The sequence below is a fragment of the Bufo bufo genome, chromosome 2 (assembly GCF_905171765.1).
Source record: "Bufo bufo chromosome 2, aBufBuf1.1, whole genome shotgun sequence".
NCBI classification, from domain to species: domain Eukaryota; kingdom Metazoa; phylum Chordata; class Amphibia; order Anura; family Bufonidae; genus Bufo; species Bufo bufo.
Genome location: NC_053390.1, coordinates 726,595,333 through 726,667,421, shown reverse-complemented (window position 1 = coordinate 726,667,421; position 72,089 = coordinate 726,595,333).

Here is a 72,089-nt window from a genome sequence, read left to right as displayed (position 1 = left end):
AACAAGAGAGAGAAAAGTTAAGAGCTTCAGAATCCAGGAAGAAAGGTTCCCTGGATAAAGATAAAAGACACAGAGAAAGATAGAGATCAAGATAAAGACAGAGTCAGACTATAGAAAGCTAAGTAAAGCAGAAAGGAAAAGTTTATATTTAATCTGTTAGCACAGCAGAGCTAAAGAGGTTCAGATGTAGCAGAATCGAATTTGTTTGCCTGCCAAAACTTATGCCAAAGCTTGCTGGTGACCAAAATAAAGTTTGGAAGATTGTTCCTCTGATGTAAGTTTATTCAAGTAAAGCTGTTTCGAACGTTAATACAAGTCTGGACTCCATTGCTTTCATTATCACTTCATCAACTATTCACCTTAGTCTGCACTGCTGTGGAGGACTACGCCTGGGATTCCAGGATATCCAGGTAGGAGCACCGTGACAAGTGCACAGCCACAACACCTACAGGGACATTATAGGCAACCCTTACACCACTCTGGCATTCCTATACCTGGGTACCACCAGTGCCATCTACTTAGGGGGACTAAGTCCCTTGTTGCTGAAATGCAACTGGCGTCACAACAAACTTTTAAGCACTGATAACATCTTAAAAGGGAACCCCTGGCCGACGTCTCGCCCCTGGTTGCTGCATAAATATTCAGTGCTTCCTTCTCTTAGAGGATAATACTTAGTAAAGTTGCATCCTGGCAGTTTTTGGCTCCCAGGTATGGTGTTCTCCTGGACTGGAATTCTCTTTCAGGGTTCACTTGGTAGAGCACGCCAAAGCACATCTTCACTGTAGCTTGATCAGCAGCCCACTCTCAACTAACTCTAGCCCTGGGGGGCAGGTTCAGCCTGTTTCCCAGCAAGTACAATAAGAATTTTTTTTTCCCTTCAGTTTTGTCTTCAGCAAGTGAAATGCATGCTCAATCGGATTCAGGTCAGGTGATTGACTTGGCCATTGCATAACATTCCACTTCTTTCCCTTAAAAAACTCTTTGATTGCTTTTGCAGTATGCTTTGGGTCATTGTCCATCTGCAGTGTGAAGCGCCGTCCAATGAGTTCTGAAGCATTTGGCTGAATATGAGCAGAGAATATTGCCCAAAACACTTCAGAACTCATCCTGCTGCTTTTGTCAGCAGTCACATCATCAATAAATACAAGAGAACCAGTTCCATTGGCAGCCATACATACCCACGCCATGACACTACCACCACCATGCTTCACTGATGAGGTGGTATGCTTAGGATCATGAGCAGTTCCTTTCCTTCTCCATACTCTTCTCTTCCCATCACTCTAGTACAAGTTGATCTTAGTCTCATCTGTCCATAGGATGTTGTTCCAGAACTGTGAAGACTTTTTTAGATGTCGTTTGGCCAACTGTAATCTGGCCTTCCTGTTTTTGAGGCTCACCAATGGTTTACATTTTGTGGTGAACCCTCTGTATTCACTCTGGTGAAGTCTCCTCTTGATTGTTGACTTTGACACACATACACCTACCTCTTGGAGAGTGTTCTTGATCTGGCCAACTGTTGTGAAGGGTGTTTTCTTCACCAGGGAAAGAATTCTTCGGTCATCCACCACAGTTGTTTTCCGTGGTCTTCCGGGTCTTTTGGTGTTGCTGAGCTTACCGGTGCGTTCCTTCTTTTTAAGAATGTTCCAAACAGTTGTTTTGGCCACGCCTAATGTTTTTTGCTATCTCTCTGATGGGTTTGTTTAGTTTTTTCGGCCTAATGATGGCTTGCTTCACTGATAGTGACAGCTCTTTGGATCTCATCTTGAGCGTAGACAGCAACAGATTCCAAATGCAAATAGCACACTTGAAATAAACTCTGGACCTCTTATCTGCTCACTGTAATTGGGATAATGAGGGAATAACACACACCTGACCATGGAACAGCTGAGAAGCTGAGTGTCCCATTACTTTTGGTCCCTTAACAAGTGGGAGGCACATATGCAAACTGTTGTAATTCCTACACCGTTCACCTGATTTCGATGTAAATACCCTCAAATTAAAGCTGACAGTCTGCAGTTAAAGCACATCTTGGTCATTTCATTTCAAATCCATTGTGGTGGTGTATAGAGCCAAAGATGTAAGAATTGTGTTGATATCCCAATATTTATGGACCTGGCTGTATAACCTTTTGGGATGCATAGTGCACAAATCTGCTTAGTTGACATTTTAACAGCTTTTAAAGTGCGAAAACAGCATTAATTAGCACTGAACCAATGGGTCAATGTACAGTCGTGGCCAAAAGTTTTGAGAATGACACAAATATTAGTTTTCACAAAGTTTGCTGCTAAACTGCTTTTAGAGCTTTGTTTCAGTTGTTTCTGTGATGTAGTGAAATATAATTACACGCACTTCATACGTTTCAAAGGCTTTTATCGACAATTACATGACATTTATGCAAAGAGTCAGTATTTGCAGTGTTGGCCCTTCTTTTTCAATTCGACTGGGCATGCTCTTAATCAACTTCTGGGCCAATTCCTGACGGATAGCAACCCATTCTTTCATAATCACTTCTTGGAGTTTGTGAGAATTAGTGGGTTTTTGTTTGTCCACCCCCCTCTTGAGGATTGACCACAAGTTCTCAATGGGATTAAGATCTGGGGAGTTTCCAGGCCATGGCCCCAAAATGTCAACGTTTTGGTCCCCGAGCCACTTAGTTATCACTTTTGCCTTATGGCACGGTGCTCCATCGTGCTGGAAAATGCATTGTTCTTCACCAAACTGTTGTTGGATTGTTGGAGGAAGTTGCTGTTGGAGGGTGTTTTGGTAACATTCTTTATTCATGGCTGTGTTTTTGGGCAAAATTGTGAGTGAACCCACTCCCTTGGATGAGAAGTGACACAGGACTGATGGTAGCGCTCACCTTTTCTTCTCCGGACAAGCCTTTATCCAGATGCCCCAAACAATCGGAAAGAGGCTTCATCGGAGAATATGACTTTGCCCCAGTCCTCAGCAGTCCATTCACCATACTTTCTGCAGAAGATCAATCTGTCCCTGATTTTTTTTTTGAGAGAAGTGGCTTCTTTGCTGCCCTTCTTGACACCAGGCCATCTTCCAAAAGTCTTCGCCTCACTGTGCGTGCAGATGCGCTCACACCTGCCTGCTGCCATTCCTGAGCAAGCTCTGCACTGGTGGCACTCCGATCCCGCAGCTGAATCCTCTTTAGGAGACGATCCTGGCGCTTGCTGGACTTTCTTGGACGCCCTGAAGCCTTCTTAACAAGAATTGATCCTCTTTCCTTGAAGTTCTTGATGATCCTATAAATTGTTGATTGAGGTGCAATCTTGGTAGCCACAATATCCTTGCCTGTGAAGCCATTTTTATGCAACGCAATGATGGTTGCACGCGTTTCTTTGCAGGTCACCATAGTTAACAATGGAAGAACAATGATTTCAAGCATCACCCTCCTTTTAACATGTCAAGTCTGCCATTTTAACCCAATCAGCCTGACATAATGATCTCCAGCCTTGTGCTCGTCAACATTCTCACCTGAGTTAACAAGACGATTACTGAAATGATCTCAGCAGGTCCTTTAATGACAGCAATGAACTGCAGTGGAAAGGTTTTTTTGGGATTAAGTAAATTTTCATGGCAAAGAAGGACTATGCAATTCATCTGATCACTCTTCATAACATTCTGGAGTATATGCAAATTGCTATTATAAAAACTTAAGCAGCAACCTTTCCAATTTCCAATATTTATGTAATTCTCAAAACTTTTGGCCACGACTGTATATGTTAGTTCAAGACCACGACATAGTTGCCTGTTATATTAGTGATATACATTGGCAATTGTGTCAATGTGGAAGGAGAACTTTTGCCCTGCTGGACACTTTTTGGTGCAAACAGGAACAATTTAGTTTTACTTGTAGAGGCACAATACTGTTAGATAGTATGATGTATGATGGTTACAGTATGATGGTTACAGTTTCTGGAAGAGGTGTGCGCATTGGCAGTTTCTCTCCCACTTGGGCAGAGTCTCTTAAACAGTAGAAGAATTGTTGCAGTTAACATCTACAGCCTTTTCAAAGACACAGAAGTCAGGTTACACCAATGGCTGACAGTTCTTGCACAAAATTTTCACAACTTTCATATTGCTATGGGTGTCAGAGAAACTACCCCTACTACAGAATTCCCCACACATGGATTTCAGAAATAATCTCGACTAAACCAGCATGCACACTGATAACATTTAACTTTTCAGACTATAGTCCCATGTTCTATACAGGGAGTGCAGAATTATTATGCAAGTTGTATTTTTGAGGATTCATTTTATTATTGAACAACAACCATGTTCTCAATGAACCCCAAAAACTCATTAATATCAAAGCTGAATATTTTTGGAAGTAGTTTTTAGTTTGTTTTTAGTTTTAGCTATTTTAGGGGGATATCTGTGTGTGCAGGTGACTATTACTGTGCATAATTATTAGGTAACTTAACAAAAAACAAATATATACCCATTTCAATTATTTATTTTTACCAGTGAAACCAATATAACATCTCAACATTCACAAATATACATTTCTGACATTCAAAAACAAAACAAAAACAAATCAGTGACCAATATAGCCACCTTTCTTTGCAAGGACACTCAAAAGCCTGCCATCCATGGATTCTGTCAGTGTTTTGATCTGTTCACCATCAACATTGCGTGCAGCAGCAACCACAGCCTCCCAGACACTGTTCAGAGAGGTGTACTGTTTTCCCTCCTTGTAAATCTCACATTTGATGATGGACCACAGGTTCTCAATGGGGTTCAGATCAGGTGAACAAGGAGGCCATGTCATTAGATTTTCTTCTTTTATACCCTTTCTTGCCAGCCACGCTGTGGAGTACTTGGACGCGTGTGATGGAGCATTGTCCTGCATGAAAATCATGTTTTTCTTGAAGGATGCAGACTTCTTCCTGTACCACTGCTTGAAGAAGGTGTCTTCCAGAAACTGGCAGTAGGACTGGGAGTTGAGCTTGACTCCATCCTCAACCCGAAAAGGCCCCACAAGCTCATCTTTGATGATACCAGCCCAAACCAGTACTCCACCTCCACCTTGCTGGCGTCTGAGTCGGACTGGAGCTCTCTGCCCTTTACCAATCCAGCCACGGGCCCATCCATCTGGCCCATCAAGACTCACTCTCATTTCATCAGTCCATAAAACCTTAGAAAAATCAGTCTTGAGATATTTCTTGGCCCAGTCTTGACGTTTCAGCTTGTGTGTCTTGTTCAGTGGTGGTCGTCTTTCAGCCTTTCTTATCTTGGCCATGTCTCTGAGTATTGCACACCTTGTGGTTTTGGGCACTCCAGTGATGTTGCAGCTCTGAAATATGGCCAAACTGGTGGCAAGTAGCATCTTGGCAGCTGCACGCTTGACTTTTCTCAGTTTATGGGCAGTTATTTTGCGCCTTGGTTTTTCCACACGCTTCTTGCGACCCTGTTGACTATTTTGAATGAAACGCTTGATTGTTCGATGATCACGCTTCAGAAGCTTTGCAATTTTAAGAGTGCTGCATCCCTCTGCAAGATATCTCACTATTTTTGACTTTTCTGAGCCTCTCAAGTCCTTCTTTTGACCCATTTTGCCAAAGGAAAGGAAGTTGCCTAATAACTATGCACACCTGATATAGGGTGTTGATGTCATTAGACCACACCCCTTCTCATTACAGAGATGCACATCACCTAATATGCTTAATTGGTAGTAGGCTTTCGAGCCTATACAGCTTGGAGTAAGACAACATGCATAAAGAGGATGATGTGGTCAAAATACTCATTTGCCTAATAATTCTGCACGTAGTGTAGTCTCCCTTTGGGCATGTTCACACTGTGTCTATGTATCAGACAGCTAGGGTATAATTACACTGAACAAAAATATAAAAGCAACACTTTCGGTTTTGCTCCCATTTTGCATGAGCTGAACTCAAAGATCTGAAACATTTTCTACATACACAAAAGACCCATTACTCTCAAATATTGTTCACAAAACTGTCTAAATCTGTGTTAGTAAGCAGTTCCCATTTGCCCAGATAATCCATCCCACCTCACAGGTGTGGCATATCAAAGTGCTGATTAGACCGCATGAATATTGCACAGGTGTGCCTTAGACTACCCACAATGAAAGGCCACTCTGAAATGTGCAGTTTGATCACACAGCACAATGCCACAGATGTCGCAACGTTTGAGGGAGCGTGCAATTGGCATGCTGACTGCAGGAATGTCTACCAGAACTGTTGCCCGTGCAATGAATGTTCATTTCTCTACCATAAGCCGTCTCCAAAGGCGTTTTAGGATAATTTGGCAGTACATCTAACCAACCTCACAAGACGCAGACCACATGTAACCACACCAGCCGAGGACCTCCACATCCAGCATGTTCACCCCCATGATTGTCTGAGACCAGCCACCTGGACAGTGCTCATGTGCTCATGTGAGCACTGGAAAGCTGAAGAATGCTCTTAAAGGACCTGTCCAACTTTTTGGACTTTTTTATAACTGTAAAAAGTGAGACGAGAGAGATTGTGATCCCACTGTGTAGATAGCTAGTGAGATCACATCTGGAATACTATATCTAGTTCAAGGGACCTCACCTACAAAAAGATATGGATAACATGGAATGGGCTAAAAAACGGTGGAGGATCTGAAGCATACAACATATCAGGAGAGACTTAAAAAACGTATTCTGTATAGCCTTGAGGAAACAAAGGAAAGGGGGGGCATGATCGAAACCTGCAAATATGCTAACAGTATAAATTAGATTTAGGAGTGAAGTGTCTTTAACAAAAAGCTAATCACAAGAACAACTTGGGGCACAACCTAAAATTAGTTGGGGGGGGGGGAATCAGAACCAACATCAGGAAATTGTATTAAACGGAGAGACTTGTTGAGGCTTGGAACAAGCTCCCATTAGATGAGGCTTGGAAATCTACAGAAGGTGAATTTAAGCACGCTTGAGATAAACAAGGCTACTTTCACACTAATGTTTTTGGTGGATCCGGCAGGGTTCAGAAAAAATGCTTCCATTACTGATAATACAACCATCTGCATCCGTTTTGAACGGATCTGGTTGTATTATCTTGAACATGGCCAAGACAGATCCATCATGAACTCTATTGAAAGTCAATGGGGGACGGATCAGTTTTCTATTGTGTCAGATTGTGTCAGAGAAAACGGATCTGTCCCTATTGACTTGCATTGTTTTGCTCTGCATCCCAGGACGGAAAGCAAACTGCAGCAAACCGGTATGAGAACGGAACGGAATGCATTTTGGAGCATTCCATTCTGTTCAGTTACGTTTTGTCCCCATTGACAATGAATGGGGACAAAACTGAAGCGTTTTTTTTTTCCAGTATTGAGACCCTATGACGGATCTCAATACCGGAAAATATTAAAGCTAGTGTGAAAGTGTGCTTCCCTCCACTTTGTTCCAGAAATGTGGCTCCCTTCAGCAGTCCTGTAAACTTCTAGATGGTCACATGCACCCCTGCAACTACTGAGTGGTCTCTGCGGTGACATATCCCTAAGCGGCTGAGGCCAGTCTTTGGCTGCAGTGGTGCGAGTGAACCTGTCCATTCAGATGTTTAGAGAACAGGGACCAGAAGACCACTGAAGTTGATCCATAGGGCCAGGGAGCTGGAACAGAGTGGTGAAGAGTAGGTGAGTATCCGTTTAAAATAGGCTGAGGGTGAAATGCTATGGCTACTTTCACACTTGCGGCAGAGGAATCCGGCAGGCAGTTCTGTCGCCGGAGCTGCCTGCCGGATCCGGCAAAACGTATGCCAACTGAATGCATTTTAAGACTGATCAGGGTCCTGATCCGTCTTACAAATGCATTGCAAGAACGGATCCGTCTGTCCATTTGTCATACAGACAAACCGATTGTTTTAAAAAAAAAATAAGGATGAATTCGGCATTCCGGTATTTTGAATGCCAGATCCGGCACTAATACATTCCTATGAAAAAAAATGCCTTCAAGCAAGTCTTCAGTTTTGTTGGCCGGAGATAAAACCGTAGCTTGCTGCGGTTTTATCTTTTGCCTGATCAGTCAAAATGACTGAACGGAAGACATCCTGATGCATCCTGAACGGATTACTCTCCATTCAGAATGCATGGGGATAAAACTCGTCAGTTCTATTCCGGTATAGGGCCCCTAGGACGGAACTCTATGCCGGAAAAGAAAAACGCAAGTGTGAAAGTACTCTAATTTAAGATTTGTAGGTCATATATGTTTATTGGAGCTTACACAATCCAGAACTATCACACTCATATGTCAAAGACTAAACCTTGTGCTACTCTAGATGGATAGACAGGGGGGCAATTGCCCCCGGGCCCCCGAGTCCTTAAGGGCCCCCAGCCCACCACCCGACACCGGCGCCGGCCCGCAACTAACTATATTTTCGTGGCGGTGGCACTGTGGCGGGCGGCTAACAGCGCTAAGCGGACGGACTAATGGAAAGAGGCTGAGCCAGGCAAGCCACACTGCAGCGGGGCCCGCGGCCGCTCTGAGCCTCTCTCTGCCGCCTCTTTAAGAGAGCAGTGGTTGCTGGAGCGTGCCGCAGCACAGGCACGTCTTCGCGTCTGTGACGTTGCCTGCTCCACTCCCAGAGAAGAAGGAGCGAGCGCCAGTCAGCCACTGCCAGGGGGGCCCTCCCTTACACCGTGGCTTCTGTGGTTCAACTTCTGCCCACACACAACCAAGGTACAAATAACAAGATCTCACCCGTCCCAGTGGGAGCAGAGATATGCTAGCCTGGAGAAATGTGCTATTGGGGGTGGGGAGTGGGGGTTAGAATGAGAGATGTGCATGTGCTGGAGAAATGTGCTATTGGGGAGGGGGGTTAGAATGAGAGATGTGCATGTGCTGGAGAAATGTGCTATTGGGGAGGGGGGGTTAGAATGAGAGATGTGCATGTGCTGGAGAAATGTGCTATTGGGGAGGGGGTTAGAATTAGAGATGTGCATGTGCTGGAGAAATGTGCTATTGGGGAGGGGGTTAGAATGAGAGATGTGCATGTGCTGGAGAAATGTGCTATTGGGGAGGGGAGGTTAGAATGAGAGATGTGCATGTGCTGGAGAAATGTGCTATTGGGGAGGGGGTTAGAATGAGAGATGTGCATGTGTGCATTTGCTGCAGAAATGTGCCATGGGGGGGATGGGGGGGAAGGAGAGATGTGCTGCTGCCACTGGCCCATGGAGGGGGAGAAATGTGCCATTCGGGGGGGGGGGGGGGTGTGCTGCCATGGGGGGGGGGGGGAATAATGTGACGCGAAGGGGTGATGTAAAAAGGAGGGGGTGATGACGCGACATGGAGGGGGAGAAATGTGACATGGATGGAGCTGGAGGGGGGAAATGACATTGAGGGGGGTAAAATGTGACATGGAAAAATACTTTGGTACTTAGAAATTTTTATATTTGATTCCTTATTTGTTGCATTAATTTATTGTAATAATAAATATTACAGAAATGTTTACTTGTACATGTTGCTTTGCCACTTGCATTTGTTTTCAATACGGGACGTTAAAGTCAGCAAGTGTCATGTGGGGGGGGCCTTACCTCACCTAGAACCGGCCGTGTGGATAGATTGCCAACAGTTTAAAAACTGATACACCGTTCTGTTGTAATAAAACTTTATTTCTATTATGAAAGAAATTTTGTGAAAGTTGTGAGGAACAGTCACATTTACGGAGCTGTACTCTAAAGAAATTATTTCGGATGACTGGCTTATTGTGGTTGAATGCTATGACGTCAAACGCTAAAGTATTTTTAGCATTACTGCTGTGTTAACGATGGGCCACATCAACGTACTATAATTATATTCTTTGAGGACAAAATGGCTTAACATTGAGTTGAACTGACTTGTGAATAAGCCTAGGAGAAAAATGTATATTCGAGTAAAACTCTCTGGGGACTTTTATTTTTTTTTTCATTTGAAATATAACAAAGAGAAAACATGGCATTATGATTCATTATTTGGAAAATGCTTGATTCACATTCCGTTTTTGTATGGATGAATACAGATAAATACATTTATTTGCACTATGATCACATTGCATTCAGTGCTTATAATGGGCAGATGCATGACAAAAAGATACATTGGCATTGGCATACCTTTATTACAAGTGCATGGAAAAGTGTAGTCGACTATGTCTTCCAATGAAAAGGCATTCCGCAAAAATCCCATACACTGCACAGTATACATCGGTTACCATGGGAGTCAATAGCAGACACTTTTTCATGAATCTACAAAATACATGTTTTTTTTTAGCCACAGCAGAGGCAAAAATCTGATTTTTTTATGCTGCATTTAAACTGTGGTATAAAATAACCTATTCACTTACATTGGATTGGCAAAGATTAGGCAATCCACGATCAAATCCTCTTTAACTATAGAACATGTGGACGGACCCATTGACAGACCCATTGAGATACCTAAAAGGGTTCCTAAGTGGTACAATGACACCTGTAAAAACACTTATAGATGACACCTCCTCAACCCTCAGCATATCATTTCCATCTACAATTACTCAGCATTCTGAGAAATGTAATTAAAATATAAACTGTAACTAGACGAATCTCAGCGAGGCCCTGAATGTGACATTCCTTAAACATGACTATGATCCTTGTGGAAAATAGCATTAAAATTCTAACCAGATGGCACACAACTCCTGTAGTGCTCCAAAACCGCGTCCATCTGTGTGCAATTTGTATATAGGAAATGCCATAAAAAGCTGAAAAATATGTAATATAGTGGGAGCGTCACATGAGTCAAAGCCTATTGGCCTTATATACTGTGTATTATTGTATTGTTCTTATTGTATTGTTGAATTATGTGTAAAAGAACATCTTACAATTGTAACCTCTACACATGATGATCATCATTCAAGAACGGCCTGAAAATCTGTCAATGGCCAGTGGTATCTAATCCTAACTGGTAATGGGTTCCTAGAGAACAGCATAAGGTAGAGCTGCCACCTCTACCATATGGATGGGGTAGTTGTATGGTTTACTCAGGAGAGGACATCAATTTCATTGTAAAGAGGTAGAGAATTACTAGACAACATAGGCACTGAGGTTTTAGACACCAATTGGACAGGGGAATAACGTTAGTTTCACACTAGTGCTTGACATCTCCGGCAGGCTTTTTCGGCAGGGAGTAGCCTGCCATAGCTGTCTGGATCTGGCATTGCCAGAAGCTCCCTGAAGGCCTATAACTATAATGGGAACCGGCAGAGATCCGGTCGCAACCCATCAAACATGCCGGACTAAAACCTTACTAGAATAGTGAGGGCCCTAAAGCAAACTTATGAATGCCCCCATCTTGAAAAAAAACAACTTACCTTCTCTTTCTATACCCTTCTGTGGGGTATAGAAAAACCTTAGCAGTGCAGGGGCTGTGTGGGGCAGCAGGTGGAATAGATAGGTCACTAAGACTGTGTGAAGGGGGAGGGGAAAATAAAAACAGGCAGACTATCATAGACTCTGTGAGGGGAGGATTAAAGGTGGCATAAGAAGTTAATTGATAATTTATATATAAGATTGCACTGAAGCTGCTGCCTGCGTAGAGCAGAGAGACCTACAGCAGCTTCAGGGCCTCTCCTTCCCACTGTACTCACTGTGTAAAGTCTGGGGGTAAAACTGATCAGAATTCCCACCATTGCAGTAACAATCCACTTCTTTTTATCCTCCTTGTCTACTCTTTTCATCTCCTATCAGCTGGCCTTTCAGTTGTTGCCATCTCGATGTGGAGCAGACAAGGAAAGTAGCAGAAGGGGGGCAGGCTGGTTTATGTTGCCGGTGCAGAGGATGGGAGTGGCAGTGGCCCTGATGAAGTATTATTTCATGGAGAAATCCCTTGGGCCGTTGCTTACTGAGGATCGGTGCAGTTGAAATGTAGTATTGAAGAATAAGGTAAAAATTAAACGTAACAAAGTCTTTTTACTAAGTTCAATGTACAACTTCAAATACAGTTGCAAGAAAAAGTATGTGAACCCTTTGAAATGATATGGATTTCTGCACAAATTGATCATAAAATGTGATCTGATCTTCATCTAAGTCACAATAGACAATCACAGTCTGCTTAAACTAATAACACACAAAGAATTAAATGTTACTATGTTTTTATTGAACACACTATGTAAACATTCACAGTGTAGGTGGAAAAAGTATGTGAACCCTTGGATTTCATAACTGGTTGAACCTCCTTTGGCAGCAATAACTTCAACCAAACGTTTCCTGTAGTTGCAGATCAGACGTGCACAACGGTCAGGAGTAATTCTTGACAATTCATCTTTACAGAACTGTTTCAGTTCAGCAATATTCTTGGGATGTCTGGTGTGAATCGCTTTCTTGAGGTCATGACACAGCATCTCAATCGGGTTGAGGTCAGGACTGACTGGGCCACTCCAGAAGGCGTATTTTCTTCTGTTTAAGACATTCTGTTGTTGATTTACTTCTATGCTTTGGGTCGTTGTCCTGTTGCAACACCAATATTCTGTTGAGCTTCAGCTGGTGGACAGATGGCCTTAAGTTCTCCTGCAAAATGTCTTGATAAACTTGGGAATTCATTTTTCCTTCGATGATAGCAATCCGTCCAGGTCCTGACGCAGCAAAGCAGCCCCAAACCATGATGCCCCCACCACCATACTTCACAGTTGGGATGAGGTTTTGATGTTGGTGTGCTGTGCCTCTTTTTCTCCACACATAGTGTTGTGTGTTTCTTCAAAACAACTCAACTTTGGTTTCATCTGTCCACAGAATATTTTGCCAGTACTGCTGTGGAACATCCAGGTGCTCTTGTGCAAACTGTAAATGTGCAGCAATGTTTTTTTTGGACAGCAGTGGCTTCCTCTGTGGTATCTTCCCATGAAACCCATTCTTGTTTAGTGTTTTACGTATCGTAGATTCGCTAACTGGGATGTTAGCATATGCCAGAGACTTTTGTAAGTCTTTAGCTGACACTCTAGGATTCTTCTTCACCTCATTGAGCAGTCTGCGCTGTGCTCTTGCGGACATCTTTACAGGACGGCCACTCCTAGGGAGAGTAGCAGCAGTGCTGAACATTCTCCATTTATAGACAATTTGTCTTACCATGGACTGATGAACAGCAAGGCTTTTGGAGATACTTTTATAACCCTTTCCAGCTTTATGCAAGTCAACAATTTTTAATCGTAGGTCTTCTGAGAGCTTTTTTGTGCGAGGCATCATTCACATCAGGCAATGCTTCTTGTGAAAAGCAAACACAGAACTGGTGTGTGTTTTTTATAGGGCAGGGCAGCTGTAACCAACACCTCCAATCTCATCTCATTGATTGGACTCCAGTTGGCTGACACCTCACTCCAATTAGCTCTTGGAGATGTCATTAACCACCTCCGGACCGCCTAACGCAGGATCGCGTTCCGGAGGTGGCAGCGCTGCGCACAATCACGCATCTACGCATCATCTCGCGAGACGCGAGATTTCGTGTGAACGCGCGCACACAGGCGCGCGCGCTCACAGGAACGGAAGGTAAGAGAGTTGATCTCCAGCCTGCCAGCGGCGATCGTTCGCTGGCAGGCTGGAGATGTGTTTTTTTTAACCCCTAACAGGTATATTAGACGCTGTTTTGATAACAGCGTCTAATATACCTGCTACCTGGTCCTCTGGTGGTCCCCTTTGTTTGGATCGACCACCAGAGGACACAGGTAGCTCAGTAAAGTAGCACCAAGCACCACTACACTACACTACACCCCCCCCCCGTCACTTATTAACCCCTTATTAGCCCCTGATCACCCCTGATCACCCCATATAGACTCCCTGATCACCCCCCTGTCATTGATTACCCCCCTGTCATTGATCAACCCCCTGTAAAGCTCCATTCAGATGTCCGCATGATTTTTACGGATCCACTGATAGATGGATCGGATCCGCAAAACGCATACGGACGTCTGAATGAAGCCTTACAGGGGCGTGATCAATGACTGTGGTTATCACCCCATATAGACTCCCTGATCACCCCCCTGTCATTGATTACACCCCTGTCATTGATCAACCCCCTGTAAAGCTCCATTCCGATGTCCGCATGATTTTTACGGATCCACTGATAGATGGATCGGATCCGCAAAACGCATACGGACGTCTGAATGAAGCCTTACAGGGGGCGTGATCAATGACTGTGGTGATCACCCCATATAGACTCCCTGATCACCCCCCTGTCATTGATTACACCCCTGTCATTGATCAACCCCCTGTAAAGCTCCATTCAGATGTCCGCATGATTTTTACGGATCCACTGATAGATGGATCGGATCCGCAAAACGCATACGGACGTCTGAATGAAGCCTTACAGGGGCGTGATCAATGACTGTGGTGATCACCCCATATAGACTCCCTGATCACCCCCCTGTCATTGATTACACCCCTGTCATTGATCAACCCCCTGTAAAGCTCCATTCAGATGTCCGCATGATTTTTACGGATCCACTGATAGATGGATCGGATCCGCAAAACACATACGGACATCTGAATGGAGCCTTACAGTGGGGTGATCAATGACAGGGGGGTGATCACCCCATATAGACTCTCTGATCACCCCCCTGTCATTGATCACCACCCCTGTCATTGATCACCCCCCCTGTCATTGATCACCCCCCTGTCATTGATCACCCCCCTGTCATTGATCACCCCCCCGTCATCGATCACCCCCCCTGTCATTGATCACCCCTCTGTAAGGCTCCATTCAGACATTTTTTTGGCCCAAGTTAGAATAATTATTTTTTTTTTTTCTTACAAAGTCTCATATTCCACTAACTTGTGTCAAAAACTAAAATCTCACATGAACTCACCATACCCCTAACGGAATCCAAATGCGTAAAATTTTTTAGACATTTATATTCCAGACCTCTTCTCACGCTTTAGGGCCCCTAGAATGCCAGGGCAGTATAAATACCCCACATGTGACCCCATTTCGGAAAGAAGACACCCCCAGGTATTCCGTGAGGGGCATATTGAGTCCATGAAAGATTGAAATTTTTGTCCCAAGTTAGCGGAAAGGGAGACTTTGTGAGAAAAAAATATAAAATATCAATTTCCGCTAACTTGTGCCAAAAAAAAAAAAATTCTATGAACTCGCCATGCCCCTCATTGAATACCTTGGGGTGTCTTCTTTCCAAAATGGGGTCACATGTGGGGTATTTATACTGCCCTGGCATTCTAGGGGTCCCAAAGCGTGAGAAGAAGTCTGGTATCCAAATGTCTAAAAATACCCTCCTAAAAGGAATTTGGGCACCTTTGCCCACCTAGGCTGCAAAAAAGTGTCACACATCTGGTATCGCCGTACTCAAGAGAAGTTGGGGAATGTGTTTTGGGGTGTCATTTTACATATACCCATGCTGGGTGAGATAAATATCTTGGTCAAATGCCAACTTTGTATAAAAAAAATGGGAAAAGTTGTCTTTTGCCAAGATATTTCTCTCACCCAGCATGTGTATATGTAAAATGACACCGCAAAACACATTCCCCAACTTCTCCTGAGTACGGAGATACCAGATGTGTGACACTTTTTTGCAGCCTAGGTGGGCAAAGGGGCCCATATTCCAAAGAGCACCTTTCGGATTTCACAGGTCATTTACCTACTTACCACACATTAGGGCCCCTGGAAAATGCCAGGGCAGTATAACTACCCCACAAGTGACCCCATTTTGGAAAGAAGACACCCCAAGGTATTCCGTGAGGGGCATGGCGAGTTCCTAGAATTTTTTATTTTTTGTCACAAGTTAGTGGAAAATGATGATTTTTTTTAATTTATTTTTTTTTCATACAAAGTCTCATATTCCACTAACTTGTGACAAAAAATAAAAACTTCCATGAACTCACTATGCCCATCAGCGAATACCTTGGGGTCTCTTCTTTCTAAAATGGGGTCACTTGTGGGGTAGTTATACTGCCCTGGCATTCTAGGGGCCCAAATGTGTGGTAAGGAGTTTGAAATCAAATTCTGTAAAAAATTACCAGTGAAATCCGAAAGGTGCTCTTTGGAATATGGGCCCCTTTGCCCACCTAGGCTGCAAAAAAGTGTCACACATCTGGTATCTCCGTACTCAGGAGAAGTTGGGGAATGTGTTTTGGGGTGTCATTTTACATATACCCATGCTGGGTGAGAGAAATATCTTGGCAAAAGACAACTTTTCCCATTTTTTTATACAAAGTTGGCATTTGACCAAGATATTTATCTCACCCAGCATGGGTATATGTAAAAAGACACCCCAAAACACATTCCTCAACTTCTCCTGAATACGGAGATACCACATGTGTGACACTTTTTTGCAGCCTAGGTGGGCAAAGGGGCCCATATTCGAAAGAGCACCTTTCGGATTTCACTGGTCATTTTTTACAGAATTTGATTTCAAACTCCTTACCACACATTTGGGCCCCTAGAATGCCAGGGCAGTATAACTACCCCACAAGTGACCCCATTTTGGAAAGAAGAGACCCCAAGGTATTCGCTGATGGGCATAGTGAGTTCATGGAAGTTTTTATTTTTTGTCCCAAGTTAGTGGAATATGAGACTTTGTATGAAAATTTTTTTTTTTAAAAATCATCATTTTCCACTAACTTGTGACAAAAAATAAAAACTTCTAGGAACTCGCCATGCCCCTCACGGAATACCTTGGGGTGTCTTCTTTCCAAAATGGGGTCACTTGTGGGGTAGTTATACTGCCCTGGCATTTTCCAGGGGCCCTAATGTGTGGTAAGTAGGTAAATGACCTGTGAAATCCTAAAGGTGCTCTTTGGAATATGGGCCCCTTTGCACACCTAGGCTGCAAAAAAGTGTCACACATCTGGTATCTCCGTACTCAGGAGAAGTTGGGGAATGTGTTTTGGGGTGTCATTTTACATATACCCATGCTGGGTGAGAGAAATATCTTGGCAAAAGACAACTTCCCATTTTTTTATACAAAGTTGGCATTTGACCAAGATATTTCTCTCACCCAGCATGGGTATATGTAAAAAGACACCCCAAAACACATTCCTCAACTTCTCCTGAATACAGAGATACCAGATGTGTGACACTTTTTTGCAGCCTAGGTGGGCAAAGGGGCCCATATTCCAAAGAGCACCTTTCGGATTTCACTGGTCATTTTTTACAGAATTTGATTTCAAACTCCTTACCACACATTTGGGCCCCTAGAATGCCAGGGCAGTATAACTACCCCACAAGTGACCCCATTTTGGAAAGAAGAGACCCCAAGGTATTTCGTGATGGGCATAGTGAGTTCATAGAACTTTTTATTTTTTGTCACAAGTTAGTGGAATATGAGACTTTGTAAGAAAAATAAAAAAATAAAAATCAGCATTTTCCGCTAACTTGTGACAAAAAATAAAAAGTTCTATGAACTCACTATGCCCATCAGCGAATACCTTAGGGTGTGTACTTTCCGAAATGGGGTCATTTGTGGGGTGTTTGTACTGTCTGGCCATTGTAGAACCTCAGGAAACATGACAGTCAGAGCTGCTTCAAAAAGCGGAAATTCACATTTTTGTACCATAGTTTGTAAACGCTATAACTTTTACCCAAACCATTTTTTTTTACCCAAACATTTTTTTTTTATCAAAGACATGTAGAACAATAAATTTAGAGCAAAATTTATATATGGATCTCGTTTTTTTTGCAAAATTTTACAACTGAAAGTGAAAAATGTCATTTTTTTGCAAAAAAATCGTTAAATTTCGATTAATAACAAAAAAAGTAAAAATGTCAGCAGCAATGAAATACCACCAAATGAAAGCTCTATTAGTGAGAAGAAAAGGAGGTAAAATTCATTTGGGTGGTAAGTTGCATGACCGAGCAATAAACGGTGAAAGTAGTGTAGGTCAGAAGTGTAAAAAGTGGCCTGGTCTTTCAGGGTGTTTAAGCACTGGGGGCTGAGGTGGTTAATCTAGGGGTTCACATACTTTTTCCACCTGCACTATGAATGTTTACATGGTGTGTTCAATAAAAACATGGTAACATTTAATTCTTTGTGTGTTATTAGTTTAAGCAGACTGTTGCAACTGTACATTCTATAGTAGCAGATTTTAAGAGCAATCTTCCCTGGTACCAGCAAGGATTATGGAGGTAGGTTGGATGGTGGCAATTTAGCACTTAGGTCGTACTGGCCTAGTAACATTCTGGGTAAAGAGTGTCTTTGCTGTAGTCCCTCACCTTGCAGCAGTGTCTGAGATGTTGGTTATAGCAGTTCACTCTGCTGTCAAACTTCTTAAGACTTCACTTGAGGACTGGAGTAAGTTGTTGTAACAGGAGCAGGAGCTCAGACTTGTGCTTCCTCTTTACTCTGTTGTTACTAAGGCACTCCCCCTTCTGCCAGGGCGCAAGACCATCTGACTCCTACCAAGGGGAGAAATAGGGTGGTTAGCCCTGTTCCTGATTCACCATTGCCATCCATACCTTATTGGAACAAGCAGCCAGAAACAAATAAAATCCTTATTACAATATAAAATGAAATAAAAACTATTTACAAAATTGTAGTTCCTCCAGGTCTGGGGTACTACAATTAGAAGAAACAGCCGGCACTCACTCAATGCACGCCGCACGGGATAGGAAACAATATCCACTTGAAATCCAAAAAAAATCCCAGCAGTCGTGTCTTGTATAATCAAGATGTTTTATTCCATCAAATCAAAATTGTCCTACAGCCAGGACGCGTTTCGGCAAGCATGCCTTTATCAACAGGTGAAGGTATACTTAAATGAACAGATATATATAGAGAGAAAATACCGCCCATAATGACATCACCCACCCCATGATCGGTGTAAACATAGTATAGCCCAGCTTAGGTTCCAGGTATTGGAACAGGTTAAAAGACCTAGGAGGGGTGGAGACATAAAAAAACTGTTATTACGTAGAGAGGCCTACTGGATTCATATGTTGGATACTCTGCATCCAAGGGGCCTCAACAGGGATTATGAGATTATGCATATCAGATTTATTTATATATTCTATTATTTTTTTCAGACTTCTATTATCCATTGAGGGATCATACACCGGAAAATATGGCCTGTTATGTTCAATTAAGATATTTGGTAATATGTATACTGTTTGTTCGCTTCTGATATATTGTTGTTTGACATTGCTTAATTTTTTGACACCTATGGCCCCTCCCACCAGGGTCGGTGGGTGACGTCATTATGGGCGGTATTATCTCTCTATATATACCTGTTCATTTAAGTATACCTTCAACTGTTCATAAAGGCATGCTTGCCGAAACGCGTCCTGGCTGTAGGACAATTTTGATTTGATGGAATAAAACATCTCGATTATACAAGACACGACTGCTGGGATTTCTTTTGGGGTACTACAATGTCAGTTGGCACTCAGGTGTGTTTTGCTTGCTATTGGGCAGGCGGGCACACGAGTGGCACCCTTGTGTTGTGGTGCATACTAACATTCTGGTTGGTAAATTCATACTACACAATGTCCTGACAATGTCTAGCATCAGAAAATTGTGTGCTGGATGGTCTCGACCTCCTGCCACCATGGGCACCTGTAACAGCCGCTATAACTGCTACAGCATTAGCTACGCTCCTGCATAGAAGACCTTGCGGCTTGTAAGCAGGGTGCAGCTTTAGTAGTTGCAGAGGTAGCAGTCACACCCGGGTCTGCTGCCTGAGGTGGACCAAACATCCCTTTCACATAAGAAGATACCAGGTGAGCCGGATGTTGCTGAGGACCCAGGAGCTTCAAGCTAGGCTTATGCTTATAAGAAACAATTCAAGATTAAGTGATTGCACTACTTATGTTCATGTTTTTATCATATCCCTCCCCTGTACAATATTTTTTTTTTGTTTGCTCTATTAAACAAGATTTGTAAATGGAGATATTAATGTTGTAAGTGCTTAAAAATATAAACATTAATGGCCACAATATATGACAAATAGAAGAGGAGGAAGTGGTCCATGACTTTAAAGGAAGACTGATTTATCTGCAGTTTATATGGAAAATAAATATTTATCCTAGGTGGTAAAAGCGCTGCTTCCCGTGCACAGAATTATTTGAACTGATTGCTTAAGGCTTCTCTTTCTGAGTAAACACTGCGGCCATTCTCTAAACTATCAGAGTCTTATTAGTCTTAACTAAATATTTACACCATTATTAAGGCTCGGGAGGTTGTGTAGGAAGATATCCAGGTGATGCGGCATGGACGGTTATACTCAGCCTGCATTGTGTTCTCCAACCAGTTCCTGAGCAGCCACATCTGGCTCTTGGGTGCCCTGTATGTGGCTCACCAGCTGGAGATACTACTGTGCACCAGTGACCCCAGGGATGTTATAGCATTATATACCTTGGCACTAGGGTACAATGATGGTCAGTTCGCAATGTTCGCCAGCAAACACATGCGGGCTGCCATCTTTAGTAAGGTAGACTCACCCGTCCGGCGATGCACAGGTAAGCCCTTACCTGTGCCGGGAGCAGGTCTGAAATCAAATGCAGTCACCGGGAGCAGGCAGTTCCAAAAACAGCCGCCGAGGGCCTTCATCGGGCTGTTCTCGGAACTGCCTGCTCCCGGTGACTGCATTTGATTTCAGACCGGCTCCCGGCACAAGCACAGGTAAGGGCTTACCTGTGCATCGCCGGGCGGGTAAGTCTACCTTACTAAAGATGGCAGCCCGCATGTGTTCGCTGCGAACTGACCATCACTGCTAGGGTACAAAAACATATCACTTGCAAATAACCCGTAAAGTCATGCATTTAGTGGGGGTTATTACTAAAGGTTACCTGGTTATTGAATTGGTGATTTTGTTATTAAAGGGGTTATCCCACGATTAATGTAAAAAATGAAATATACAGTATCATATACAGAATCATACAGTACATGACAATCTCTTTCTCACAAAACTAGAACCAGCCCTGTACCTCACATGGGTCCAGAGATCTCCCCATTTATTGCTCTGCTAGATTTATATCAAGCTGACAGCTCAAGGGGAGTGTCTTTTCTGCTGCAGCTAAGGAGGCGTGTCCATGCTCTCCCTATCACAGCTCAGGAGACAGTTGAAGGATGAAACTGAGCATTTGCGGCCATCTCAGTGAGCAGGACAAAGAAATAAGAAAATAAACAAACAGCAGGTGGCGCTATACCGATACATTTTAAGGAATAACTCAGCGGCTGTGCTAAACTTTTAATTACATATACATAGTAACATAGTAACATAGTAACATAGTACATAAGGCCGAAAAAAGACATTTGTCCATCCAGTTCGGCCTGTTATCCTGCAAGTTGATCCAGAGGAAGGCCAAAAACCCTGTGAGGTAGAAGCCAATTTTCTCCACTTTAGGGGAATAAAAAATTCCTTCCCGACTCCAATCAGGCAATCAGAATAACTCCCTGGATCAACGACCCCTCTCTAGTAGCCATAGCCTGTAATATTATTAAGCTCCAGAAATACGTCCAGGCCCCTCTTGAATTCCTTTATTGTACTCACCATCACCACCTCCTCAGGCAGAGAGTTCCATAGTCTCACTGCTCTCACCGTAAAGAATTACAAAAGAATTCAGATACAGGTGCTGGTTGGAAAACTGTAGAATATTTTTCATGGGACAACCCCTTTAATATAAGGTGTAGCCTTTAGCTTGGAAAGCTTTAGTAAACTATTTTAACGGAATGCATTACTGATTTTCTTACTAAAAAAAACATGTTCTACTTTTCTAGTCTGTTCCTATTTTCTGATGGTAATTTTTTATTAGATAATATTTTCAGCACATGATTACAGAGTCCCGGTCAACCATCTTGGCTAAGCTGCTGTTAACAGCACTCATAGATATGCTTTACACCAGCCACCTGAAGCATAGGGACCTGCAGACTGGGGATGACTCATTGACTCCTATGGGAAAAAGTGCTGTGGGCATGCTCTGTGACCTGTGCAGAGGTCATTTTGTAAGGACGGAGGTGTCAGCCTTGCTATACCACTGATTGACCCTCATTAACAGCAGAAAATTCCTTATTAAAAGAACCTTGGTGTTATGTATGTAAGTGAGAGGAAATCAGTGGCGGATTATAATTGGTGCGTTTGGGTCTGTAGTCCACAAACTACGGCGGGGCACGGGAGCACATTGTTCCCTGCCCCCCCATCACCCCTATAGGCTTCAGGCCTGACATAATGATCTCCAGCCTTGTGCTCGTCAACATTCTCACCTGAGTTAACAAGACGATTACTGAAATGATCTCAGCAGGTCCTTTAACCCTTTCATGACCAAGGGTCATTGATGCCCTAATGTCCAGGTCAAAATTTACAAATCTGACATGCGTCACTTTATGTGGTAATAGCTTTGGAACACTTTTACTTATCCAAGCCATTCTGAGATTGTTTTCTCGTGACATATTGTACTTCATGATAGTTATATATTTGAGTCAATATATTTCACCTTTATGTATGAAAAAATCCAAAATGTACCCAAAATTTAGAAAAATTCACAATTTTCCAAATTTCTATTTCTCTGCTTCTAAAACAGAAAGTCATACCTAATAAAATATTTATTACTTAACATTTCCCATATGTCTACTTTATGTTGGAAATGTCATTTTATTTTTTTAGGACGTTAGAAAGCTTAGAAGTTTAGAAGCAATTCTTAAAATTTTAAAGAAAATTTCCAAAACCCACTTTATAAGGACCAGTTCAGGTCTGAAGTCACTTTGTGGGGCCTACATAGTGGATACCCCCATAAAGTGGCAGACCAGAAGCTCCCTCGGTCATGCGCCGCCTGCCGCAGCTCTTTCCTCATGCGCCGCCTGCCTGCTTATCTCACTTTATGAATGAACAGGCAGACGGGCAGGCGGCGCATGAGGAGGGAACTGCAGCAGGCGGCGCATGATCGAGGGAGCTGACGGTCAGCGCCATCTTAATGCTATACATAAGGTACTACAGTAAGTACAGTACAGTAATTGCAGAGCCATTCGGATTGAATGTACTTAACAGTTGCGGGGCCTGGTGTATTAGAGTAGAATCACTGCACCGGGCCCCGCCATGAGTGTCCCCCGCCTCCTCCCTCCACACTGATACTTCGCTGGCCGCGCTGTGCAGCATAGCGGCCAGCGAAGTATCCGCAATCCGCTTTATAAGACGCACGGCCATTTCCCCCCCACTTTTGGGGGGTGGAAAGTGCGTCTTATAAGGCAAAAAATACAGTAAATAATAAACATATTGCATTGTCTACTGACTACTTACCAGTCCAGGACAATAAGATGAGCTAGTCTCACCTGCAGTTTGGCTCTGGGGACTGGTCCTCCTGGAGACAAACACACGGTAGGTAGTAATTCACCAATGTCGCCCTGGGGTCCGTCCATCCTGGGGAAGAAGAAAGCAGCTGCACCTGTCCTGCTGCACTCCAATCCAGGTAGGATGGTCTGGACTGGAGCCCACTTCTGTTCTGTTCTGTCCCAGAAGAACTGTCTAGGACTTTAGGAGAAGGCAATTTAGGCACTGCCCCCGCTGCTGCCGCACTGGGTGTCGGGGAGGCAAACTGCTGGTGGCTGCTGGGCTGCTGCTCAGTGTGCAGCCTTCTCTCCCTCCTTCGCTCCGCCTCCACCCCTCTCTCTCTCTGTGTCACGTGACGTGCTCAAGGGTGGAAGGGGTCAGGGGGTTCAGACAGTTCAGATCGATTCAAGATCATTCAGGGAGCCTGGGAGGGCGGCAGAGCTCCGCCTCCGTTCCACCCTCAGCAGCCAGCCAGAGCCAGGTAAGCTAGCACTGTGCACAGCAGGCGCAGCCTCGCAGACTGCAGTTAGTTACTGACTCACTACTCACTAGTAGGAGTCAGACTCAGACTACAGCAGTGACTGTGAGCCGGCAGCCGGAGATTCTTTAGAGCGGCAAAGCGCTCACCCTCAGCTGCTCAGGCGGCGCGGCGCAGCATGACGGGCGCCGCCGGCCGGCTGCCCGAACTTAAATTATAACCAACGTTTTGTTTTTTTTTAAGCCGCAATGGGCGCCCCCTGCTAAATGTTGCCCTAGGCGACTGCCTAGTTCGCCTTACTGGTGGCGCCGGCCCTGCCCCTCATCTATAGGAACACACCCATGTACTGCAGTACATGGATGCATTCCTATGGATGAGGGGGGTTATAACACAGGTGAGTTACGGTACACTGGACAGTGTTTATATTATATGACTATAACCCCCTTCATCCATAGGTATGCACCCATGTACTGCACATGTTTTAGCCCACCTTTTGGTTGAAAATATTTTTTTATTATTTTCCTCCTCTAAACCTGGGGTGCGTCTTACATTCAGGTGCGAAAAATACGGTATGCATTTTAAATCTGGCAACTAAAAATTTAATTGGGTTCCTAAATTTTTCAGTTTAGGAGCCAATGGCTCCTGGGTATTTTTGCAGTCCTATTTAACATTACAGATAGCATAAGGTAAAAGGGTTCTCTGGGATTTATATATTGATGGCCTATCCTCAGGATAGGTCATCAATATGAGATTGGTGGGGGTCCGACTCCTGGCACCCTAGCCAATAAGCTGTTTGAGGGGACCGCGATGTTTCAGTAAGCGCCGCAGCCTCTTTGCTCAGCGCTGTCATTTGATAGCACTGTGCTTGGTATTGCAGCTCAGCCCCAATCACTCGGATGGAACTGAGCTGCACCTAGGCCATGTAACAATAAGTGTGATGTCATATAGCCTAGGAAGAGACTGTGGCGCTCACGAAACACCACAGCCTCTTCATATAGAAAAAAAAACTAAACTAAAATGGAGGGAGGGGCCCAAGTTGGGTAGACAGCCCCGGGCCCATCATGCACTTAATCTGCCCCTGCGGGAAATAGACTGCCACCTTAAAGAAAATGCAATGTCAGAAAATGGGCTTACAGGGGAGCCCCCATATGAAGTTGTGTCATATGAATAATGTGTCTTAAAGCAATAAGAAAACACTTGTAAATAAGAGCCAACATTTTTCTTTTAAAAGTTAGGCCCCTAGTAGTTTTAATTTCAAGTCTATGTGAAGCTAACATAGATTTTACTGGTTTACTCAACACCACATCATTTTTTGCTGTACAAGTTGGTTGTAACCCCTATTTATTGCTTCCAGCTTGGGCTATAAATCTGCCTATAACCAGGACAGATGTGAGGTCAGAGGGCAGCAGAAGATAGTTTTCCTGTAAATCTATTAACCAAGCTTATTTACTGCTCATGTTCTGCCCATTTACTGTGAAAGTTGTTCTGTATGAATAAATACTGGTTTACTGTGCTGCAGATGGTAGCGCTAACGCAACTGGAAATGTCCTGGCGTTGTACAGAACTTGCCACTTGGGCTCATCACTTCCCGAGTAGCTTTATACACTAGGGTTCTGTAGTATACCATTCTGGAGTATTTTTTGGTCTACTTCAATCAGACACTTGGGGTAGAAGGGAAAGTCCTTTTCTTCCAAGTAAAAAGAAACCATTATTATAAAAGGTCCATTGTGGATAGAGGGCCTTGTTACAGAAGCTTTAAGTTGTCCCTGGTAGTACATAATCTTAGGATGCACAAATAAGGAGGCATATGGAAAGATGAAGAGTAGGGCTACATGGCGACACTGGTCGCGGCCAGGGTTGCAGGGACATCGCAGTGATCCCATAGAAATTAATGTGGTCACAGCGTGGGGTTGCTAAATTTTTTGCAATTCGGGGGTCACAGTAGAGGCACTCCTGCAACTTGTTCTGTGACCCCATTAATTTGTATAGGATCACCGCTACACAGTGATTCCCTTGCGATCCTGGCCACGACAACTGTCACGCGAGTAGTGTTACCAGGGGAGGACCTTACAGGGAAATTTCCTGATGGACCAATGCCTAGGGGGCCACCCAAGTCCTCCTCTCTGCTGCTGGCCGGGTACATAATGAACTCTCAGCAGGAATTAAGCTATGAGAATCAGGTACTCATGTACCCGGGCAGCAATCGCACATGCCCTCCTAAATGCAGCTGCTCTGGCCAGCACCTCACCTCTAATCTTCCTGCTCCATATCTTAATCAGAGACAACTGGAGGAGGACAGAAAATGGCATCTATTGATGGCGGCCACAGAGGGACAACTTTTGGGGCAATATATTGTGCTGCACAGTGGTACATGTTTCTGCTGGGAGAGTATTGTGCACTTTGGTATTGATTAGGGATGAGCGAATCGACTTCAGATGAAACATCCGAAGTCGATTCGCATAAAACTTCATTCCATTACTGTACAGAGCAGGAGCTCCATACAGTATTAGAATGTATTGGCTCCGGGTAATAACTTCATAAATTAATTTGTACTGTAAAAAAACATTTCCCGAACTGGGGTCAGTTCCAAAGTACCACTTAATTTATGAAGTTATTGTGAGAAGTCTTGCGAGACCTCGCGAAGCAATAACTTTGGCTCATCGTAGCCAATACATTCTAATACTGTACGGAGTTTTAAGCGAATCGACTTTGGATGTTTCATCCAAAGTCGATTCGCTCATCTCTAGTATTGATGTACGTGCCTACTTTTGTTGCCCTGCCTTTTGTCAATTTGGACCCACCTACACAGTGATTTTTTATTTTTTTTGTAGTGTGACAAAAAAGTCTAGGTGTGGCCTTTGCTTGTGTGATGTATGCTGTGAAAACTATAGCGAATGTGATTACTCAGGAATGCCTCATTTGGAAGGACAGACCATTATGATCAAAGATAGTACATTTACAATGCAATTCCAAAGGGCTCTTTGCTCGTAGACTTGCACAGGGTTCTGTTCTGATTTTCTGATTAATTTGTAAAATAATGTTAGAATCACATTTCAGCATTAATCTTCATCTTCAGTGGAACATAGTTTTGGAATCACTGGAAATTGGAAAAAATGGAAATTCCATCACAATGGAGGTGACAAGATGGCCATTGGTTCATCAATGAGGAGGGCTGTGAAGAATCTGTGTTTGGTCTATGTGTCCGTTATTTGTCCTCCATGTGTCTATTCCACAGACAATGCTAGGCTGAAAATGAATTTCCAGAGCATCTCTTAGCAATAGTCCATGAAAACCATGGACCAAACACAGATGGCATCCGTCAGTGATCTTCATGGACCCATAGACTGTAATATACATAAGGGATTTGTAATCATGGACAAAAATAGAGCATACTTCCATGTTGTCACCACTGACCAACGGTCCGTGAAAAACCACTGATGTGTGAATACACACATTAACGTCAATAGGTATGTGTGCTGTTTGTGGAGAACACGGATAGCACACGAGGTGTGAAGGTGGCCTACCACATCAGAAGGAAACAATGTGGAAAACCCTTTTATGAAGGATCTGTCACATCTCCTGACACATCTCTTTTAGTAAATATTTTTATTGCCCATAAAACACTAATTCTGGAGTATCTTTTCTTAGAACTAATACTGTGTTGCTCCTCCTAGCAATTTAGGAAAAGTCAACTGGATGTTGTCTTTTTCCTTGTGAAATATATTTTCACACTGTTTAGGGAGCCCTCCAACTGGTAACACCCAGTTATCAATTTATTCACAAATTTTCTAGGAGAAATAACAGAGGAATGGCGCAGTGCTAGTTCTAAAACATGATGCTCCAGAGCAGGGGTGCACAGCCTCTTTTGGTCTGGGGGCCGTATTGGCACATCTCACTATTTCAAGGGTCCGCAAAAAAAAAGTTAATCAGCGCTTGTTTGCATCAGTCTATTACACAGGCTAATGCAAAGTGACTGGGGAGGAATTACAGCGCATGCCGCTGCTAGGGGTCCCTTGTCGTGACACCAGTGTCAATGAAACAACAAGGGCACAGGGCCCCTTTTAGTAATATGGTGTTGGTGGTACCTAGGTGTAGGAATGCCAGAGTGGTGTAGGGTAGCCTATAATGTCCCTTAAGGTGTTGTGCATGTGTCACGGTGCTCCTACATGGATACGCTGAAACCCCAGGCATTGTCATGCAAAGCAGAAAAAGGTATAGTTGATGAAGGGGATGAAGAAATAAATTGAGTCCAGACCTTGTGATGAAGTTGATAACAGCTTTACTTTGGATAAATGTTTCTCCAAACAGTTTACAGACTTTATCTTGGTTTCAAGCCGGCTTTGGCATTAACTGTGGCAGGCACATTCATTTCTGCTACATCAGTTGCTCTCTGGCTCTGCTGTGCAAACAGGCTTAAATAGGAATCTTTTCCTGTCCATTCTGCTGTACTTAACTTTGTAGTCTGGTCTTTCTCTTTTATCCAGGGAACTTTACGCCTGGCTTCAGAGGCTTTTAGCAGTGGCCTCCAGATGTAGCTGAGCTGAATGTGCTCTAGCTGGTCTAGGCAGGACTCGTCCAACAAAAAAACGGGCTCCTGCTGTCTTCCCCTAGCAGGGGGTACTCTATTCTCACCTCTAACTAGCTAAACTCCTCTCCAGAGGGAGAAAATAGAATTGAAAGAAGGTTCCATTCCATGTAAGATAGCTCTGCCATGCTTGCTGCCACCTGCTGGTGAACCAGGCATATTACATTTAAACAGTTATATAACAAGAAATAAGAATACACATTTTGCAGGATCTGGAAATTAATATACAGAATGACATTATGGTAACCATAGGAGACAGTAGCAAGGTGCAGAGGTGGTAATGGGGCGTTACAGAATGATCTGCAGTTATTCCTCCCTCATTCACTTCTATCGATTATTGGTAGCACATTCCTGATTACACGGTGAGATGTGCTGACTATAATTGTACATCTTTTATCCTGATGAAATATGCAAATCAGCCGACAAACAAGCTATTCCTTGTTTATCGGCTGATCAGCGGCGCGATTATACCGGCCAGATATCAGGAATGATCGTCCCTATGAACACTTGTTCCCAGTAATTGTTCTGAATATCGTGTCGTGTAACAGGGACTTAGAGATTTCCTGGTAAAAAATTATTCCTGCTCCCTGCTAGTGATGAGCAGCATAGGCAATATTCGTTCTCGCGATATTTCGCGAATTTTTGGCCTAATATTAGCCATAAATTAGAAAATTCTCGAATTTGTGATCTCCAGTCATTATTTTCTTGATTGTGAAAATCGGCAATGTAATATACGCGTATTACTTTTGCTACATTTTTGAAGCTGCTAGAAGTTTTCTGAGACTGGAGAAAATGCACAGTACAGTAATTCCTATCACACTACCTAACACCCTGCACTGGAACCTATCAGCTACACTATATCACTATCTAACCTACAATGACTATCTCCCACTAACTATCTGTATTATATGTATGAGCTAACTAACTATCTAATGTAATTGGATAAGGAATAGGATCCAGATGAAAGCACAGAGCTCAGCAATAACACTGCTCTCTGTCTCAGAACTGCAAAAAGACAGCAGAAAATGGCTGCTGAGGAGGTTCTTATATAGTGAGGGGTAGGCAACTTTCCTATTGGTTGCTAGGGATGTTGCTAAGCTCTGAAAAGATATTGCAGCCTTCTCATTGGCCCACAAGCAAGAAGCAGTGAGGGTACTGATGAAAAAAAATCTAGAATATTCGCAATTACAAAGATATAGCACTATATTCTACATCTTCGCGAATTCTCGAAGTGCCGATATTGATGAGAAAAATTTGCGATTAGAATATTAGCGATCAACACTACTCCATGCCGCTCCAGCTGTCTCCTTCTTCTGGTTCCAGCGCTGTTTACATCCGGTTGGATATGGTTATAATCACTTGTACCTCTCCAGCCAATGACTGGCTTCAGTGGTGATGTGGCCACAAGCAGCATTTAACCGCTAAAGTCTGTCATTTGCTGGAGAGGTGCTCCGGGACCGGAGGAAGGAGACAGCGAGAGAAGCATAAGGCAGCAAAGCAGGAATCTTCTGTGTCAGGGGCCATGCTGCAGGAACTTGTTAAAAAATCATTTTAACTATGAAACTCCTTTAAGTGGTGACGTTTCCTTCCTGCCTCCTATTCACAAATGAGAACTTTACTTCACTGCAGAGGGCGGCGCTCACTGGCTATTACCACCTCCTGCACCCCCAGATATACTGTAGGTGCCCTGCAATAACCAGTAAGCATTTTCTCTGAAGGCTCACGCACACGGCCATTGCTTTAGTCTGCATCTGATCTGCATTTTTTTAATGTGGCTTGGATGTGGGTCTATTCACTTCAACGGGGCCGCAAAAGATGCAGACAGCGACCAGTCAATTTTTTGTGATTTAGAGCAGGTGGTTCAAACACTTGTAACTTTTTTATTTTTTGGACTACCAAAATAACTTTTGCAGCTTTTTAGTACATAACACAGGGCTTTTTAATTTTTTTTTTTTTTTCGTTTTATTAGGGGGAATCTGTACAATATTATTTTTTTTAAGTCATTTTTATTCAAACTGTAGCTCATTATTTAAATATACAAATTATTATAATTTGTTCCCTATATGTGTTGGATTGTTTTATTATATAATATGTATAGTTTTACATGAATAGGATAATAATTGTAATGGTTTTGGTTGGTGTGGGTGTTTTTTCTTTTATGTATTTTACTATTTTTTCTTTTTCTTTAACTTATCTTTTTTTTAAATATATTTCTGCTACAAAAAGACCTTTGGGGGACACTGACTTTTTGAATTTGCACATTTTCAATTTTTTCCTTTTATTTGTATTTGCTGAAATAGATGTGCCAGGATAGCTGACAGGTCATCTCTTTAAGCCTCAATCTTTTGCCATCATCATGAAGCATGGTGACAATTTTATCTCACTAGGTAGGTTGATCATGTGGAAACTGACTGAACCTTAACAATGGGGGGAATCACAGCTAAGGCAGTAACCCATCAGAGGGTAGATATACTCAGGTGGCAAGAATCCAAATAGACTATTTACAGAGTACCACCCCAATTTAAAACGTAGCCTTTATTATAAGCATTAAAAGTACACAAAACAAAAATGTTAATACCAAAACGAAAAAAGAAATTATATATCAAAACAAATATGAAAAAATAGATATAGTGATAAATATTCCACGATACAGGATATGATAGTACTGTAGGCAAAGTTGCGGTAATAGAGATAGGGGCCTTTCCCCGATACTCACCCTACGCTTTGTAGCCCTGCCTACAGAACAGAATAGCCGCCCTTCATTCCAACGCGTTTCGCCCAATACATTACATGGGCTCATCAGGGGACACATATGCAGTATTTAAATAAACATACAAACAGTTTTTTATATAAGTAATCCACTTTATTATACAGACCCACCATATGACGCAGACAGTATGCTGCAGCGACCCACTGATGCTACTGAACAAAAACCATACTGGCTAAATATCTTTCCCAACACTTCTGGTTAAACATGTAGCTGGCCAGATAAGACTTGTCCTAGTTTGCTAATATAGCTTGTATGTTTATGCAGCTGGACCTGCCAATAACCTTAATACAGTTCCTATGTTTATGTATTAGAGACAAAATCAGAGTTATTTACTGTGATGTCATGCTTTGAATGTCATATAACTGTTATATTTTGTGTTCACAGAAGCAGAAAAAGATAATATGCCTTTAAGATTAATTTGTAATGTAAGGTAAGCTCAGTGACACAGCATAAACAACAGAATGCATGGTATTAATCTGTTGTTGCTGGGCAGAAGTCTAGACCAATCACAGCCAGCTTCTCACACAGCAAGAGTTTTCACCAATCACAGCCAGCCTCACACACAGCCTGTCTGGGAATTCCCCCAGCAGGAGCTTCTAGAATCATTATTCACAAGAGAAAAGAGCTGAAGAGACATTCACTCCACTGAGAGCTGTGTTTTTATGGAAGCAGTGAGGCCAAAATAGGTATTTAAAACAGTTATGCAATGTTCCTACTGTCAGTATAGTGATTAGAACTGTATACTGAACCAGTTATATGTGTGTTTACTTACAGTTCCACCAAATTGAAAATTCAATTGCAAGCTACAAATTGCAAGCTACAATTGCAACCATACAATTGCAAATACAAATTGCAAGCTACAAATTGCAAGAATTCAATTGCAAGCATTCAGATTCCATATTGCAATCCAAATTGCATACAACCATACCAGATCATACTCAACCAATCTTCAAATAGTTACTGCTAACTGCATACTGCAAGTAGAACTATTAGTTAGACCTCAGATATACCTCTCAGAGAGATCATAAAGTGCTTAAATAACTTAAAGTGACAGTACAGATACTGAAGAGAGAAATATATCCACCATTTTATGCTGAATGACAAGATTGAACAGTTGAACAACCATCTTATGCATACCGCCATTGTGTGATATCTTTTCAACACGTGTTTTGTACATGGACTATCTGCTGCGGAGGCGGCAGTATTATATGAAGAAAAGTTGAAGTTAATAAAGAAGTTATTTGAAGCATTTGGTGTGCTCTTTAAACCTACTGTTTCCATAGAACGGCACTAGAGGAATTACAGAGTAATAGATAGTCTGGTTAGACTAAAAGTCAAAGATATCAAAATTCTTCTAATGCCACAGCGCAAAAAGGCACTTCATAGTGCTGCGCCTGCCACAGTGGAACTATTACCCTCAGAAGGCGAAGCAATAGCGCTCCTCAACTTGCACAGTAAGGGGCGCATTAGAGCAGCGGAGCCCCAGCATATACCACCGTGCGGCAACTGTTCTCTGAGTGAGCAAGCACAGACATCTCAGCGGATGCTACCATAAAGGCCATAGAACGTGTGCATTAGTCAAACTGCAGCCGACTCTTAAAGTGGTAGAACGGCAAAGGCAAAATAGTCAGAGAAAGAGCACCAACCCCTCTGCGATCCCTAGAGAGAAAGAGATGCATGGTGGGAGGCCAAAGTCCAGAGCTAGAGTGCCTGAACCGCTATCTATGAAGAGACCACGTACTGCAGCCAGCTAGTTTCCCGCCACTAGGTCCAAAGCCTGCAGCAGCGTATCCAAGCCAGCGCATCGCAAGTTATCACAAAGCATCGCAAGTCTGCACAGAGCATCGCAAGTCTGCACAGAGCATCGCATCACATCAAGAAAAGACAAGTCTCCTTTAAGACAGACATTTTTTCCAGCTAACTTCAGATCGCAGTATCCTGTTCTTCAGAAAAAGGTCAGAGCTTTCCTTTTATTACTTATCATTGCATATAGGCTTTGGCATAAAGAGACATTTTTGTGTTCAGATAAAGACTTTAACCCTTAGGGACCCATAACGTACCGGTACGGCATGGTTCCCGAGTCCTTAAGGACCCATGACGTACCGGTACGTCAGGTATAGTTACGATCACTGCCGCCCGGCGGGCGGTGATCGGAACCCGGTGCCTGCTCAAATCATTGAGCAGGCACCTTGGCTAAATGCGTCGGGGGTCCTGTGACCCCTACATGTCGGCAATCGCAGCAAACCGCAGGTCAATTCAGACCTGCGGTTTGCTGCGCTTTCGGAAGTTTCTGATCGGGGATCAGAAACTTCAAATAACCTTTATTTTAATGTTTAACCCCCCCTGCTGCCCTCTGCTGGCGGGCGCAGTGGGAAGGGGTGCGGGGAGTGCGGCAGGGAGGGTGAGCGGGCGGGGCGGTGCTAGGGGGGCGGGCAGGCATGCGATCATCCGCCAAGCGGTTTGCAGAGTGTCAGCACATTGCTGACACTCTGCTTGAAACGCCTGACATCTGTGCTGGCACAGATGCCATGCGTTTAACCCCTTCCATGCCACGGTCCGTAGGGACCGCGGTATGGAAAAGGTTAAGAGGGAGGGAGCTCCCTCCCTCTCCCATGGGGGGCTGCTGTGCCTTTTCAGCCCCCCATGGGAGAGGGAGGGGGCCCCCCGTACCTCCCCATCACCCACTGCTCTGCTGTGGCAGCGAGTGATGGGTACCATGGCAACAGGACGCCTTCACAGAGGCTGCAGAGAGGCTGATCAGACGCTGTCCAGGGTGCTGATTAGACTTCTGCTAAAGGCAGATTTCATAAATGTATATGTGTATAAGATTTCATAAATGTATATGTGTATAAGTGTATTTCATAAATCGTTGCTAAAGAAATGTGTCGAACCTGTTGAGCCGTCCTCCTTGCCTCCTGCTCCTTTCATGGTGGACGGCAATTTAGAATTTCAGATCAGCAGGATTGTGGACTCCCGAGTTCTCCGGAGATCCCTCCAGTATCTCATTCATTGGAGAGGGTACGGACCAGAGGAGAGGATGTGGGTTCCAGCGACCGATGTTAATTCTAGTCGTCTGGTGAGGGCATTCCACAGAGCTCATCCTGATAAGGTCGGTCCTGGGTGCCCGGAGGTCACCAGTAGAAGGGGGGGTACTGTCACATTTGTGACAGGTCTCAGAAGGTCTGAAAGATTAGCTACGCATTAGTGATCTGACAGCCTCTTTCGGTTTCACTTTGTCTGTGTGTTGCTGGTATGTCCACACCTCCTGTTCAGGTGTGGATCATATGACCTTTACGTTGCCCTATTTAGTCTGACTTTTCCCATCACTCCTTGCTTGGGATACCTTCATTTGGTCTTGGAAGAGCTGGAGTGTGGTTCGTGTTGAAGTCCTGTTCATCCATCATCCTCTGAAGTTAAGTGTTCCGCTTGTTGTGTTTTGTATACCCCCCTGGTTGTTTAGTAGGCCTCAGTGAGACACTAGTTCCTTCACCAGGGAAGGAACGGGTGGTCTCTGCCCTGTCATTATCTTTAGGGCATCTGAGGGTCACCAGGTTTTTCTAGGTTCCTGTGTATGGGTATCTCTACCATCGAGAAGTGCCCATACAGATAGGAGTTAGGGCCAGGAGCAGGGTTTTATAGGTGGTGACCCTTTTCCTTCCCTAGCTGTTAAGCCTAGTGTCTTTCCCCTTCCTTCTTGTTGTCTTTTGGTGTTCTCCCCTACTACATCCGTGACAGCCTCTCTTTGTTTTTCTGAGCAGGGATGGAAGGATAATAACTTATTCTCTCACAAAATGCTGGAGATTCCCTTCTATTCTCATGGGCGTAAGTAGGAAAGTAGGAGTCTGCTTCTTCACTTCGAACTGATTTTAACCTATGACTACTCTGATTCATATCCTCTTCGTGTACTCTGAGTCTGGCTTCTATAATTCTAACTTCAAGCATGCAGCAATGCCATCCCACACGTTCAAGGACTGGAAGTACTGAACAACTATCTAGAAAACCACAGGATGCTAACTAAGCTACCTGAAGAAGTGGCTTCTAGATGGAATCACTATGTGACTGAACAGTTAGATCTAGGCAAGAACTTCCCAAGTTTTAAAGAGTTCTCTGAGTTCATCAATAAGGAAGCACGGATAGCATGTAATCCAGTAATATCATCTTACGTCTTAAAATCCTTAGAAGAAAAGCCTGCAAGAGAGATAAGACGTGCAGGAGCAACTAGCTTTGCAACCAACACAGCAGCTAAAGGTCCAGATACTTAGAAGAGCAAGTTCAAAGTCACTACTGGGATCAGTAGAGAGAGAACCGACAAATCTTCAGACTACCTTCAAGTGTATGTTCTGTGGAGAGAACCACTCCATACATAAGTGCCAACAATTGAAGGCAAAGTCCCCAGAAGAAAAGAAAAAATTTGTGCTGAATAACCAACTGTATTTTGATGTCTAAGAAAAGGCCATGTTACTAAGGAGTGTAAGAAAAAAGCCACATGCAGCGTTTGCAAAGGACGCCATCCTACACCACTACATGAAGAACGTCCAAAGAAAGATATATCCTCAATACCTAAAGATACTGAGGAAGGAAAGAAAGTATCAGTATTCTCTTGCAGAGTGAGGGAAGTAGAAAGCAATGGCACATCAATTCCACTTGTACCAGTGTGCATTTCAAATCCTAAAAGGAGGAACAAGAAGGTATACGCCTATGCGCTACTGGATGCCCAGAGTGATGTTACCTTCATTGATCAAGAAATCTGCAAGAAATTACAAGTGGCTACAGAACCAGTGAAACTCAAACTCACCACAATGACGGGGAGAGACACATTAGTGAACAGTTAAAGGGTCAAAGGACTGAGAGTTAGAGGACTTCATTCAAACTGAACATTAGATCTACCTCCAGCTTATACAAAAGACTATATACCTCTAGATCGAGATTGTACACCTACCTGTGAAACAGCCAATGAATGGGATCACCTATCTGTCATATCTCATGAAATGTCCCCGCTGAAGGAGTTTGGTGTTGGACTGTTGATAGGCTACGATTTTCCTGAAGCCTTGGTACCACGAAAGGCAATCACAGGAGGAAAGGGTGAACCCTACGCTGTTCAAACTGATCAAACTGGATGGGGTGTTGTTGGAGGAAAACAGCAGATTGCAAACTCAAGACAGGTGACAGGATTGTGTCATCGAATATCTGTCCAAGAGTTACCAACTGTAAGTCCAGCGAAAGTAATCAAGATCCTTGAATCCGACTTTGCAGACATAAGTTCTAAAGAAAAGATTGTATCCCAAAAAGACAAAGTTCGTACACATTCTAGAAGAAAATATTCAGCAGAATCAATAAGGTCATCTTGAAATGCCCTTACCTTTTAGAGAGCGACCTCGTCTGCTAAATAACAGACGAGATCTTACAAACACTCTGCCTGGAGTACTCGGTCATGATTCAGAAAGTCTCCCGTAGCAGTCATGTGTGACGTTGAAAAGATGTTCCACCAGTTTCATGTGAAGAATGAAGATAGAGACTTCCTGAGGTTTCTATGGTGGGAGGATGGAGATACAGATACAGAGCCAGCAGAATACAGAATGAAAGTACACTTTTCTGTAGCAGCATCATCTCCAGGTTGCGCCAATTTTGGTATGAAGTACCTGGCTAATCAGAATGAAAAGGATTGCCCATCAGCAGCAAATGTTTTGAAGAAAAACTTTTATGTAAATGATGGTCTCATAAGTCTAGCGTCTACAGAATCTGCAATCAAACTAGTGAAAGAAAGCCAAGAGTTATGCGCAAGAGGAAACCTGCGCCTTCACAAATTCATCTCAAATAACAGAGAGGTACTGGAACGTGCAGCAACAATGAAGAATTTAGATCTCAATTATGATCATCTTCCAGTTCAGAACGTACTTGGATTGGGATGGAATGTAGAGAACGACAAGTTTGAGGCCAAGCTGGGAGAGTGGGAGAGTTTGGGAAAAGAAAATCACGCCCAGTAAAGATTACACCGAATTGTCTATGGGTGATCCAGAAGTAAAAGTTGTACAAACATTGAGCACTGCTGCCAAGAGTCAAGATGACATACTTGAAAGACTAGCCAGATGTTCAAAATGGAATACAGTCATAAACGTAGTAGCTCGAATTCAACGTTTGGCAAAGGGAATCAGAAAGAAAGAATCATTGAATGTAGAAGAAAGATTGGAAGTTGAAGGAACAGTCATAAGACTCATTCAACAGAGATTCTACAGTGAAGAGTTGAATGGACTTATCAAGAACCTAAAAGGCTTCCAAACAACCACCCATTGTACAAGCTTAATCTTGTTCTGCAGGATGGTATACTGAAGGTGGGAGGGAGACTGGAAAATGCATAGTTACCTAGCAGAGTGAAGCATCCAGCAATTCTACCTAAAAACTCTACCTTCACAAGATTGATTATTGATCATTACCACAACATATCCTTGCATCAAGGAAGAAGCTTTACCCAAAGCAGTTTGAGAGAAGGTGGTTACTGGATTGTGAAAGGAAGCAAAGTTATAGCAAAGTATATAAGTAAATGTGTAGTCTGCAGAAAGGCACATAGACCTACAGAAGAACAAAGAATGGCAGATTTGCATGACAGTAATTGCACTGAGCATATATTTATTGGGATGTATTCAGCACGTATCCATCTTGATGTACTCAGCATTTATTTATTTTTATGTACTCAGCATTTATTATTTTTGGCATTTATAGTAGGTCATCGAATAGACCTGCTTTAGGGCACCCTATCCAGGTTTGCCCCTAAAATCAGGGCCATCCAAGGGCTTGTAGGAGGTTCCTGAACATGGGATCACCCCTATCGGGGTGGCTATTCTGTTCTGTAGGCAGGGATACATAGCGTAGGTTGAGAATCAGGGAAAGGCCCCTATCTCTATCACCGCAACCTTGCCTACAGTAGTATCATATCCCGTATTGTGGAATATTTATCACTATATCTATTTTTTCATATTTGTTTTGATATATTATTTATTTTTTCATTTTGGTATTAATATTTTTGTTTTGGGTAATTACAGGGAGTGCAGAATTATTAGGCAAGTTGTATTTTTGAGGATTAATTTTATTATTGAACAACAACCATGTTCTCAATGAACCCAAAAAACTCATTAATATCAAAGCTGAATATTTTTGGAAGTAGTTTTTAGTTTGTTTTTAGTTTTAGCTATTTTAGGGGGATATCTGTGTGTGCAGGTGACTATTACTGTGCATAATTATTAGGCAACTTAACAAAAAACAAATATATACCCATTTCAATTATTTATTTTTACCAGTGAAACCAATATAACATCTTAACATTCACAAATATACATTTCTGACATTCAAAAACAAAACAAAAACAAATCAGTGACCAATATAGCCACCTTTCTTTGCAAGGACACTCAAAAGCCTGCCATCCATGGATTCTGTCAGTGTTTTGATCTGTTCACCATCAACATTGCGTGCAGCAGCAACCACAGCCTCCCAGACACTGTTCAGAGAGGTGTACTGTTTTCCCTCCTTGTAAATCTCACATTTGATGATGGACCACAGGTTCTCAATGGGGTTCAGATCAGGTGAACAAGGAGGGCATGTCATTAGATTTTCTCCTTTTATACCCTTTCTTGCCAGCCACGCTGTGGAGTACTTGGACGCGTGTGATGGAGCATTGTCCTGCATGAAAATCATGTTTTTCTTGAAGGATGCAGACTTCTTCCTGTACCACTGCTTGAAGAAGGTGTCTTCCAGAAACTGTCAGTAGGACTGGGAGTTGAGCTTGACTCCATCCTCAACCCGAAAAGGCCCCACAAGCTCATCTTTGATGATACCAGCCCAAACCAGTACTCCACCTCCACCTTGCTGGTGTCTGAGTTGGACTGGAGCTCTCTGCCCTTTACCAATCCAGCCACGGGCCCATCCATCTGGCCCATCAAGACTCACTCTCATTTCATCAGTCCATAAAACCTTAGAAAAATCAGTCTTGAGATATTTCTTGGCCCAGTCTTGACGTTTCAGCTTGTGTGTCTTGTTCAGTGGTGGTCGTCTTTCAGCCTTTCTTATCTTGGCCATGTCTCTGAGTATTGCACACCTTGTGCTTTTGGGCACTCCAGTGATGTTGCAGCTCTGAAATATGGCCAAACTGGTGGCAAGTGGCATCTTGGCAGCTGCACGCTTGACTTTTCTCAGTTCATGGGCAGTTATTTTGCGCCTTGGTTTTGCCACACGCTTCTTGCGACCCTGTTGACTATTTTGAATGAAACGCTTGATTGTTCGATGATCACGCTTCAGAAGCTTTGCAATTTTAAGAGTGCTGCATCCCTCTGCAAGATATCTCACTATTTTTGACTTTTCTGAGCCTGTCAAGTCCTTCTTTTGACCCATTTTGCCAAAGGAAAGGAAGTTGCCTAATAATTATGCACACCTAATATAGGGTGTTGATGTCATTAGACCACACCCCTTCTCATTACAGAGATGCACATCACCTAATATGCTTAATTGGTAGTAGGCTTTCGAGCCTATACAGCTTGGAGTAAGACAACATGCATAAAGAGGATGATGTGGTCAAAATACTCATTTGCCTAATAATTCTGCACTCCCTGTATAGTGCTTATAATAAAGGCTATGTTTTAAATTAGGATGGTACTCTGTGAATGAACCTTAATAATGCAATTTTACAGACAAAACAGCAAAGAGTGTATAAAAACACCTAAATAAACAAACTAATACATGTCTCCTTGGATTTAACTAAATATATCAATTTTACAACTTAAAGGGGCTGTCTCACTTCAGTAAATTACATTTATCATGTAGAGAAAGTTAATACAAGGCACTTACTAATGTATTGTGATTGTCCATATTGTCTTCTTTGCTGGCTGGATTCCTTTTTCCATCACATTATACACTGCTTATATCCAGGGGTTACGACCAGGGTCATAGCTAAAGGCTCATGGGCCCTGGTGCAAGAGTTCAGCTTGGGCTCCACTTCCCTTAGTGATTTGCGGACAGGGGGGCACATAGCCTTTGTGCTGCCTGAGGCAAAAATTGAAACGGCACCCCCAACCCAATGCCAAATTCTTGACCTAATCCCTTCCCTCCAGCCAGAGGTGTAACTTGACCAGCATGCACTTTCCCTAATGCCGGTGTCTTCTTATGTGGCACAAGGGTCTTTGGGCCCCCTCAGGCTGCTGGGCGACTGCTACCTCTGCACCCCTGGTTATGACCACCCTGTAATCCAGCAACGGTGGTCGCGCTTGCACACTATAGGAAAAAGCGTCAGTCTATGCGCAGTCCCATGGTCCCAGCCAACAGAGAGGCTGGTGCTATTTCCTATAGTGTGCATGCAAGCATGGCCACTGCTCCTGGATTACAGGGTGGTCATAACCAGGGGTGCAGAGGTAGCAGTCGCCCAGGTGCCTGAAGGGGCCCAAAGACCTTGCTTTAATTAAGGGTTAACAACATTTCTAAAACCAGTTTTGAATAGTTTGAGGGGTGTCGTTTCTAAAATAGGGTCATTTATGGGTCGGTTCTATTATGTAAGCCCCACAAATTGACTTCAGAACTGAACTGGTCCTTAAAAAAGTTGACTTTGGAAATTTTCTTAAAAATTTCAAAAATTGCTTCTAAAATTCTAAACCTTCTAGCATCCTAAAAAAATAAAATTACATTACTAAAATTATGCCAACATAAAGTAAACTTATGGGGAATGTTAATAAATATTTTATGAGGCATCATTATCTGTCTTAAAAGCAGAGAGATTCAAATTTACAAAGCAGTGAATTTTGGGATTTTTTTATAAATAAAGGTAAAACATATTGACTCAAATTTACCATTAACATGAAGTACAATGTGTCGCGAGAAAAAAAATCTTGGAATGGCTTGGATAAGTGAAAGCGTTCCAAAGTTATTACCACATAAAGTGACACGTCAGATTTTCTAAATTAGGCCTGGTCAGGAAGGGGGTAAATGGCCCGGTCTGGAAGTGGTTAAGGGTACAGCCATATGGTCAGGTTTCCTGAAGCAGTTTTGGAAGCCAAAACCAGGAGTGAATTCAAAAAAGAGGAGAAGTCATATCTGCCCTTTATGCTTTCTCTCCTTTTATGATCCACTCCTGATTTTGGCTTCCAAAACTGCATGCAGAATCATGACCTTGTGGCCTCACCCTAAGGCACAAAACAGCTCAGTGAGATCCATCAGTCTCCACTGTTCTGCAGATGTTTCACAAAGCTGGCCTATAAAATATCTTCCAATGTACTGCAGACAAAGATGAGAACATACACGCCCACTCCTCTTTCCTGCCTAATACCACAAGTCTTCTTCTTAAAGGATGTTACGGTAACGTGATGTATTAGGATATTGTTTAATGAAAACACGACAACCATCTGGACGCTTGCGGTATAATTAACGCTGATTATTTAGCACAAGGCTGGAAAATGAGGAGAAAGCAAAGCAAAATTAAAATATTTGGAGACATACTATATACAATAAGTGGGATTGAAAAATAAGACTTCCTGAAGAAATAGATGTCTTATTTATGCAGGTGGGCAGTAGAGGGAAATATTTGTCGGATTCCTGTTTATGGGAAGAGTAAATAGTTGATTTTGTTAATAATGAAGCCACTGATACACAGAAAACAGACTGAACAGTCCAGTAGCAATATATCCAAACATTGTTAGTTAGAAGACTACTATATATTACCATAAATAATAGAATATGGTTATGCTGGTTAGACTGCACTATCCGGTGATATAATCTCTGACTCAGGGAAAGAGCTTCATTAAGAGTCTATATTCACTCTATAGTTCCAGCACATCTTAAATAAAGATCGACACAAATAGTTTGCAAACAGTCTTACCATTCAGATCTATGTGTCTCCATGGTAACAGACTACAAAAAAAGCTTTAGTAGTCTGAGTATGCAGGTATAGCCTCTACAACCTGTCCTCTACTTCTTAGTAAATTAACAAATAAACCTATAGAAGACATAAGGGCTACATGGAAGGGAGAAGACTGTAGGATCAGACTACACAGTTTTTGTTTGTAGTCTGTTTCTTTAGAGATTTATAGGCTTGCATAGGAGCTGCAACACACATGGTAGGAAAATTGGTGCACTTAATAATTCAATTTTAGATACATCAGAACTTCCTCTGTAAGCCAGAATGAAGCAATCAGTGCTGAGTTACAGCCAAGGCAGATCATTGGTATTCAACTGATCACCGTGATGTCTCCAACTTAGGCCTCATGCACATGACCGTATGTATTTTGCGGTCTGCAAAAAACGGATCCGCCAAAAATACGGATGACGTCTATGTGCATTCCGTATTTTGCAGAACGGAAAAGCTGGCCCCTAATAGAACAGTACTCTCCTTTTCCGTAATGCGGACAATAATAGGACATGTTCTATTTTTTTGCGGAACAGAAATACGGACATATGGAAACGGAATGCACACGGAGTACTTTCAGTTTTTTTTCCGGACCCATTAAAATGAATGGTTCCGCATACGGTCCGCAAAAAAATCGGAACGGACACGGAAAGAAGATACGTTTGTGTGCATGAGGCCTTAAGCTCAGATTTTTAAGCACCCCTTTAAGGCTCCATAGCAGTTGTTCTCCATTATCGTAGCCCTCAAAAGGGGGTTAGCCTGGGACATCCTGGTCTATATAATATTATTATTACACTTGTTTGGCCAGCAGTATTGCTCCTGAGTTTCTCTTTTATGTAACCGAATCATAAAGTTACAACCATTCAGGGAGTTACGTAGCTTAGCTGAGGTATGCCCAAACACTACTTCATTCTCTACTTCAACTTCACCCTCCTCTCTCCATATCTATCATTTGTGCTTGTTACTTTCCTAGCCAAAGACATGCACCTTCCATGCCTACTTGAATTCATACACAAATAGAAGGAGCTCCTAGGTTGGCCATACACATTAGATAATTGTCGTTCTGTCAACAGCTATAGCTCCCGACTCCTCTATATATGTGTTTCTGGGCTTGGCCGAGCATGCATATATCCTTAATAGGGAGACTGCCAGACTCATCTATCACTGGGTTATCAACCCCCCAAAAAAAGGATTGAGCAGTAGAAACTGCCCCATCCTTATTTTCCCCAATATCTGGAGTGAGGTGTGAGTTGAGGGCCCCACCATACACATTGGATGTTTGGCTGACCCTATCAAAATCGGCAGGTTTGGCTGACATTGATCTATAGCCAGCTGTAAGAGGCACAGAATGAGATAAAACCGCTATAAAATATGCACATAATTGAAAAAAATAGATATGAAACAGTGAAATGCTCTTAAAGATTGATCCCATTGATTCACTCATTCAATAAGCCCAATGCCTTGTCTATAGGAATAAAATAATAAAATGTTAAATATTAAAATATGGTCGTCTTACATTCCCTTTGTCATGAAATTTTGCAATATTGAATTGAAATGTAAACTACCAAAAGATGACAGACAAGCAAATCACCGAACCTTACTACGCTAAAGCATCATCCCCATCCAGTGGCTCTTGGGGCCCTTGTATGTGGTACCCCAGGTGTAGGCATCTGCAAATTTATTATGCACTTGTGGAACTAGGGAGGTCATAGAAATACTAGAATTTGGTACTAAGGTCAAAATCCTATCACTGTGATAGGAGTCATCACTACAGTAGGTCATATCTTTTTAACTTTTAATATTCTTTTTGGCTCAATACTATCGTATCTAATGTCTTATTTAAAAGTGGCTCATGACCTGAAAAAGGTTGAGGATCCTTGCTGTAAAGAAATAAACACATGACTTGGCCACCTTTTGATTTGAGCTATGGACCCGTTGGTAACAAATATACCATAATTATTAAGGGGCGCATGCCTCTGAATAATTATATTACATCTTGGGAAGTCTATGTGCCAGAATCTAAGATCTGTGATAGCTAGGAGCTGGCCTAGATTTCAGCTGTAATTTACGCCAGTTTTCTGGTATCATTTTATGCTAAATTTGTCAGATTCCACCCACCCACTTTAGTTTGCAAATTCTTGTGTAAAATGGGAATTACTTAAAAATGTGTGACATTTCCATACCAGAAAACTGGGATAGACGTCATCATGAAATTCCCCCCAGTTTTTTTTTTAATCATAAATATTTTATTGAATTCCTCTTTATCGACCAGTGTCCTAATAATGGAAAAACACAACGGAATGTGGGCTGAATTCACATCTTGTAGACGATGGTCTGTTTATGTTCTATCTATGCAAGCTTAGGTATAAGGTCCAGAAGTAGAACCAAAATTCTGGTTGAAGCATTTCTCCTTATGGAGAGCGCCTAGTAGGCATAAGGAGTCTTCTAGGCCAGGCAATGCTCCCTCGAACTAATACCAGAACTAATAGGACAGAAAGCAAATACTCTTTCCTGCTAATTTTTGTATTTTTTTCTGCTGCTTTCCCTCCTTGTTTTGCAGTAAATGTATTATCTTTAGATAAGATAGTGAAAGGGATGACATCCAGACCTCTATAGGTCACCCTCAGCACTGGACTCCATTGACTGAGGGATAATCTAGAGAAGGCAGTGCCTAATGCGATGACATTGTGCCTAGAAGATGTGTGAGCCCCATACTAACAGCATTGTTGTCTCCAGTTCTTAGCATCACAGAGAGCCAGGGCAGCAGAAGGTTCATCCTAACATGCCATTCTTCATGTCTGATTCCAGCCCTGCTCTCTGATAAGGATGACCCTGTGCATCTCAGTGTGTTTTACATCAAAGTGTGCTGACGGCTTCTGACAGTCTGGATGTCAGCCTTGTAAATAAACCATTAATCACGCTGCCTGTTTGTGGAAGAAAGCGTTCCCAGAGGGTATGACCCTTCTGAAAGTCACTAATATGAAACACATCCTCTCTGATCTGGTGGGTGGGTGCACTGACCACTCAGTCTCCACACAGGGCAGTAACAATAGGTAAGTCATTCTTACTGAGCACACAATTGTAACCATGCGGGATGCTCAAGAACGTTCATAGATAGCAACACTTTGTATGGACTTAGTAACATAGAGGAGGGTTTGCTACAATTCTCTGTAAGGCTACGTTCACACTCGCGTTTGGTGCGGATCCGTCATGGATCTGCACAGACGGATCCGTTCAGATAATACAACCGTCTGCGTCCGTTCAGAACGGATCCGTTTGTATTATCTTTAACATAGCCAAGACGGATCCGTCTTGAACACCATTGAAAGTCAATGGAGGACGGATCTGCTTTCTATTGTTCCAGATTGTGTCATAGAAACTGATCCGTCCCCATTGACTTACATTGTGTGCTAGGACGGATCCGTTTGGCTCAGTTTCATTAGACGGACACCAAAACGCTGCAAGCAGCATTTTGGTGTCCGCCTCCAAAGCGGAATGGAGGCAGAACGGAGGCAAACTGATGCATTCTGAGCGGATCCTTTTCCATTCAGAATGCATTAGGGCCAAACTGATCCGTTTTGGACGGCTTGTGAGAGCCCTGAACGGATCTCACAAACGGAAAGCCAAAACGCCAGTGTGAAAGTAGCCTAAGCGAAACATATCAGACACTCAAATACCTTTTCTGTTCTGGTCGTTTGTTACAATGTATCAATTTTGACATATTTGCCAAGGTTTACAGCCGGACCTCCACCAGTCCCTATTATAGTTAATGGAGCAATGCCGGATCCAAAGAGCTCCTGCCAGAACAGCCTGTCGAATCTCGAAATGTGTCTCGAAAACTTTTCTGCCAGTTAAAGCCAGATAGTAGCACATATAATTTTTTTACTAATCTGTTTTTATTTTCTGATTGTTGATTTGTTTATTCTATTTCCTAAAAATTATTATGGGGGCGGCCATCTAGCCTGAGCTGTTGTTAAAAGCTTTTAAAAAGCATTAAGAAAATTGCTTTATGCCAGCTCCATGGTCCATAGACACAATAGTCAGGAGTAGACCTCATTGACTTCTATGGGAGAGTTTTCTAAGCATGCTCTGTGCCCTGTGCAGAGGTCAGGAGGGAGCTTGTAAGCTGTAATATCACCTATTGTGAATGGTGGATCCTGTATTGTCTGTACACAGTAATGAGGCTGCAATGATAAGGAGATAACAGTAGTAAAGTGATCTGTAAAGATCAAGAAGTGGAGCCTATTATTATTCTTAGTGGCCAATACAAAAACTGCAAGAGTTTATAGTTTTTGTTTAAATATAGGTATTAACATGGAAAATTAAAAATAACATCATGAAAAATTCTTTAAAAACTTGTTTAACATAAAAATGCGCTTTAAACAATAGACCATTTTCTGATGACACACTTCCTTTAATGCTAGTGTGAAACTAGCCTAAGGCCTCTTTCACACGGGTGTCGAGTGTGAGGGCCGGACAAGATGCGGGTGCGTTGCGGGAAAATGCACAATTTTTCCGCGCGAGTGCAAAGCATTTTAATGCGTTTTACACGCGCATGAGAAAAATCGGCATGTTGGGTACCCAGACCTGAACCCATTTGGGATCGGTGTTGTGTAGATTTTATTATTTTCCCTTATAACATGGTTATAAGGGAAAATAATATCATTCTTAATACAGAATGCTAAGTAAATTAGGGATGGAGGGGTTAAATTATTATTTTTATTAAACTCACCTCATCCACTTATTCGTGCAGCCCGGCTTGTCTTCTTTCTTCTTCTTTAAGGACCTGGGAGAAAAGGACCTTTGATGACGTCACTGCGCTCATCACATGGTCCGTCACATGGTCCATGTGATGAGCGCAGTGATGTCACCAAAGGTCCTTTTCCTCCCAGGTCCTCAAAGAAGAAGAAATAAGACAAGCCGGGCTGCACGAGCAAGTGGATGAGGTGAGTGAATTTTTTTTAAATTTTTTTTTTAACCCCTCCATCCCTAATTTACGTAGCATTCTGTATTAAGAATGCTATTATTTTCCCTTATAACCATGTTATAAGGGAAAATAATAATGATTGGGTCCCCATCCCGATCGTCTCCTAGCAACATGCGTGAAAATCGCACCGCATACGCACTTGCTTGCGATTTTCACGCTGCCCAATTCACTTCTATGGGGCCTGCATTGCGTGAAAAATGCACAATATAGAGCTTGCTGCGATTTTCACGCAACGCACAAGTGATGCGTGAAAATCACCGCTCATGTGCACAGCCCCATTGAAATGAATAGGTCAGGATTCAGTGCGGGTGCAATGCATTCAAATCACGCATTGCACCCGCGCGGAAAACACGTGCCGTGTGGAAGGGGCCTAAGTCTACAGTTTGGGCTGTTTGGTATCCATTGATTAAAACAGATACCATGGTAGCAACATTTCATCTGAAAACCAGCTGTGTTAGCTTTTGAATCCTAGGCCAAGTTCTCACTTCAGTTATTTGAGTAGGCTTCACTACTGACCAAATAACTGAAGTGTGAACTCAGCCTAAGTAAGACCTAGGTTTGGTTCTGTAGAACCATGGAAGGTCTGGGTTTTAAAGCCACATTTCAGTCACCTGCTACCAGCCTAAATCAGCCAATGTATTGTATTACTTAGAGGATACCAATCGGTACCAATTTAAAGCTGGAATACCAGCCAGGTGGCAACCCTAGAATCAGTACATCCACATGTAAGTGTCCTCTAGCCTCCTCAGTTTGATCTTTTACCTCTGAGCAAGTGTTCTCCTGCACTGACAAAATCTGATGAGTGGGAGTTATGAGCAGATGGGTTAGTCAGCCTTCCCGGCAATTCACATTCATAACTCTCCAGAGAATCCCTATAGAACCTACAAAAGCAGATGTCTTGAAGTTTCCATACATCCTATAGTGGTATTATTAGATACAGGTCTAAATGTGTGCAATGTGTGCAATGCTATTTTTATTTCCTAGATTAGTAACTGTGTGTAGGAGAAGGAAAGGGGTTACTTCTATGATGAAGATGAAGTTCTGCTCCCATTTTACAGTAGGTCACAATAATACATAAAGGCCGGACACTCCTGAACCTCTCTCTTTTCCAAGCAGGTAGAAATTCACAACATACTGACAATGCATGCTAATGTATAGACTTACTACTATGAAAACATCACTGAGCTGCAGAAACTCTCATATGGCACGTTTAGCTCCTGTTCACCACATGCAGGGAAGCTATTCGAATAATAAAACTATTCAGCGGCTCCACTCCTATCATCCCCAACATTGCAGCAATTACATTATTATTTGGCTGTAGTGATTACATGAACATGGCCGCGGCAGCCAAACATGAGACTGCTGAGGCCAGTGATTGGTTGTAGCGGTCACGTGGTAAATGGACACGTCACTGCTGCAGTCAAAAACAAAGCCTGGCAAAAAGGACAGACTAGCAACCCTAAGGTTTGGGGCAAAAAAAAAAACGAACTGGGACAACCCCTTCAATGGTTATAGACTGACATGTGGCAACAAGCATATGGTTACAGAATCTCTCGGTGACGGCACAGTCTTAGCAAGAGCACCAGGTGCAAGAATTGTAGGGTCTCTAAGAGGCAACAGCTTCTTTGTCCATTGACTTGCTGTGCAGCCACTCCCATGGGCATCAGCCCTCTGCTTGGAGTCTCCTCAAGGTGACAGTGGTGAAAATGGCTAAGCTACGGTTGGCAGTACAATCTCTGGTGCAGTCCCACATAATTAGGACACTGCCTAACATTCACCCCCAGGTCGCAGTATCTCTATCCTAGTGTGCACACTATGCACTTTCCCTCCACAGTCGTGGTATCTCTCCTCTCTCGACACACAGTGCTGCACACAGTAACCTCTGCATGGCCTACTTGGTGAAAGGCTGGCTGTTCTTGGTCACAAATCTGTATAAAATACAGGCCATCTGCTACCAGGAAGCATGGAGCTAGGCAGCTTCTTTTTAACCTTCTACTCAGGCTTCTACTCAGTGCTCAGCTGCATATTTGCCCTATCTATTTTCTGAGGTGGTGAACCTTTATGGTTAGTACCTCTCACCTCTACTGCAGTATTTTCCAGATCACACCACTGTTGTGTCTCTCAGCAGCTTTCCTACATCTGACCATGGAGCTCTGCCTGCAATTCTCTGGAGAAAATACTAGCTTGCATGAGGACACCAGTTCAAGGCATATAATATGGCATTACAACATGGCTTATCATACATCAGTGATAGTTACATGGCAGAGATGGGGATATATAATAGCATACATAGATATTACATATTAGCATTGTTGGCATGTCCTCAGCAACAGTCACCTGGTTTGGGACCACAAAACCACAGAGCATTGTGCACTTGTGGATTAGGGTCCCAAATCTTCCCATGTAAAACCCGTCTGGTCCTGCAAAGTACAGTAAATGAAGATCTAACATAATTTCCAGCAGAATATGGTGCATCTGCATTGCGCCGATGAAGTTGTGGATGGTACACCTTGCATGCCCTCCACATCGGGCACATGCACAGAAAGGGCTTTTAAGCATTCTTGACTCTACTGAAGGCTATAAGATGACCTTTCTCAGACTTGTGGTTGGTCTCTGAAAGTTTAGTTCTGGACGATAACACCATAAGCTAACCATAAATCACCTACAGTTGGCAGATCGTTCTTGTCTTGATCTGAGCTGGATTTCTATTGATGTAGTCTTCATGATGCATTTGATCTGAGCATGTCCTGTAGTATATAGCCGTCATTTACCATGAACAGCTGCACCCAACAGCAGCCAAAAAAAAACCTGAATACATCAGATCTGCCCAGCAGGTACTAACAGAATAAAGTAATCACTTGGCTAAAAGTTTGCAACTTTCTGGGGCTTTAGAGACCTGCTCACTTCAAAAAATTGGATGGAGGGGGAGGGAGTGGGAGGTATAGGGGGAGCTATAGCTGGCCAGGGACATTTATTTTAACCCACGCCAGGAAACTAGCATAGATTATGCAGTGTGCCAGCACCCACTGCATAAGGGGTTAAAATTGTATTACCATCCTACAGGCTGCGCATGGGGTTAACACCAGCCCATGGGAAGAGTTGCTAGGTGGGGCGTGCTCCAAAATTCCCTTGTGGGAGGAATTGCTACTCAGTGAATTCAGTCAGTGTGTGTGAGAGAATGAAGAAGCAGCAGAGCAGCCCTGGGAAAGTGAGATCAGCCGGAACCTAAAGTGATCCAGAACCCAAACTCCTGCCTCTGAGGAAGCAGAGAGAAATTATTCTAGTACAGTGGCCTCTACAAGGGTGATGCTGGATATTTAGACTGTGAAGATGATGTCTGTCTAAGGCTTTGGGATCCACAGCACATTTCTGGGGATTAGAGAGCTTCAGGTACCCAGGCATACTGAAGAGGCAGATTGCAGGTCTGCTACAGGACTACACCTAGGGGTGCACCACCAATGAGGCCAGGTGAGGTGATCACCTCAGGCAGCACCAAGTAGGGGCAAGAGGTGGGCAGCAGAAGGGCCATGGTCAATGAGCCCATTCATTTTGGCAAAGGGGTTAGGGTAAGAAATTGGCATTGGGGACGGGGTGCCGTTTCAGTTTTCGCCTCAGGCAGCAGAAAGGCTAGGTGCACCCCTGCCTACAGCCCACATTTTAATTAGAGAGAGATTGAGAGAGAAAGAGGGAAATGTTCACCCCTTCGGCCAGAATAGACCAGATGAGAGAGATCAGATGTATTGGAAGAGTGACTCAGATAGCGTTGGGATTGTTCACTTCTTATGCACAGCCTCAGGGATTGTAAATGTGGAAAACCATAAACAAGAATTTGGCCTACTGCTGTAAGTAGGTGTATTTTCAGTAAAGAACTGGTCTATGTTGTACCAAGCCGGCCTCCATCACTGTCACTGCCCTGCCTGTGTGCCTTGTACCCCACAATACACCAACACCAAGAGCACCCCAAACCCCTCCATCAAAAGGATGTGTCTTCCCTTCACTGTGGGTGCTTAACCTAGGTACATCTGGAGAAGGACCATTACCACCAATACTACTACCACCATCCTCACAGCAGCCACCACTCCCTTCCTTTCCACTTCACGCCTTCCCTGTGGGCCTCTGCTCACCACAATTAGAGCGGATTTCTACACCAGCTCTCTTGCTGGTGTAGATGTAAGTTTTGGCACACAGACCCGCACAGATGCATCACAATTATTAAAAGGCGAGCGGTTCTTCATAATCGTGGTGCATCTGACCCCAGCGGAGGAAAGATTAAGACCAGCATGTAATACACCAGTCTTGATAAAGACAGTCAAGCAGCAGTGATCACTGGTTACACTTCCACTTTGCTATTACAATGCTGACGTGTGTCACTGTACTGGTTAAATCAATGATTACGTAAGACATTCCCATTTAGCAGATGGATATGAACCATCAATTTGGAGTAAAGGATAAATTGTACAGCACTGTTATCATTATTGGAATAATCTTTGTTTCTCAGGTTTACGGAGTCACAGACCTATCTCCTGTACTTGTCATGTTATCATGCAGGATTAACATGGTGCATTTGCTTTATTGTTTTTGTGATAAAAAGCATTGTCCTGCCAGAAGGTTTTGGAACTAATAGAATCAAATCAGCTGTTGCTGGCTCACATAAAGTTCAAAGTAATTAGTCAACTTCAGTCCCTGTCTCCCGAGACTTGCACTTATTTTCCTTCTTATTTAGATTAAAGCAAATTAGTCTACAGGACGAATTACCTCTATCTAATTTTTTACTTCTAAATTAATGAAAAATGGCCAAATGAAATATCAGGGGGTTATGACATTCATTAAAAGGATCTAACCTACAGCTGTACTTATCTACATGTTTTCAATTAAAGTGTGAGGTTTAATGTTCTCCACTGGAGGGCGATATGTCATATCTTCAGCTGTATTCTTTACATCCATATATACCTATTCATTTCCAGAGGGGATGTTAGACAAATATGGTTACATATATTAATGCTAATTATCCTTTATCCCTGACCTAGAAGACGATTATATCATTAATTACAATGTTGTATAGTAACAGATGTAACTCAGGGATTAAACTTCACGTGGCATGAACTTTCTCATATTAAAAGGAAGACCAAAACTAAACTGTAGCAGCAAACTTGTTGAAGATCAGTCAGTATGCCGGGGAAAGCTGCAAATCACTGAAAGAATTAGCCTAAAAATGCCTATACACCTAGGAATCCGTTAAACTGTTTCTCCCGACCATCCTCCCCATACACTGGATCTTTGCAGTCATCAGGGGAGATTTATCAAACTGGTGTGAAGTAGAACTGGCTTAGTTGCCCATAGCAACCAATCGGATTCGACCTTTCATTTACCAAAAGAGCTGTGGAAAATGAAAGGTGAAATCTGATTGGTTGCTATGGGCAACTAAGCCAGTTCTACTTTACACCAGTTTGATAAATCTCCTCCAATGTGTTTAGACAAGAGGCAATTTTTTTATGGACAGCACCAGCTTTCTTCATGATGTCCTTCCATGAATGCCATTTTGGTTTAGTGTTTTTTAGTGGGCACATGAACAGAGGTGTTTGCAGTTTGTAGGGTCTACACTCCCTAAGTTCCCCCTGCTTTCAGGATTAATTGCTGTGCTCTTGGAGAGATCCCAACAAGATGACAACTACTAAAAAGAATAAAAACAAGCCTGAATTTCTGCATTTCTAAATAAAATCTAACCGGGGACTGATGTACAGTCGTGGCCAAAAGTTTTGAGAATGACACAAATATTAGTTTTCACAAAGTTTGCTGCTAAACTGCTTTTAGATCCTTGTTTCAGTTGTTTCTGTGATGTAGTGAAATATAATTACACGCACTTCATACGTTTCAAAGGCTTTTATCGACAATTACATGACATTTATGCAAATAGTCAGTATTTGCAGTGTTGGCCCTTCTTTTTCAGGACCTCTGCAATTCGACTGGGCATGCTCTCAATCAACTTCTGGGCAAATTCCTGACTGATAGCAACCCATTCTTTCATAATCACTTCTTGGAGTTTGTCAGAATTAGTGGGTTTTTGTTTGTCCACCCGCCTCTTGAGGATTGACCACAAATTCTCAATGGGATTAAGATCTGGGGAGTTTCCAGGCCATAGTCCCAGAATTTCAGCATTTTGGTCCCCGAGCCACTTAGTTATCACTTTTGCCTTATGGCACGGTGCTCCATCGTGCTGGAAAATGCATTGCTCTTCACCAAACTGTTGTTGGATTGTTGGAAGAAGTTGCTGTTGGAGGGTGTTTTAGTACCATTTTTTATTCATCGCTGTGTTTTTGGGCAAAATTGTGAGAGAGCCCACTCCCTTGGATGAGAAGCAACCCCACACATGAATGGTCTCAGGATGCTTTACTGTTGGCATGACACAGGACTGATGGTAGCGCTCACCTTTTCTTCTCCGGACAAGCCTTTTTCCAGATGCCCCAAACAATCGGAAAGAGGCTTCATCGGAGAATATGACTTTTTCCCCAGTCCTCAGCAGTCCATTCACCATACTTTCTGCAGAAGATCAATCTGTCCCTGATGTTTTTTTTGGAGAGAAGTGGCTTCTTTGCTGGCCTTCTTGACACCAGGCCATCTTCCAAAAGTCTTCGCCTCACTGTGCGTGCAGATGCGCTCACACCTGCCTGCTGCCATTCCTGAGCAAGCTCTGCACTGGTGGCACTCCGATCCCGCAGCTGAATCCTCTTTAGGAGACGATCCTGGCGCTTGCTGGACTTTCATGGACGCCCTGAAGCCTTCTTAACAAGAATTGAACCTCTTTCCTTGAAGTTCTTGATGATCCTATAAATTGTTGATTGAGGTGCAATCTTAGTAGCAGGGGCGGACTGAGAACCCTCAGGGCCCCGGGGCAAAATAAATCAAGGGCCCTCTTACAGGCCCCACCAATGTTCTGCTGCAAGCCCCACCCTTGTCCCGCCTCCATGCCCTGCCTCCAGCCACACCCTACACAATCTTTAGTAAGATTTCAAAGTTAAAGTGACACAAAAGGCACCCAGACCACTTCAGCTCATTGATGTGGTCTGGTACAGTGTCCCTTTTGCAAATCGAGCTGCAATGTTCTAGAGAAACTGCATTGTTTACGTTCCAGCAATAAGTAAGCCTCTAGTGCCTGGCAGCCACCTGAGGGCTTCCTGGAGTAAAACAGACCTTTGGTCTGGTATCTGACGCTGGATGTCCTCACACTCTGCATGATGACCTCCAGGGTCAAATTTTTCCCCATAGGAAAGCATTGATTCAATGCTTTCGTATGGGGTGATCTAATCTCAGCGTCCATTAGTGAGCCTCTGTTAGAAGCAGTGTGGGCATAACTACTGTGAAGGGGGCACATATCTGGGCATAACTACAGTGAAAGGGGGGGAGGCCCTTCACAGTAGTTATTAATCCCTTTCAGCAGTCCCCCCTTCAGTGAATGGGGGACTGCTGAAAGGGGTTAATAACTACTGTGAAGGGCCTAGCCGTCTGGGCAACCCCACAGACAGGGGCGTACATAAAAATCACTGGGCCCCATAGCAGGAATCTAAATTGGGCCCCCATTCCCCTTTTATAGCCCCTCCTTTTGTTCCATTAACTATTCTTGCTGCTGAGTTTTATAATTTATGCCATCAGGGCCGGATTGGGATTACAAAACAGCCCTGGCACACAAAAGAGGTATAATAGATGTTTACAGGTATATAGTATATTCCCTAGTGTTCTGATATGTGAGGTACAGGGTATAATATATGCAGTGTGTACAGGTATATAGTATATACAGCAGTGTACTGATATGTGAGGTACGGGGTATAATATATGCAGTGTATACAGGTATACAGTAGTGTAATATGTGAGGTACGAGGTATAATAGATGCAGTGTGTACAGGTATATAGTAAATATAGCAGTGTATTGACACCTCGTACCTCACACATCAGTACACCACTGTATATACTATATATCTGTACACACTGCATCTATTATACCTCGTACCTTACATATCAGTACACTGCTGTATATACTATATATCTGTATACACTGCATCTATTATACCTTGTACCTCACATATCAGTGCACTGCGGTATATACTATATATCTGTACATATTACATGTATAATACTGTGTAATATATGCAGTGTGTGTATGTATATATACACTGCTCAAAAAAATAAAGGGAACACAAAAATAACACATCCTAGATCTGAATTAATTAAATATTCTTCTGAAATACTTTGTTCTTCACATAGTTGAATGTGCTGACAACAAAATCACACACAAAAAAAAAAAGGAAATGAAATTTTTTAACCTATGGAGGTCTGGATTTGGAGTCACCTTCAAAATTAAAGTGGAAAAACACACTACAGGCTGATCCAACTTTGATGTAATGTCCTTAAAACAAGTCAAAATGAGGCTCAGTAGTGTGTGTGGCCTCCACGTGCCTGTATGACCTCCCTACAACGCCTGTGCATGCTCCTGATGAGGTGGCGGACGGTCTCCTGAGGGATCTCCTCCCAGACCTGGACTAAAGCATCTGCCAACTCCTGGACAGTCTGTGGTGCAACGTGACGTTGGTGGATAGAGCGAGACGTGATGTCCCAGATGTGCTCAATTGGATTCAGGTCTGGGGAATGGGCGGGCCAGTCCATAGCATCAATGCCTTCGTCTTGCAGGAACTGCTGACACACTCCAGCCACATGAGGTCTAGCATTGTCTTGCATTAGGAGGAACCCAGGGCCAACCGCACCAGCATATGGTCTCACAAGGGGTCTGAGGATCTCATCTCGATACCTAATGGCAGTCAGGCTACCTCTGGCGAGCACATGGAGGGCTGTGCGGCCCTCCAAAGAAATGCCACCCCACACCATTACTGACCTAATGCCAAACCGGTCATGCTGGAGGATGTTGCAGGCAGCAGAACGTTCTCCACGGCGTCTCCAGACTCTGTCACGTCTGTCACATGTGCTCAGTGTGAACCTGCTTTCATCTGTGAAGAGAACAGGGCGCCAGTGGCAAATTTGCCAATCTTGGTGTTTTCTGGCAAATGCCAAACGTCCTGCACGGTGTTGGGCTGTAAGCACAACCCCCACCTGTGGACGTCGGGCCCTCATATCACCCTCATGGAGTCTGTTTCTGACCGTTTGAGCAGACACATGCACATTTGTGGCCTGCTGGAGATCATTTTGCAGGGCTCTGGCAGTGCTCCTCCTGTTCCTCCTTGCACAAAGGTGGAGGTAGCGGTCCTGCTGCTGGGTTGTTGCCCTCCTACGGCCTCCTCCACGTCTCCTGATGTACTGGCCTGTCTCCTGGTAGCGCCTCCATGCTCTGGACACTACGCTGACAGACACAGCAAACCTTCTTGCCACAGCTCGCATTGATGTGCCATCCTGGATAAACTGCACTACCTGAGCCACTTGTGTGGGTTGTAGACTCCGTCTCATGCTACCACTAGAGTGAAAGCACCGGCAGCATTCAAAAGTGACCAAAACATCAGCCAGGAAGCATAGGAACTGAGAAGTGGTCTGTGGTTACCACCTGCAGAACCACTCCTTTATTGGGGGTGTCTTGCTAATTGCCTATAATTTCCACCTGTTGTCTATCCCATTTGCACAACAGCATGTGAAATTGATTGTCACTCAGTGTTGCTTCCTAAGTGGACAGTTTGATTTCACAGAAGTGTGATTGACTTGGAGTTACATTGTGTTGTTTAAGTGTTCCCTTTATTTTTTTGAGCAGTGTATATATATATATATATATATATATATATATATATACACACACAGAGCAGTGTATTGATGTGAGACATAGAAGGTGAAATACTGTAGATGCAGTGTGTACAGAAATATGTGGTCAGTTATACATTATGGTCACTGTGTGTGTGAGGTACATGAGGTAGTGGTCACTGTAACTGTCTAAAGTATTATACATGAGTGAGCAATGAGTAAAAACAGGGCATGGAGGGGGGTAAATGATGAAAAGTGGAGGACCTCCTCTTACCACTCCATTCCAGTCTGTATGGATCAATGCAGAGCTGCTTGTGAACTTCTAATACTTGCTGTTAGGGGTTGAAGGACCTGTGATGATGTTATCACAGGTCCTGGCAGATATACCTTTGAAACCTAGGAACTACACCATTTTTGGTGCAGTTCCTTTGCTAGATTCTGCAGGACCTGTGATGTTGAAGATGATGTCATCACAGGTCCTGGCAGATGCACTGTTCTAATCTGGGAACTACACTTTACACTGTGCAGTTCCCTTAAAGGACCTCTGATGACATCATCAAAGGTCCTTTAGCTTTAGAAAGATAAACAGGAGCAATTAGGGGGCGGGGCCTCGCCTCCACTTCAGGCCCCTCTTTCTCACAGGCCCCATAGCAGCTGCGTGGTCTGCCTATATGGTAGGTACGCCACTGCCCGCAGATCATCCCCCCACCCACCTTGTACTTGTTCCACTGATCCGCTACTTGCGGGCAACATGGGCATGAGTTCAGTCACTTCGGTGCGCAATCCCATCCTGCGGCGCGTGATCCCGTGAGACCCGTGACCTACAGCGGCGGGTCTTGGGGATCACGCGCTGCAGGACGGGATTGCCCACCGAAGTGACTGAACTCATTCCCGCGCAGCCCACAAGTAGCAGAACAATTACAAGAGGGGTGGGGAATAGCCAAATTAAAAAATATTTTGAACCAAAAGGTGTTATGGGGGCTCTGTGGATGGCACTGTTCTGGGGGCTCTGTGGATGGCACTGTTCTGGGGGCTCTGTGGATGGCACTGTTATGGGGGCTCTGTGGATGGCATTGTTATGGGGGCTCTGTGGATGGCATTGTTATGGGGGCTCTGTGGATGGCACTGTTGTGGGGGCTCTGTGGATGACACTGTTGTGGGGGGGATCTGTGGGTGACACATATATAGCACCTTATGCTATATATGTGTCATCCACAGATCCCCCCATAACAGTGTCCCTGTGAGTGAATGATCCCCAATATAGGGTCTGGGGGCCGGCATCTGGTGTTGTAATGGCAGCGGGGCCCGATGCAGTCACTGTATTCTATTACACCGGGCCCCGCTCACTGTAATACTAATATTCATATGTGAACAACTTGAAATCCTCTGCGATCCTTTCCCTCTGAGCTCTCTGTACTCACAAACTCAGTAGCAGGCCGGGCGGCAGCGCAACTCACTGACGTCACGCGCCTGCTCCTCCTACTTCATTCATAAAGTGGGAGGAGCAGGCGCGTGACGTCAGTGAGTTGCGCTGCCGCCCGGCCTGCTACTGAGTTTGTGAGTACAGAGAGCTCAGAGGGAGAGGATTGCAGAGGATTTCAAGTTGTTCACATATGAATATTAGTATTACAGTGAGCGGGGCCCGGTGTAATAGAATACAGTGACTGCACCGGGCCCCGCTGCCATTACCAGGCCAGCATAACATTCGGAATCGAGGTGCTGAGCATAACATTAACACATAATGTTATTCTGCGGCGGGCCCCCATCCCGGCCGGGCCCTCGGACCATGTCCGAAGTGCCCGACCGGTCAGTCCGCCCCTGCTTAGTAGCCACAATATCCTTGCCTGTGAAGCCATTTTAATGCAACGCAATGATGGCTGCACGCGTTTCTTTGCAGGTCACCATGGTTAACAATAGAAGAACAATGATTTCAAGCATCATCCTCCTTTTAACATGTCAAGTCTGCCATTTTAACCCAATCAGCCTGACATAATGATCTCCAGCCTTGTGCTCGTCAACATTCTCACCTGAGTTAAAAAGACGATTACTGAAATTATCTCAGCAGGTCCTTTAATGACAGCAATGAAATGCAGTGGAAAGGTTTTTTTGTGATTAAGTTAATTTTCATGGCAAAGAAGGACTATGCAATTCATCTGATCACTCTTCATAACATTCTGGAGTATATGCAAATTGCTATTATAAAAACTTAAGCAGCAACTTTTCCAATATTTATGTAATTCTCAAAACTTTTGGCCACGACTGTACATGCCAATTTTGGTGTCTTTGCCAAAACACAGTTATAGGTTCTAGGTATGGTGTTTATTTAGTGATTTATTCCCCAAAATATTTCGATGGGGTTTTAAAAATGCCTGAAAAATACCTTCTGTAAGTATACAGTTAAAATCTGCCAAAAAATGCAGCTATATACATGCAACTGAGAAGTCATAGACAAAACAGAAGACACCCAGGGCTAATTTCTGTAATTGCCAATAACACTGATTGTAGACACTTAAGGCTACATGCACACGACCGTATGTGTTTTGCGGTCCGCAAATTGCAGATCCGCAAAAAAAAGGATGACGTTCCGTATGGCATCCGGTTTTTTTTTGCGGATCCGTTTTTTTTGCGGATCCATTGTAATAATGCCTATCCTTGTCCGCAAACTAGAAAAAAATAGGACATGCACTATTTTTTTTGCGGAGCAAACGGAACGGACATACTGATGCGGACAGCACACGGTGTGCTGGTTGCGTTTTTTGCGGACCCACTGAAATGAATGGGTCCACATCCTATCCGCAAAAAAAACGGATTGGACAGGGAAACTAAATATGGTTGTGTGCATGAGGCTAACCCTGTTGATCACAGCAACTGAGAGCTAAAAAACTGCAACAGCTACCCTAGTGACGATCGGGGGAGCCATTAATTGTATGCAGCAGGCCCAGTCCCAGTGAATTAAAAAAATTCAAAATTCAAATCATCCCCTTTCGCCAAAATGAAAAAAAAAATCATAGGACTCGTACATACCAAAAATGGCTTTACTATTAAAATATAAAAATATTCATCCCATTCAGCAAACGGTTTAAAGGAAAAAAAAGAATCAAAATGGCTTATTTGGTCTCTTCACCTCCCCCACAAAATTTTATAAAAAGTGATCAAAAAGTCATAAGCACCCCAAAATGGTATCAATGAAAAGTACAGATTGCCCCCAAAAAATGAGCATTCACACAGCTCCGTAGATGTAAAAATAAAAACATTATGTGGGTCAGAATATATAAAAAAAAATTTTTTTTTTGTTCATTTTTTTTTTTTAAGCATTAGCCTCTTCCCAACTAATGTCCAAAACCGGTGGTAATGAATGATGATCGTGGATATTTAACCCCTCAGATGCCGTGGTGAAATGTGACCACGGCTTCTGGGAGCGCATTTCCGGGTGTGTGCTGGCCCTCCTAGAAAGGATTGGGGTAGCTGGATGGTGTGTGCGGCAAACCCTCTAGTCCTAAATTATACAAGGCTGCCAGACATAGGTTCCTGTGGCAGGGCTCCATATGAATACAGTGTAAGACCTCATGCACATGACCTTTGTGTGTTTTGCGGTCCGCAAATTGCGGATCTGCAAAACACGGATGGTGTCCGCGTGCGTTCCGCAATTTGCGGAACGGCAAGGACAGCCATTGATATAACTGCCTATTCTTGTCAGCAAAACTGACAGGAATAGGACCACGGAACGGAGCAACGTGTCGTGTGCATGAGGTCTTAGTCTCATAGACCCCAAAGTTAATGCATTAGGGTCTATGAGAGAAGCAATCTAGAGATTGCTTATTCAAGTTCTGTATGTGAACTATTAAAAAGTGTAAAAAATTAAAAAAAGTTAAAAAAAATATAAAAAATTAAAAAATATACATCTTGGGCATCGCCACATGTGAAAACGCCTATACTAAGATATAAAAATGTTTATCCGATATGGAAAATGGCAAAACAGGAAAAAAAAAAGTCATAAAGGCCAACCTTCCATTTTTTGGTCACTTCAACTCCCACAGAAATTGAATAAAAAGTGATCGAAAAGTCATACACACCCCAAAATGGTATCATTGAAAAGTACAGATTACCCTGCAAAAAATGAGACCTCAAACAGCTCCATACACATAACTATAAAAAATTTATAGGGGCCAGAATATGGCGATGGAAAGAAAAACAAAATTTTTTATAAGGTTTTTTTTTGTTTTAAAATGTAAGAAAAACTGTACAAATGTTGTATCTTTGTAATCGTACTGACCCAGAGAATGAAGAGCACATCAGTTTTACTGCATAGTGAATGCCGTAAAAACAAAACCCATAAAATTGTGGCAGAATTGCATTTTTTTTCCAATGCCACAATTTTTTTCCAGCTTCCCTCTATATTCTATGCAATACTAAATGGTACCATTAGAAAGTACAACTTGTTCCCACAAAACAAGTCCTCATACAGCTATGTGAGCAACAACGGAAAATTGTTCTGTCATCAAGAGGTTAAAACACAAGAAAAACTATATAAATGTGGTATCGCCGTAATTGTACTGACCCAAAGAATTGAGGTAACAGTTAAGTTTTACCGCATAGGAAGTGCCATAGAAACAAAACCCATACAACTATGGTGGAATAAGTTATGGCTTCGCAACGACTCGGAGTAAAAAACAGAAAAGAAAAAAATTAAAAATTGCCTGGGGCTGAAAGGGTTAAATATCTTATTGCTTTTATATCCACTTCTGGATTTGGCTCAAAAACGGCATCAAAAACGGTGTGATTCTAGCCTTTGTTATCTAGGATTTGTTGTAGTCCAAGATGTAAGGTTTTTATACTATATCTGGAAATAGATTCTTTCTTCCTGTCACCAGTAATAAAGACTGTTGTCCATTCTCAGAAATATTTCACATTTCAGTTTGATTTGGTTCATATTTTTCTTTGGATATGTTTGTCTTTTTATATTTAACCCACTTGATGTTATCAGCATCCAGAATTTTACTTCCATAATATCTCCTGGAGGAAATGTTTCGGGAAAGGTTGAGATTCAATTATAACATATTTATTACGCAGCGCCATTCTGTTTGCATTGGTCTGAGTGTTTGGATTTTAAAGCTTTTAAAAGCTGACGAGAAGATGACCATAAACCACACTAGTCTGGTTTCCCACGCTTCATCTTTACAAGTCTGCTGGCCTGGGCAATTTGGAATCATGTTATTATAAATGTGAAAAATAGGAAGTAGAAGAGCATCATAAATCTGCAGAGGGCATAGAAAGGTTCTTGTCTGCCGAGACACTTCCTGAGAACACAGCTGCGGTCTATGCCAGTCTGCCGCTGGGTATATACATGGCCTCTACTCTGTGAGGCTATTGTGCCCTCATCAATACAGTTCGTTATTGGTGGGGAAAAAATATCAACATTTTCAACCTTATTTGATTCAGTTCAGTTTTATACACTTAGGTGATCAGAGGGGGCAAGACCACTAAACAACACAGAGAGCATAGTATAAACTATAGATATTCCAGGTAGCACATCTACATGCAATATAGATTGCCAAAAGCATCATAGAGACCATGGGTAGGCAGAGTAGGTGGTTGCCTAAGATGCTGTTGAAGGAGGAGGAAGTATATGGATATGAAAAAATAATCTGGAGCATACACACATCTAATAAGCTCTGTAGCAAAACTTAGTATGGGTCCCCCTGCCCCACCCCAATACTTGTGCATCAATCACTCCCAGGAAAAGCAGAACACAAAGCAAATGACAAACTTACAATTAATTTATTAAATGGGGGAAATTTTTGATTTTGAAAAATTGTAATAAAATAAAAGTCAACGTCTGCATTCAACTGTTATGTTGGAAAAAGTGGAACAGATACTTCATAAATGTAGTTCTCATTCTGAGCAGGGGCGGATTGGCCATAGACCTTACAGGGAAATTTCCCAATGGGCTGATGCCTCAGGGGACCGTCCAAGCCCTCCTCTCTGCCACTGGCTGGGTACATAATAAAGCTGTGAGAATCAGGTACGTATGTACCCCAGCAGCAACCGCACATGCACTCTGAATTCAACTGTTGTGGCCCTCACCTCACCTCCTAAGCCCCCTGCTCCATATGTTAATCAGAGACAACTGGAGAAGAAGGACAGAAAATGGAAGCTATTGATTGCCACCACAAATTTTGAGGCGGAGGGACAGCTTTCGAGGCAGTGTATTGTGCTGTTCTGTGGTATATGGTTTTGCTAGGATGGTATATTGCGCTATGGTGTTGCTGACCCGCCTACTTTTGTTGCCCTTCTACAACATGGAGCCACTTTTAGTTTTTTTTTTCCAGGGCCACTTTAAGTTCCCAATCCGCCCCTGATTCGGAGTACCATATTTCGCAATGTATTTACACCACACACTTGGAAATAAATACATTGATAAATCTCCTGCTTTCTGTCACACAGTATTGTAAATGATAAAACTCTCTACCTGCAGCCACCACTAGGGGGAGCTCAGTGCATAGGAATTTATAGAGTTATTATTCATACAATGGAAGCTGTAAATAATCTCTTTGCAACGAGTACCCCTAGTGCTAGCTGATGGAAAATACAGTGACTCTATGTCGGAACATAAGCAGCTCAGCATCCCTCTCTCCCCAGACGCATAGCAGTAGTTTGCCTCCATGGTGGGTATGCCACTAAAAGCAATGCTCTGATTTTACAATTTGTACAAAACTGAGTTTCTGAGTATAAGACCACTAGGGATTGGTGAGGAAATGTAAAACAAGGGGTAATTAATAATAGTACATATGACAAACTTTAGAGGGGAAACAATGGGCGAATTCTTAAACCACCACAGCATATATTATAAAATATATATTTCATTGCAGGCTCAACAATACAAAAATACAACATTTCTGATGTCATGAACCCCTTAATGCATAATCACGTACATGTACATGATTAGAATTATGGGGATGCATGGAGCTAGCGCAGTGGCGCACCTACAGGAGGGGGTGAGGCGATCCCCTCAGGCAGCGTGGCCCTAGATATAAGTGGGGGGCAGCGTCAGGCCAGTGGGAAATCAGCACTTCCATTGCGAAAGTGCTCATCTCTTTATATCATACTGTATGGCCATCCTCAGGACAGCGATACAGATGGATGCTGCGGTGGGGCAGGGGAGAGGCGTCTCCCTTCCCCGTTCCTCTGATAGGCTGAAGGCACTAGGCCTGAAGAGTGGGACAGGCCGGAAGAGGCCTGCATCGCATTGCTGACAGCTGCATGGAGGTAAGTATTAGTGTTTTTTTTTTTATTTCACACAATGCCCATTGTTATAAGTCCCTCCTAAATATAAAAAGGCGTACCACCTTACTCGGACCCCTCTAGACAAAATTTCTGGGTATTCCCATTAGCAAGCTTTTACACTGAGCTTGCACCATACATGGGGGCTTGACAATGACTTTGAACTCAGTCATTTAACCCCTCAGAAGACACTGTGAATAGCACCTTGACATCTGTAGTGTTAGATAGAGGGAGGGGGCGCCTTCTGCTATACAGTGAAACTGAAGGGTTCTAATAAGTTGCCATGACAGCCTGGGGCCTTCTGAACATTCCCAGACCTGTAATGGCTAGCTGCCTGATAAGCTGTGCCTGAGGTACTGCTTCTAAGCCAGGTTGTCAGAATCACATAAACTGCATTGGTATTCAATTGCAGGCTATGGAAAAAATGTGATCAGAAGATCATATGTTCGAGTCCCTTAAGGAGACTAAAAAAAAACAGTGTAAAAAATCCACAAAAATATAAAAAATTCTAATCACTCCCTTTCCAAATTTTATATATAAAAATAAACAGTAAAAAAAATCTAAAAGTCGCACATACCCCAAAATTATACGGATAAAAGCTACATTTAGCTCACTGGTCTGTTGTTTCCAGCTTCCTCTCTGCTACCCTTCTTGTGGATGGTTACAACACTGGCCATTTTCCAATCCTCAGGAACATCACCTTTTAAGAGGGACTGGTTAAACAAATCTGTTAGAAGGGCAGGAGTTCTTTAAGGACTCTAGGGTGGATCCCATCTGAAGACATGGCCTTGTTTGACTTCAAGCGTGCCAATTCACCTATAGCATCAGCCTCCAAAAACACTGGAGCTCCTCTCTTACAACTACTGGGACTGCCATCCCTCATACAAGTCCCAATTCCGAGAGCTGCCTACTGAAAATACAGCTCTCTGTCAGCTACACTTCTAGAGTCTTTATACTTCCTATATGCCGGCTTGTTTTCTTTATCTATATTACTCACTTCTCTAGTAAACCATATTCGTTTCTTCTTTCTTTTACTTTTGCTAATCTGTCTGACACATAGAGTACTAGGGACGTAGCTGTAGAGGTGCTTGAACGCAACAGCCCGCCCCTTGGTGCTCCAAGTGCTGATTTGTGTAAAGATAAAAGTGCTCATTTCTCCACAACCATGCAAGTTACAAAGGAATGAAAGGCATTGTTCAATAGGGTTGGTCATGCTGACAGAGCCTCTTTAAGTGCCTGTTTTATCACGATATACAGTAACAATAGTTTAAGTGCCATGTCATTTGGGTGTTTAAAACTTGGCAAATTTTACTCATCCTGCCTATTTCATTGTTATCCAACATATTCTTTTGTGGAGCAAAATTCTAGTAAAAATCCAGTACTTATCGGTTAGATAAATATTATTTATTTCTCTTTATTAGCATTAGTGAAACTTCATGATGTACAGATCTGATGCAGAAAAACAAAATCCTCTTTAGACCATCACCCTGAAGTGACAGCTTCCTTAGATCTCCTCTGTGTTGCACAACACTCAAGCCAAGATGGCAAAACAAGGTTTCCTTTTAAAGTCTAGGAAATGTGTTAGATAAAAAGGCTTCTTGTAGCTTCAGGGACTGCAGGAGATAGGTCGTTATACGGTTGTCCATTAACTGCTGGGAAGCTTGTGTTAACGAGGTTATTACTGGAAGCTTATACCGTACATTTCTTCTGAGGACACATCACTTTCCTTGCTCATTGTTAGTTTTATTTTATTGATTCCTATATATTCCAGTGATGCATCCTTCAGAGATTTTTTTAATTGTTCTTTTACAGATTAGGGAAGGTTTCCTTATTAAAACTGACATTCACTATATTTTTCTGTTATCAGATCTCTCACTAGATATATGACAGGTATGGCACGAGCTCTGAGGATGGCTGGAGTGTGGAAACTCAACACAACTCAAGGATAGAGATTTTTATAACAAGCCCACTTATACCGCAGTACCTAATAATGGACAATGCGGTCAATATAAGATAGGTTCAGATGTAGCCACTTCCCCAGAGCACAAGACTAAGGTTGAGTTCACACGGGCGTGACGGATTTGTTCAGGATGCGTCCCGGGTGTACTGCGGCAAACCCGCGCGAGTAGGTACCCAATTGCAGTCAGTTTTGACTGCGATTGTGTTCCGTTGTTCAGTTTTTATCGCGCGGGTGCAATGCGTTTTGCACGCGCGTGATAAAAAAAGTGACTGTGGTACCCAGACCCGAACTTCTTCACTGAAGTTCAGGTTTGGGTTCGGTGTTGTGTAGATGTTATTATTTTCCCTTATAACATGGTTATGAGGGAAAATAATAGCATTCTTTAATACAGAATGCTTAGTAGGTGGTCAATTGAGGGTTAAAAAAATAATAATAATTAACTCACCTTCTCCTCTTGATCGCGGAGCTGCCGATCTCTTCTTACTTCTTTAATCATGAGCTGCCGGCTAAAGGACCTGTGGTGACGTCAGATCACATGGTCCAATCACATGGTCCATCACCACGGTGATGGACCATGTGATTGGACCATGTGATGTGATGTCACCACAGGTCCTTTAGCCGGCAGCTCATGATTAAAGAAGTAAGAAGAGATCGGCAGCTACGCGATCAAGAGGAGAAGGTGAGTTAATTATTATAATTTTTTTAACCCTCAATTGACCACCTACTAAGCATTCTGTATTAAAGAATGCTATTATTTTCCCTTATAACCATGTTATAAGGGAAAATAATACAGTGAATAGACTGTCATCTTAGCAACCATGGGTGAAAATCGCACCGCATCCGCACTTGATTGCGGATGCTTGCGATTTTCACTCAGCCCCATTCACTTCTATGGGGCCTGCGTTGCGTGATAAACGCACAATATAGAGCATGCTGCGATTTTCACGCAACGCATAAGTGATGCGTGAAAATCACAGCTCATGTGCACAGCCCCATAGAAATGAATGGGTCCGGATTCAGTGCGGGTGCAATGCGTTCACCTCCCGCATTGCACCCGCGCGGAAATCTCGCCCGTGTGAACTCAGCCTAAGACTACAAATATAATATACTATATATAAGTTAATTACTAGAGATGAGCTAAAGCACTGCAGAATATGTTGGTGCTATATAAATAAAGATTATTATTTTAATTTCCAAAAATTCATTTTGGGTCCGATTCAGTAGAATCAGTTGTCAATTTTGACCTGAATTGAAAGTTACATGACAAAATAACGTGGTCTTAAAGGGTTTCTGTCATGAGAAATAACGTTATGTAGCTGACAGACATTAGCGATGTGCTAATGTCAGCAGTACATAACAGTATGTTTTATAACTCCCTGCCTGCCGCCGTTCTCTTAAAATAAAAACTTTTAAAATATACTAATGAGCCTCTAGGTGCTATTAGGGCGTTGCTTCAGCACCTAGAGGCTCGGTCTATGCACCCTTTGACACGCCCAGGTCCAGTTAATTGACTTTCGAGTTCTCGTCAGTGTCCCATAAATCCTGCGCCGTCCCGTTTACTATTCAGCGCAGGCGCAGTGAGTGAAGGATGCGCTCCTGCTGCAAGCTTCCTCACTGCGCCGAATACTAAAAGGGACGGCGCCTATAGTAGTGCCCCCACAGTAGTGCACCTATACTTGTAAATGTTTATTTCTGAATTGAAAGTTCCCTAATTATTCTGAAAAGTTGTGTATGACGCTCTGAGGTCTCCTAGGACTGTATCCAACCTCTTTCAAGCTCTTAAACTCCAATAAAGCATTAGTAATGTGAGAGTGACTGTGACATATATGGCTATGGGTAAAAGCATGGTAGTGGCTGCTAAAAAACAGCCTGTTAAAAAACACAGTTTTTTTTAATTAAAAAGAAGACAAAAATTATCCCTTTTTGGTGGAAGATGCCTTCTTCTCTGTCTACTGATCTGCAAAATATTAGCTGCCATTTTCAAGAACTCGTATAGGGCAAATCACAAAAGTTTCTGATTCACCAAAATTAGAATCTTTTGGGAAATTCATTAGGAATTTCAATTGTGAAGAATCAATTTGCTCAACATCAAAAAGACATATCCATTAGTGTTCAGCGAGTATGCTCGGCGAACACCAGTTCGGCTCGAGCATCATTGTGGTGTTCGGCTGAATACCGCGTGTGCTCGAGTGCGATGCTCGAGTCTCCTCCCCGCACGTTTCTTGGCTGCTACGCAGACAATAAATGTGCGGGTAAGTACTGCCACTCACTGTAATGCTGTAGCCATGTTGGTTACTGGCATAACAGTGATTGGCTGGCTGGAATGCGTCATCAGGTGCTATAAAGCACCCGATGACACATGGTTCGGCTCAGTCTTAGTTAGGGAGAGCTGTGCTGTAGAAGGGACAGATAGTCTAGGAAATAGAATTAATTTTTTTTAGGCAGGGTTGGTGTTAGAGACCCAAAAGTCCTTTTAAAGACTATTGTTGTGTCTGGCAGCAATATATATTTTTAGCGCAACCTGCGCTAAATTGCGTGCAATTGTAGAGACCCAAAAGTCCTTTTAAGGACTATTGTTGTATCTGGCAGCAATATATATTTTTAGTGCAACCTGCGCTTAATAGCTTGCAATTGTTTGGCCGCTGCAGACAGCGACAATATCTGCGCTACATCTCCTGTGTAACATGTGCGCCTACTAAAAATATCTGACATCCAGCGTACTTTTTCCGTAGACGCTGGGGACAGCGACATTATCTGCGCTACATCTCCTGTTTAATGTGTGCGCATACTAAAAATATCTGTGCCATCCAGTGTACTTTTTCCGCAGATGATTCGGACAGCGACATTATCTGCGCTACATCTCCTGTTTAACATGTGCAAATATCTGTGACATGTAGTGTACTTTTTACGTAGACTGTGTCCGCTGCGGACAGTTACATTACCTGTCCATCTCCTGTATAACGTTTCCGCATTCCAAATATCAGTGACATTGACTGTCATTTTTTCTTAGCTGCTGTTGGCAGCAGCGCCATTACCTGTGGTACCTCTCCTGTATAACATTTCCACATCCCAAATATCAGTGAGATTAACTGTAATTTATTTGCGCATACACTTTAAAAAACTGCACTACTGTACGTGTGACATACTTGCAAGAATATACCATTTAATATGATGAAGGCGAGCAGTAAGGGACTGGGAAGTGGTCGTACTGCTGATTGAGCAAGCAGAGGCTGTGGCCATGAGTGCGGTGAAACAGTGCCTGCTGGCAGAGCACAAGAATCACACTCATCCACGATACCTAGCTTCATGTCCCAGGTTGCAGGGCGGTGCAGGACACCACTCTCAAAGTCAGACCAGTGCGAGCAGGTGGTCGGTTGGATTGCATTAGATAATGCTTCCAGTCGGTTAAGCACCACCCTGTCTTCCACAAAGTCCAGTTTCAGTAGCCAAGAGTCTGGTCAACAGAATCCTCGCCCTGATCCTCCCACCATGGAGAGTCTTTGCAAACAAGTAATCCCACACTCAGATATTCCGAGGAGCTCTTTTCAGCACCATTCCTTAATTTGGGCCTCTCACTAAGCCCGCTTGAAGAGGGACATGAGGAAATCTTGTGCCCTGATTCCCAAACTCTTGAGCATCCACAGTCAGAAGAAGATGGCGGTGGGAAACGGCATATTAGTGTTTCACAAGGTGGATGATGGTAATGAGACACAGTTGCCAATAAGTCAACGGCAATTAGTGTCTCAAGAGGTTGATGATGAGGATGAGACACAGTTGTCAATAAGTGAGGTTGTTAGGTCAACAAGTCAGGAGGATGACCAGAGTGAGGAAGTGGAAGAGGAGGTGGTGGACGATGAAATCACTGACCCAACCTGGGAAGGTGGCAAGCCGAGCGAGGACAGCAGTACATAGGTGGAGGGATCCGCAGCAGTACAACAGGCTGGAAGAGGCAGTGGGGTGGCAAAAGGGAGAAGGCGGGCCACACCAAACAGGCCTGCAACTGTTCCCCGGAGCACCCCCTTGCGGCAATCTCCCTTGCCAAGGGGTAGGTGTTCCGCAGTCTGGCGCTTTTTTGATGAAAGTGCGAACGATAAAATAATTGTCATTTGCAACCTGTGCCGTACCAAAATGAGCAGGGGCGTGAACACTAGCAACCTCACCACCACCAGCATGATCCGCCACATGGCATCAAAGCACCCTAATAGGTGGGCCAAACGCCTGGGTCCACAATCAGTGTCTGCGGGTCACACCACTGCCTCCTCTTCCTCTGTGTCACGTGCTGGCCAATCCCCTGTCCAAGACGCAGGGTCGGATGCCTCCCGCCCTGCACCTGGACTTTCGCAAGCACCATCAGCTAGCAAATCAACTTCTGTGTCCCAGAGCAGCGTACAGATGTCCATACCCCAGGCCTTTGAACGAAAGCGCAAATACCCAGCCACCCACCCACAGGCCATAGCACTAAATGCGCACCTTTCCAAATTGCCTGCCCTGGAAATGTTGCCATTTAGGCTTGTGGACACTTAGGCTTTCCGCTGCCTGATGGCGGCGGCCGTCCCTCGTTACTCAGTCCCCAGTCGCCACAATTTTTCCCGGTGTGCCGTCCCCGCCTTACACCAGCATGTGTCCCGTAACATCACCCGTGCCCTGAACAACGCAGTTATTGGGAAGGGCCACTTAACGACTGACACATGGACAAGTGTTTGTGGCCAGGGACGCTACATTTCCTCGACGGCACACTGGGTGAACGTTGTGGAGGCCGTGAGCGAGTCGTACCCTGGGATGGCACAGGTGCTACCAACGCCAAGGATTGCGGGCCCTACTTCCATCAGGATTTCCACCACCTACATTAGTGGCTGCAACCCCCCTTCTCCTCCTTCACCTCCTCCTCCACTTCCACCTCTGAATTGCCATCTTGCAGCACCAGTCAGCCATCAGTCAGTAGCTGGAAGCAGAGTAGCACTGCAGTGGGGAAGCGGCAACAGGCCGTGCTGAAACTTATTTGCTTAGGTGACAAACAGCACACCGCCGCAGAGCTCTGGCAGGATATAAGGGACCAGACTGAGCTGTGGCTCTCGCCAGTCAACCAGGCATGGTTGTGTTTGATAATGGCCGTAACTTGGTGGTGGCTTTGGAGCTCGGCAAGCTCACACATACACCATGCCTAGCCCATGTGTTAAACTTAGTGGTTCAGCGGTTTCTCAAAACCTACCCCAATTTGCCTGAGCTACTGGTGAAGGTACGCTGCGTGTGTGGCCATTTCCGAAAGTCATCTACAGCTGCCACCGGTCTGGCAGCGCTGCAGCAATGTTTGCAGTTGCCAGCTCACCGACTGTTGTGTGACGTTAGCACGTGCTGGAACTCCACGTTTCACATGTTGGCCAGGCTTTGTGATCAGCAGAGGACAGTAGTGGAATACCAGCGGCAACATGGTCTTCACCTTTTCAGTCAGCTTCCGCTCTTCACAAGCGACGAGTGGGCATGGATGTCTGACCTCTGTGAGGTTTTACGCAACTTTGAGGAATCAACACAGATGGTGAGCAACGATGCCGCTATTATCAGCGTAACCATCCCACTTCTGTGTCTACTGAAACGCTTGCTGCTCACAATGAAGGCGGACGCTTTGCATGTGGAAGAGAGTAGACAGGGTGATAGCCAGACCACCCTTATTTCGTCTTCTCGGCGCGAATTGGATGATGAGGAGGGGGAGCAGGAGCAGGAGACGGTTGCCTCCGCTACAGAGGGTAGTACCCATAGCAGGTTTATTCCATCTGTTCAGCGTGTATGGGCAGAAGAGGAGGAAGAGGATGAGGAGATTGAGAGTCATCCTCCTAATGAGGACAGCGAAGTCTTGTCTGTTGGGAATCTGACACACATGGCTGACTTCATGTTATGCTGCCTTTCCCGTGACCCTTGCGTTGTACGCATTTTGGCCAACACGATTACTGGTTGTTCACCTTTCTCGAGCCCCGCTACAAATAGAACTTCTTATCTCTCATTCCTGTGGTGGAGAGGACTAGAAAAATGGTGCAATACCAGAAGGTCCTTGTGGAAAAATTGCTCCAAAAATTTCCAGCTGACAACACTGGCAGCATAGTATGTAGTTCCTTGGGCAACCGAGGGGAGACAAGGGGAACACACAGCAGTTCCAACAAAGGCAGGGCAACACTCTCCAAGGCCTGGGACAGTTTCATGACACCCCGCCAGCACCCTTACCCTGA